Genomic DNA, 72,089 nt, shown 5'->3' with positions numbered 1-72,089 from the left:
TATATGTGTGTGCGTGTGTGTGTGTGTGTGTGTGTGTGTGTATGTGACCATCCAGACTAAGACTCTGAACTCACCAGGAACTCCATTTCTTTCTTTTATTTCCCTCCGGTTCCTCTCGTCTTTCCTCTTGACTCTGTACATATTTCAAATGCCGTCACAAACCTCTGAATGAGAATCATTTTTGCTCAAAGCGAAACACTTCAACTCTTGAGGAAATGTTTTTATCCAAGTTTGCATCAGCCGTTGTGAATATGCATCCATTCGCTTCCGCATGCATTTCTAGGGGGGTTGCTTTGAGTCTCCAAATATTGCCCAAAAAGTTTTTACACTTGGCTGAGGTGGAAAAGTCCTTGTATCGATAATAATAATAATAATAAATAATGACTCCACTCCACTGAAGAGACGGAAAATGTCAGCAGATGAAAACTTCAGATCTGTGTGGAGCGATAAGGAGACTGTAACGTTCCTCAAATTAATACATGAAATTAGCATAAATGCCATATTTTCATTGGGTTTTCTACACTGTTTCTGACTAGTGCTAATTTACATCATCTTGTTTCTCTAGTCTGACCCGCTTGACATAGCCATTCCAGTATCTGTGTGTTACCGTCTCCACTGCTACAGGAAACAACAGCAAAAGCCTCTGAGCTAGAAACCTACACGCTGATCTACGCAGGAAATGGCAAGTTAACCTAACTGTAACCTAGCCGGTAGTACGAACATAAACAAGCTAGCAGCTGTTACTTTGCAGGGGTTTGCTACATACAAATGTTCCACGAAAACAAGTTTCCTATCCACAATATTTTGCAAGAGCAGCATTGCTGCATTCTAGGCTTTGCACCACCCGTGACAATTGTGATTAGGTTAAAGAGCTACAAACAAGCACAAGCGTTTCCTTCCCCTCTAGCAGAATGATAACAGGTGCAGCCAAACCGTTCTCCAGTGCTGACGCAGCGCATGATAACAGGTGCAGTCAAACCGTTCTCCAGTGCTGACGCAGCGCAGTCTGGCTATGCAAGACTACGCAAACTCTTAAAAGTTGCATAATAATAACCTTCACATGTATGAAGGGTGGCCTCCATTGTCTGAACGCATCTGTCAGCATGCTTCAAATAAAGCTATTTTCCAATCGTCAAATGGATTCTGGAACCTCCTCCACCCACATCGCTCCAACAGTTCCTGTAAGTTTCCAAATCTAGCAAGCATGCCCACTTCACACAGCGACTCCTGTGCTGTGAGGTGACAAAGTGTGCGATTTGAACATCTTTCTCACGCTTTCTTTTTTCATTCTTCGCGCAATTACTTCCTTTGCTTTTTGTGTGAACAACCAAGTGCGACACAGTGGCTCCCGCCGAGGAGATTACTGCATTTAAGTTTGCACTTCAGTCCCTCTTTGAGCGATTATCTCATCTACCCTCTCGCTCAGTGATGGCAGGTTTTTCGCTCCACCTTTGAGTGGAGTCATTCACAACAGCTCCGCTAAAATGTATTAACGTGGTCGGAAGACGCTTTGTACAAACCGGTTAGTTTCAAGCACACCCCAGCCTCTCTGTATTCCTCAGTGCTGCTGCTGTTTCTTCTTCCCACTCTCCTCCCTCTGTGTCAGCACTCCCTCTCCTCTCACTTTTTTCTCACCTCTCCCTCTGCCTTCACCTAAACGACCCCCAAGAGTCCCACTCCCCCCCCCCCCCCCCGCCCTTCCATCTCCCCGGTTCCTTTAAGTCTCTTCTCATCTCTCTTCACTCCCCTTCCATACTTTTTTGCCCTCCTCTTGTATCTTCTTTCCTCCTTTATTCCTCTCCTCCCAAAAGTCCCATGGATAAAGACGATTCACTCTGTATTTTTGGCCAGAGACAGGGATTAGCAAGAAATAAAAAAATAAAGTGCTCGGCCCAAGTGACTCACATGCATCTGCAGAGACACACGCACGGAGGCAGCCGGATGCAGACTTACATGCATATAGACGAAAGCGTGCATTACGCATGCAGGCTGTGTACAAACAAAGCACTTACGTGCCTTTTCTTTAAACTCTGCGGGGAGTGGAGAGGCCTGCACGACAGGACACACACAATCACACACCCGACACAAGTTCACGTGTGGTCTATAATTAGAACATTGGTCAATGTAAAGCTCTGCAGAGTCAGCAGCTTAGTTAGAGAGAGACAGAGACACACACACACACACACACACACGCGGAGGTACTGCAGAGAGACAGGCACAGAGGGAGAGTGTTATGAAGTTACCATTATGTGACTTCTCTGCTTTCCATCAGTAATTCCCTCTCTGATACTAGAAAATAGAGACGAAGAGATCGTATTAGGCTGCTATCATGTGACCTCTCTGGTTTCATTCAGACTTTGTCCCTTTTTACTCCAAGAAGCAAAGAGGGAGCCACTGTACCTGCTACATTATTGTCTTTATGTGTCATTGAAATCACTGAAGACTCCCAAGGGCAAAGCTGTTTATATAGCTCATTTTTATGGTAGATAAGAGTATCCAATGCCACAATATGGCTCTTGCGTGGAGTAAATGTAATCCAGCTTGAAATACTTGAAACAGTATATGGTGTTTATGTGAATATATATAAAAAAGTGTAGCAGGGGGAAAACCTTTATTGTCTCTTTCTGTACATCATTTTTTTTTTATCTCTGTGTACTCTTTTATCCTTGGCTGTCAATATGTGATCCATCAGTTATTTCTCCTGATGTTCTGCAGGCAAGACACATGTTTTCTTTTTGGTTTTTTTTTTTTATATTGCTGATTTGTGTTCAATTAATGTTGAATACTGGAGTGTCTCCGGCTAACCACCACCTTTAACGCCACAGCTCTCTCCACTCATTGACTCTTTGTCCTTTCTCGTCTTTTTTCCGCGGCAGAAATTAACGCTGCACTGGAGGAGGCTGAAGGGTCCTGCCCTTCTATTAGACAAATAGCTTTATAACTGAGACGCTACAGCGAGAAAATGGAGATGATGGGTTTATTCAAACAATAAATACAACTCCCTCAAGGAGAAAGACATTTGGATAAGGGTGGTCGGATGTAATGAAAAAAGTACCAGACTAAGCGCTGTAATAATTCATGGAGCTTCAAGGACAAATTTTCATAGAAAAATATATTCAGTAAAAATCTTTAAATGAGCAAATATTTCTGTTCTAGTAACAGAACTGGTATTGTTTTTTGCCGTAAAATACATAATTACCTGCAATAGGCAGGTCAAAGTTGAATAAAAATGAAAACCCACCCAAAAACAAGTGATGTGTTATCGTAACAGGGACTGTCCTCGCACACCGATCTCGTTAGGATGAGAAATGACCGGACTTAACACTCTTTTTTTTTTCCAAGTGAAAGAACATAACGTAACAGAGACAAAGTGTGTGCAGGCCCAAAACACTGTTCCAACACCAGGCGACATGATTGTTCTGCCCCCGCTTCTGTGTGTGTGTGTGTGGCGCGGCCTAGCCTGCTAAATCAGCTCGGCAGATAGCTAACAGTTTCCCCAAGATAAAGAATGAAGTAGCTTGTATCGTTTCCAAACTTTACTCAGGAAGCACTGTAAAACTAAACAGATAAAAGAATACATCTCTTAGTATTTCATTCAATTACAGACATTGAAGAACAATATTGTTATATTAGCTGTTTTAAACATATAGCAACAAATGCGCTAGCTTATGGCTAACTTATATGGGAAATTTAATTACGATGCTAGCAGTTAGCATATATGAATACACATTTCGCACGAACTTGGATTCATTAACAAAGGATTTCATCACTAGTATTCTTAATTTTCGGTGTCAAGATGACTGTATGAGTCCGTACTCACAGGCAAACGTGTTTTCTGGCCAACTAAAGTCAAAAGAGAAAAAATAAGCGACCGTTTACTTCACCGTGTATCATCAAAAGTACGGCTAGACTAATAGTACACAATAAACATTACGTTAGTAGTCACCACTAAAGGTCTCCCTTTCCCCAGATAAACATCAGAACGTCACAATGACACCTGATCTCCCAAAGCACCGGCTCTGAGTCTACGGTGAAGGAGCTCAAAGACGAATCTTCAAAACTCATGAGTGAAACTCCATGAGCTTCCGAGAAAAGTAAGCATGCATCTACAAACTACGAAAGAAAAGTATCGATTAGTTTAAGTGGAAAATAAAGCTAAATTAACATTTAGTTGGCTGGCTATTTTCACACTTAACACCTGCATTTACAGAAGTATGCCACACAGGTACCACAGCACTGTAAGCGTACTGTGTAATGTCTGACGAATGAAATATATGCCTACTTTTAGAAATCAACCAAACTCAGGAAACTTCTAGCAATGTTTCCATGTGCCCTAACTTAGTTAACTTAGTAGCCTTAGCCAGACGTACAGATGGGCCAGGTCTGAACGTTAAAGTATCAACCTAAATGTTATCTGTGACCATTTCTCCTCACTTTTGACCGGGATGACGCCCAAACACTGTCTCAGCATTTCAGCCAGAAACTCTGTCTGGCAGAGGCACAGGCACTGAGTGGGTACATGATCTATAATTTATCTCTACTTATGAGCAGACGGTCTGTCAGAGTGTGTTGTGTGTTTGTGCATATGTTTCTCCTGCGTGTGTGCGCGTGCGTGCGTAGGTCGGCGGATGTGGGTGTGAACGCGCGTTGAAGATTTTTACATGTTTCCACCTATACAAGGTCTAAAAATTCCATTTGAAATCATCAGTCACACTGTGTCCTTGGAAAGACATCTTTAGCATCGTTTTTTGACATTACTTTCCCAATATGTACTCTGTTGCCAGCGGTTTCAAGGTGGTCATGGCAACGTTGTTACCATGGCTTTGGTAGATATCATAGAGACTGAGGAAGATGGACCTCAAGTGGAGAGCGTTGTTGTGTGGCGTATTCCTCCGGAGCAGCGTTGAGCAAACCTGAGAATCATGACGCATTATTGTTTAACGTTGAGAGGCTTGTCCTCGGAATTGTCTCTCTTGCAATAGGATGAAAAGCACAAGTGTGCGAAGCTCCTGTGAAAGTCGAAGACTTAAAGGTAACGACAGGCAGGTGCACACGCTCAGGCTCCTAATCCTCCCAAGAACACAGGTATTACTGTTATCCTGTGTACATTTGACACCACCTTGGTTTTAATTTCTTCAAACAAAGAAAAACAGGCATCGTGAGAAGCGGCTCTTATCTCACGGTGCATGCGTTGGTGCGTTGGTGCACATTCATATTTGTGCGTGTGTGTCTGTATCGGGGAGCGTGCATCAGATTTGGAGATGAGTGCATTCATTTGGGTTCGCACATGCGCCTGTGTCCGCACGCTGTGGAGAATGAGGGAGAGAGAGACGAAAACTGCTTTGATGTAGAAATAGTGGGACAGAAGCTGTATTGATTATCAATAGTATGCTAACATGTCCAGAGGGCCTCCAAGAACACAGAGTCTCAGTAAAAAATGCCCTCTGCACGATGAGATAAACAAGCCCACGCACTTTTCAAGCCTTCGATGCAAAAAATATAAACACGCTTGAATTATTAATTTGATCATTTATTCATCATATTGATGCATTAATAAAAAACAGTAACACAGTAAATGCAGATACAATAAGCAGCATCAAAGGTCCTGAGCTGATTTTTGCAAAGCTCTGATTCCCTTTTCTCTTCCACTTCCTTGTTATCCATGCTGTTCACTCACCCCTTTCCATGTCTCCACCCGGGCCACGGCCCTTATGATACAAAGACGCTGGCCCACACACACACACACACACACACACACACTGGTATGCATACACACACATACACACAGGCTCAAACTCATGATGCATTGCCATTCGTCCCCTACACACAAAATACACGTGTGCACAAGCAATTCTGTGCACTTACTCAACAACAACTATCAAACCCAGCCTCTCACATATATACACACGCACACACACTCCACACATAGACACAGCACTATAGGGCTATTCATCTGTCTGGAGCAGTGGCTTATGAAAGGTCAACCTTTGAGTTATGACAGAATCTCCTGGCCACAACAATCCAAGCGTGGGTGGCAGAGCAGTGACTCTGTGAGTGTGTGTGCGTTTTTTGGTGAATGTCCGTGGTGTGTATGTGTGTGTGGGGGTGGGAGGGTGTGTGTGGGTGTGTGTGTGGGGGGGGGTAAGAGAGAGAGAGAGAGAGAGAGAGAGAGAGAGAGAGAGAGAGAGTGTACAGGGGCAGACCTGTAATAAGTGTGTGGTGCTGTCACAGGGCAGGAAAGGTGGAGAAGGAAGAAAATGAACACCGAGCTGGAGCAGTGGGTCTACAGAAACAGTTTACCTCGGTGCGCATGATTGAAAAGGACAGCTTAAAGAAAAGACAAATAGAGTGGAGGGCTGGAGAATTGAATATGAGACAGAGAGAAACGGCTTATGAGGGACAAAGCTGTGGCAGAGATGGAAGAGAGGAGACGCAGAGAGGTCAGCAGAGTGAAAGAATGCCGGACGAGTGCCAGGGTGGAGGATGGACTGGCACAGGGGACGAGGGGCTGGGGCTAAATGAGAGATTGTGAATTATAAAGTGTGTCAATACATGTATGTCAATCTATGTGAGTGTTTATGCAAATCCACACATGTAAGAGTGTGTGTGTGTGTGTGTGTCTGTGTGTCTGTGTGTATGTGTGTGTCTTGGCAGCAGTGGAGGGGCAGATGCTGCCTACGCTCCAGGCCTACTGCTTTACGGCCTTCTGCGGAAATGTTGCTGTGCCAACCTTAGCTCTCATCCGCAGCCAATCACACGCCTGGGCCCATGGTGGAGCAGAGTTAATGCATCCACACACAGACACACATATATACATACACCAGCAGGAACGCGCGCACGCTCGCAGGAGCGCGTGCACGGAAATTCCATAATGAGAGACAAGGGTAATAAATGGAAAGTGTGTGTGAGTGGTGATTCTGTTCATTAAGGTGCAGGGAACGGTGTGTGCCTGTAACCAGCAGGAGGCTTTTAGAGTGCACGCACACGCACCAACTAGAAGGGCTGCCTAAGGAGACATTTAAGGATGCTCCATGACAGGCAATATAAAGCCATTCCAACCTCCGAACTTTTCTGACTTGTAAGCAGCGTTTTCGGAGGAGAACTGCATGTGAAATTGACCGGCTCCACGTCTCTCCAGCCACACTCCAAGGGTGTTCTAAAAATCCTGTCCCCTCTCATTTGCTGGAGAGGTCAAACACGAGCCCACATCACTCCTGTTCAATATGTGGCTGTCTCTTGACTGCTGCCTCTGCCTCGCTCTCTTTACAGAACTCCATTACGGACTGGACACATAACAGACTTTCTCACCGTATGTATCACAAATCCCAACTATTCATCTTCTTATCCACTGTATCCATCTTCACAATCACTATTTTTTGCATTAAATAACTATGAGTACAAGAAATATGAAATATATCTTATAGAAATTCTACTTGTTTGACGTTTCATCACATTTTGTTTCCACATATCACATACTTCTCAAGCAAAAGCCAAAGTTCGGAAAAAAATCAAGGAATTATTTTAAGAAATGACAGCTGAGAGGTGAAAACCAGCCAGAGTGAAGCCAGAGATTGAAAGCAATGCAAAAGAAAAAAAAGGGGGGGGGGGGGCGGTGGTTGGGACTCAGAGGGAGGGATGGAGAGGGCATCGGATGAGAGAGGCGGGAAGACGCCGCGGAAGAAAAGAAACCAGGGAAGCGGTGAAGAAGAAAAGATAAAGCGAAAGCAACAGAGGGGCGCAGATGAAAAACTCGGGAGAAAGGAAGAAAGGGAGTGAAACAGAAGGAGAGGTTGAAGGTTGAGAGGTAGACAGACAGATCACAACCAAGCGGAGACTAGCCGACAGCTGTGAGAGCAGAATTTGATACTGCGGCACAGACACACAAACACGGACGCGCACGCCAGCACATATGCACAAGCGCACGGGCATATGTGTGTGCGCGCACGCACAAACGCGGGCTCATGGGGGCACATACACATGCTCACACTATCCAAAAGAGCCACATTACACATGAAATATTAATGGTGCAAAGCAATCAGCAAAAATGGAGATGGGGGAGACCGAGGGAAGAAGAGCAGGGGAGACAGAGAGGGGGAAAGCAAGAAAGAGAGACGGGTGAAAGCAATATGTCTATATTACCAGTGTGACATGTGGATTATCAGCGAAATGATATGCATTTTGACTCATCGCTTTTACCAGGAGCACAACCGAGCCACAGAAACAACTTATTTTCTTCCTCTGTGGTGTTGTATTTATACCATTGAGCAACAAAGCAAGGTCATCCTAAGTGCTTAAACGCCCCAATGCAGATCTACTCTGGAAATTATATATATATATATATGTATATGTGTGTGCGTGTGTGTGTGTGTTTATCTGTATTTAATGCTGTGTTAGAAATGCAAAGCTTAATTCAGCTTCTCAAGCATGAGCGCCTTGTGTGAGTCTCAATAAATCATTAATGAATAATTTTCACAGGTGAGAGAGTGTGTGAGAGGAAATGCTGAAAACAAAATTGGGTGAGAACATACTGTCTTCCCCTGCTAACTGCTAATGTTTTCAAAGAAGACTGCATATGTTGGATGTGTGTGTACTGGTGTGTTGTTGTTGTGTGTGTGTGTGTGTGTGTTTGTGTGTGCCCATCTGAGTGCTAATTCCTGATGATAAAGCACAAACAGTCAGGTGTGTTTGTTCTCTTAAGCACCTTTCTGCCCCTTAAAAGCTTCAGGTAATAACGCCATCCATCACCGGCTCGCACGGACATGCGTGCATGTGATGTGTGCGTGTGCACACGTTCGACAGAAAGGTCAAAAACAGGAGGAGTTTGCAGAGACACGGGAGGTATCGCATCACCGCAGGAGTTTAATCAGTACGAAAAAATATGCCAGCGTGCGCACACACACACACGCACGCACGCGGACGCTGAGCAACACACACTGGAAGACACAAACGTGCAGGACATGAACATCAGCCGAGTACATGCATTAGTGCACAGCAGTAGCTCCTTACTAATGAAGAGGCAAAACATTGTAGAACGGCATGTCTAGGCAGGTGTGAGGAGAAATAAACAAATAATGAGATCAACACTGCCAAGATTACAGCACATTCATTACAGCACTTAATCTGTTCCCTTTAACCACTGACTCCTTTCTTCTTCTCTTTATCAGACAAGATCATCCCTTTCTGGCATGTGACTTTCTTCTGCGTGGGCCGTCTTTTTCTTCAGTCTCACATGGTTTCTTATTGCTTTATTGCATCGCGGCAGTTGGTGAAAGAGTCACGTGCACGTGCGCAGGTTTTCCTGACACTCAGAACGACTTTGAGATGGAAAACCGGTGCCCACGCGCACATTTAACCGAAATCCCAAAGTTTCCCCGACCTTAACCAATGTGCTTTTCTTGCTTAAACCTCAGCACAGACAGGACGCGAACCCTGGATTTTGGTGTCACAGTCTGGTGCTTCGCATGCCCGTCAGCCATCCCGGCCACCTCGCTGCAACACGGTTCATAAATGTCGTGTATTGTTCGAAGAAATGTGACACAATTTCACAAACTTCCGCGATACTGTGTTGCATTGACGTGTTGTGCGTTTATTTCCATTTTGACAAACTGGACAAGGACGCACAAATAATGTCCAAGTGTAAAAGAAAAAAAAAAAAAAAAGATTATTAAATGTGACACTGGAGCATCAGCTCTCGACGGCCGCACTGAATACCATCTGGCTGGCTGAGTGTGGAGGAACTTTTTTTCACAAAGTATTTGGCTTGACATTAAGTCAAAAGCATCTTCAACCATCTCGAGGTCAAACGTATCAGCAGCTTCATAAAAGGAAGCAGGAATTTTCATCACTATCAAACGTTTCTGCTACTCAGTCAGTTTCTTTCCTCAAAACACTGTAGAAAATTAATGTATGCTGCTCGACAGCCACACCTCACGCCATATAGTTTGGTCGGGACATCAAAGTAAAACAACAAGGTGGTTCCACGACTGGGATCATATTCGCACAGATGTCAATATGCTCTCGCAGCCAAGTGTAAACAGCTTCCTCCTGCCTCAAGAGATTGTGGCTACTATAAACTCTACTTTCAGCTGCAGGGGTGGGCAGATCAGTCCCCGAGGTATTGATACTACTGATTGGAAGTCTCGTCTCGGGTATCGTTTCAAGCATCGATCGATCCAAAAATAGAATAAAGTGAACGTTTGCTCACATGTCGGGAACACGAACACTCATCTCAATGCTGCAATATTTGCGTGCAGTGATCGCCTCGTTAGTGTAATTTACCATTGGAACCTGTCTTGTGTCTAAACATGTATGTGATCCAGTCATTAAAAGGCGGTCATTAATATATATTGAGAAGTAGCTAATTGATTGTACATTCACCTCATACATCATGACAAAACTTCCTCTGATTGTAAATTAGCTGCTTTTAAGCTCTATGGCGTCGCCGACCATCATTCTGCTGCAAAGGAGATCTGCTAAAAAAAAAACAAAACATCTCCATCCCGCTGATTCTTTAACAGCCTCTTCTTTGTTATTTCTAAGCTGGTATTACTTTAGCGGTCATTCTGCGGCCATCCTGAATGTTTTTGACACCACAACATCCGTGCGTCTTGAACAATGCAAATGAAGCGCTGGCATCCGCAGAAGGGGGAGGAAACCTGTTCTGACAAATAAAAGGTGGAGCGTGGAGAGTAAAAAATTGTTCTGGTCCTGCCTTTTATTTGCCGACGGCCTGTAACTTTCTGACAGTTAGTGCTGTAGCGGTAAATTTCCAGTGGGGTAAGCCTGTGCTGTCTGTGCCAGCATGCTTGTTATTCTGATGATGGAGGGGAAGGAGGAAAAGCTTCCTGATCTTCATTAAGAATGACTCAGCTCCTTTTTCAGTCTGTCAGCATTTCCAAAGCTGATGACGTTCCAGGGGCGCTGCTGGGAGAGCTATTCAAGACAGGAATTGAGAGTTTAAGACTAAGGCTGCCACTGCTTGAATTAAACTGTTATTGGCAAATGTGAGAGACATTGTATAGTGTGTGTGTGTGTGTGTGTGTGTGTGTGTGTGTGTGTGTGTGTGTGTGTGGGGCGGGGAGGGAGGGACAGTAAAGGCAAAGCCAGAGACTAAGAACTTGTCATAAGCGCATTATATTAATATTCTTAAACCCATTTTAAAAAATAAGTCAGAGTTGAGACATAATTCAACACTTCCTTCTTATAGAAACACCAACGTTAAATTGGCTACTCTAAGTCGTTTTTCCAAAAAAGAGACTTTTATTGATGTTTCCACATCAATAAAATCACATTTGTAAGATTAACTGAATGGAATCTGGGTGAAAATTGCAGATCAAACACAGTACTTTGATCATTTAATGTTTATTTCACATCGACTTTCCTCTTTACTGAGCAGGAGTTTTCTCTGAGCTGCAGGAGGAGCGTGTTTACTGTAAACTGTGACGACCGACGGCTTCTTGCAGCCAGTAACGCAACTTTTGGACGTGTGGGACATGACATCTGTGTGGAAGCTAAACGAGAATGTGGGTATTTCTTGAAAAAAAAAAAGCACGGCAGGAGAACCTGCGTGGGATTGAAGCTGAAGACTCGAAACCCATGAATTCAAACTATGTTCCAAGGTCTTATTCTACCGATTCATTCACACAGATTTTCTATGTTCTGACTTGGAGGTTAATTGAGTAATTAACTGTTCACTCATTTCTTTGCAGTTTCTCTGTGCACAGGTTTAAAACTACTGTGTATAAACATTTCTAATCAGATGGCATAAAGCCGCAGGAATATATAGAAAACACTGGATTATGGATGCCTTTTTCTGGCCTTCCACTGCAGCAAAGCCAGCTGAATTGCAATGCATTAACAAAGCAAATGGCCATTGTGGCGGATCAAGAGGGCTTTCTTCTATTTATTTTTTTTTTCAAAGAGACGTAATACACTGTATATGCAGGCCTGAGTATAAAGAGTGAGAGGTATGTTAAACCTATCTCAATGACTTGTCAGAGAAAAACCTGAAAAAAAAAAGAATGGGAGACATCTTTATCGACAGCATAAGAGGGGGTTAGGAGGGAAGCTTGAGAGGGATTCAGAGAGATGAAGGATCACTAGGAAATAAAGCAGGAACTGACAATGGTTGCTCTTTTGACTGCTCTGTCTGTCTGTTCTTAAAGCTTTCTTCCAGAGCTGACAGGTGGGAAGTAAAAAATTAGTAATAGAAGAGAGAATGTGTGTGTTAGTGACAGTAAAAGAGAGCTCGACAGGAAAAGGAAACAAGGATAACGCGTGCAATCCTGTATGTTGTGCAGCCACACTGCAGAACAAGTTTGTTTTGTAAGCATGTGAGAATTCCCACTTCCTGCATCACGACCGAGTGCGTGTGTGTGTCTCTGTGTGTGTGTGTGTGTGTTTGTGTGGGGGTGGATGGATGCGTGTGCGCGTCCGTGCGTGTGGAGGTGAGAATGGCTGAGTGAGAGAGAAAGTCGAGCCAGCTCTCTTTATCTCACTTCTGAGATTTATCCTCCGCAAGGTGACAGTCTCTCTCTCAGGTCCATTAAACAGCATCCAGTACACGTATGATGCAATGAATCAGACTCACAACATATACGGCAGTGAGTTAAAGAATGTGCTTGATGGGATTTCTGACATGTTTCTCAAAATATAGATGTGAAACACCCCGACTTTGAATAAAAGAGGCAATTTACCACGTTTGAAGGAGGATTTGGCACTTCTAAGTGCACTGAAGATCCACCACAGCACTGTTGTGGTCCTGTATAAAGATCTGAAAGATCATTTTTCTGAAGAATTAACCAATGAAGAAGCCCAAATTTCTGCCTCAGTGAACACAGAAGCCAGAGGAAATGATTCAGCCCTTCAGGAACAAATAAGTAATATAATAAAGTCAAGTCGAACAGACAGCGGTTTTCTCTTTCTTTCATTCTTGCTTTCAATGAAGAGCTTCCCAATGACACTTTCAAAAACTGCTAACACCAATAGGACCAGTTTTCACCGTGAAAGTGTACATTTGTTTATAGTACAACTAACTAATATTGCAGAAGTTATTGCTGTAATATAATACATATAATACAAGTTTACTGCAAGCAGCAGAGCTGGAATACACAATATATTTTATCCCTTGGAGGCACCCCATGGGCATACTCAACCACTGAACACATATAATCACACTAACCTCTGTGATGGCTGGAGCTGCTTCTCTGGTGAGGCGTCCGATGTCAGATGGCAGTGATGATGATGATGATGATGATGATGATGACGACGATGATGATGATAATGATGATGCTACTCGCAGCCAGTTTTCCAGGTTTGGGTCAGTCGATCTTGACAAGAAACGGGGTCTCAGCAAGCTGCTCTCAGTTGTAGCATGCTGCTTTGCAGTTCAATGATCAATGATTTTCCTTCTGTCCTGAAACCTCTCGCCAAAGTCCTGAAGGAATCATGTCAGCTTTTGTTCTTGCAGACTATGAAATGCAGTGTTTCGTCTGTAGACGCTGGCTGGAGCTTGAGGTTCAGCTCTGAGAGGTCCTTTTCCACCATGAAGGCCAAATCACAGACGCAGTTTCGCAGTAAACAACATGGTTCTCCTTCACAAATTCTCCTTCTGAATGAGGTCTTAGCTTCTTAGCTATTAGCTCACTGACCACAAAACTTGCCTGCATAAGTGTCTCTGTCTGAATGTGGTCTGTGAAAGCTGCTTGTTGGACATCCAAACTCTGCAGAAGAGACTTAACTTTATCCAAATTAGCTCATTCAGTTTAGCTTGTTTGTAGCTGTAATGATGCTAAAGATTCGCCTTTTTCATCACAGTAAGCTCGTCTCCACAAAACTAACTTAGATACACTGGTTTGCCTCTTACTACCACAAAAATAATCCTTTGTCCATTTCTCTAGAAACGCGCAACACTCTGCATACGTACTGTCTACAGACGCCATGATGCTCTGACGTAATACCAACCGCGACGTGAATGTGGCGTTCAGGTACCGCTCGGGAAAAGGAGAAGTCTACTATGTTATGTAATTTTGTTTGTCGCTCCAAAGTAATTCAAGTAACTCCTTTTTTGTATTTCTGCATTTCAAGTCAAATCAATCGAACAGTCTAGAGGTCAGAGGTTCCCCACTCCTGAACTAGAGTTAAACTATTATTCTACCTGTAGTATCTGGAAATAAATGATCTTTTTATGTCACTACAACATGGTTTCTGTCCAAATTATTATACAGAGAATGCCCGTTCTTTTTAATTTTTTAATGGTTTGACACAAATCCTCAGTTGATAAAGGTAAGGTGATGACCAGTTCAAAAAAATAACATTTAATACAGTGAACTGTTATATTCTCTCTTTCTCTCTGACAGACTCTACAGAGATTCCAATTTTATTTTTGCAGCTCTTTCCTGTGCTTCTATGAACAAGAAACAATCTTTTATAGATATTAAGACAGGTCAGGTTTCTTCAGCTTCTCTGCTTAACAGCACATCTAAGTGTAATTAAACTCTCACCTTCAATTAAGGTTCAAACACAAGCTGTATCATTTATAATAGGCCACAGGAATCAAATACCTTGCCAGCTTACCAGGTGAAGCTGACAGTGATGAGAAAACTGTGCAGATACCCCAGGATAAGTTCGAGGCACTACCTGTCCCACCTGACCTGGGCATTCCCCCGTGGGGATTGGTAGAGTCTTTGTCTACTAGTGCTGACAATAAATCCCAAAGGGAAGCTTCTCATAAACATTCACAGACACTGTAGATCTGTTCTGTGGCCCGGTGCAGATTGTTTCTGATTTGTCCACTGGGAGAAAAAACATACTACAAGATCACCTAAAAACTGTTCTCCACAAACATGAAAGGGTAAAGCAGAGTGCACATATGTGATGTTAGAGCCAGAAAACTACTGCACATGTCCACAGGGGTAACAACACAGTGAAAAGACCAGAATAAAAATCAAAAATAAAGCTCTGTTCTGCTCTACTAGGCTGTTTGAACAGTGCCCTAAATTTGTTTGCTATCAGCTCAGGGGTAATCTTATGCTATCCTGTGAATTTCTGCCGTATTCCAGAATAGGTGACCTCCTGCTTACAGGATAACATCTGTTGCACCTCTAACTCATTCAGCCTTACAAACCTAAGTAAAAACAAACCACAACACTAAGCTTAAGGCCAAAATTATAAAAAGATCCGAAAGTGTTCATCTTTCTCAGTCATTCCAAATTCAAGTTAACAAAAAATAATTCCCCTTACTCCCTCTTGGTCGTGACCCTAAACAGGTACCAACCTACAGGTTTATTGTAAATCCATTGAAAACAACAGCTTCAAATGCCAACTTTAAATGTCAGTAGCGCCAAGAAAGTCTTAAACATTCAAGCATCCCAAGAACTGAGCTACTTTAAATACTCAAGTGTTTATAATAATAATTCAAGTGCACTTTAAAATACCTGGTACCCACTGAAGTAAACAAAACCAAAAATCCAGCAGTTTGAATACGATAGCCCCCTGCTGCTCACACTCCCTTAACGTTACAATGACGACAATCCCAGCTCCCTCACCGATGTCCCAGAAGGTGCAGGCTAAGTGTTAGTACCACAGCTAGCACAGCTAAAGCAACCCAATATCCATAACACGTGCTAGCTTACTGTTAATGCAGCTTTTCTCTTAAAACTCCAATCTGAAAACACTGCTGTTCAAACTCAAATTAGCAGCAACTGCAACTCACAGTATCAAAACTCTTTTAAGCTTCTTATCCGGACCATTTAACTGCAACAAGGTTCCTCTCTGCACATTAGTTCCTCCATGCTTTTCTCCATGCTCGCACCGAGGGATGGCGACAAGCGAATGCCTCTCACACACCTGCATCCCTGTCCATTGTTGTTTCCTCGCCACAGCCAATCAGTTACTAAGAAGCTTGACATTGTCTCTTGATTGACCAATCAGAAGTAGAAAGTAAACACATTCCACATCCTAATTTGCAATGTAAGGCTAAAATTAGCGGGTTAGTTTTGATGTCATCATGTGTAAACCCATTTACCTTCAAACTAATTAGGCTAAGCTGCAATCAGAGTCTTCAGTAAATTATATTACACTCATTCTGAACAGTTACAACCCATGTCAAATCACAGCATTACATGTAAATAAGCATAAACATGGAAAATAAGGAAAATGTCCTTAGGGATGGTAATAAAAATTGCCCAGGGGAAAACAGAATCATGGTTAGAATCTTAATTCAGTAGACGGATATGCCTGCACATACAGCATCAAAAGAGGTATAAGCCTAACAGTGATGTTTTGGTGAACATAGAGTAACCATATACAGTGACATGTATGGGGACATTTTTTCCAGGAGGGGGGTTGAGCTTGTCAGCAGTTACGGTATGACAATAAATGCAAAGTGGATACAGCAGTGAAAAATAAAGCTCAGTTTAAATGGTTGGTAGGACATGACAGAGAACAGGATAGAAAGGAAACAGGATAGAACCACACAGGATAGGATTTAGACAGGCAGGATTGGAGATGTGAAAGCACAGAAAACAATAGGGTATGAAAGCTAAAGGTGATCCCCGGGGGTAGATTTAGATATCAAAGCAGCAAAAGACAAAACAGTTAAGATATAATCAAGGATACACAAATTATGTAGAACAATATATACAAGCTTAAGCATACTGGTAATGAAAGTACATCATTATTATGGCACCTATACACATTGTATACCAGCATGCACATAATGAGACAAAATCCTAAAGACACATTTTAACGAAGTGATAAATTACTGTAACAGCTGGCCATATTAGCTTGCACAATTAGCAGTATTTGTCAACACCCTGTACTTCAAATGTGTCACATCCCTGTCGGTTAGTTTCATCGTGTGACTGCTGTTCCTCTTTGTCACTGCAGTTTTGTCTGTGTTGGCATATGCTGTCACGATTTTGGAGACTCTTCCCCTGGACCTATTAAATATTTTAACAGTTTTTTGACTGATACTCCTGCAGTTGGAGCGCAAATGATTTGGCCTCTTTAGTGCTCTGTTACAGTAGTTGTTTCATGTTGCTTTGAAAAGACATCAAACTGCTGATTACAAGGCCTCATCTAGCTGACAAAAGCTGCTAATTGGCATTCCACCTACTACGGCCCACCTCTGCAGCAGTGTTTGCAGTTGTGATTAAGTTACTCCAGAGTCTAATTTAATGAACAGTTTACATTATTTTCACAACTTGTGTACCAAGAGTATACCTGTGTATCCACAGATTTGTAAGTATGAAAACATACAAACATGTAATCTGAAATCTGGAATTATGGGTACTTGCAAAAGAATTATAAACCAAATGTGTGTGGATAAAAGGTGGGGGTCAGTCAGGATTGATCCAATCTTTGGTCCTCATCCTACTCTCTCAGATTACCTCTAGACAATCTGGACTCAGGCCTACAACAGAGTTGGCGTTCTTGACCGCCTTATTGAGCCATCTAGCTATACCATCCTTGAAGCTGCCTCTTTAGCACATCATAAAGAAGAATGCAATGGTTATGAATGCCCAGTGTTCAGGTATTGTACACATTGAAGGACAAGAGCCTCCTGCTTAATCTGTTTGTCTGCAGGTCTGTCCTTTCATACTGTAGAGGATAATAAATTGCTGTAGTCAAGTGGTCGGTACAAATGCTGTCGATATTATGTCTGTGATTTGTTTTTAACAGGGGAGCTGGCCCAAATCCTCACCCAACTTAACATTAACCCTTACCCTAACCCTGCACTAAAAGCTATATCTGTATTATGTATATTTTGTTACACAGGTGACTTGGTCTGGAGACATATTTGCAGCTGCACAGATCCTAATGAATGATCATAAAAACATTATAGGAATGTCAGAGGAGTACTGCAGGCAGCAGTGTGTCTCTATGATACTTCCTCATTTTTTGCCACTACAAATTGCTACTTGTCACTTTGATCATGAAGGTGACACTTTTGAGAAAATGAGCTACAATAAAGTAAAGAATTGGGTATTTATAGGACATAGTTTAGAGATCATTATAGATCCAAGACAAGACTGACACGAGGGCAGTATTGAGAGAAAAAGCTGCAATTACAAATCCATTTGCTTCTTCAGCACCACGGACAGCTCCATGGATTTATCAATAGACAGCAGAGTTAGGCGACTGATATGTCAGAGCCGTGGCTGGAGCCATAGATTCTAACTTGCACAAACCTCAGTCAGATAAAGGATCAATGAGTAAGGCAGACAAGGCTAGCATAGTCAACTAAATGACCCTTTTGCCCCGGCACTCTCTCTGCTGCTTGGGGATGAAGAGGGGAGATGACAGGTTAACAAGGAGGAGGCATTTTGGTCATTTTGCTAACAAGGAGGATGGTATCCACCATTAAATTGCCTCACCCAATCCCAGACTGTCTTTATTCCAGTTCTCACATCCTGCTCCTGTAACTGCAACCCTTTTTATTTTCTCCTTTCCTCAAGAGGGTTGGCCTGGAGACTCTAACCGGAGACTTTGCCCCCACCGTCTCAGCTTCATCACTGCCTTATCCCAAACTAATTGTAAGCTCTTCATATCCTCTTTGGTGGCACAGCCATAACCAACAGACAGAAATGGTTAGGACAGACTCAGTAGTTCTGTGTAGAACTAAACAACAGTTCCTTTTGCAGGCTATATATCCTCCACACAAAGCTGACAAAGTGCATTCTCCACTTCGCCTTTTGTACAACAGAGTCTTCATTGGCTCTCTACTTAAGCTTAAACTGTGGTTGACAGGGCATATTGTGATTGCTAGGACTGCCAGAGCTGTTCATGTACCATTGGCATGCGCACATCCCACAGTATCCCAGATGAGACCACTGAGTGTTGTGTTACTTGCAAACTTACCAAAAGAGGATTCCTTGGAGATGCACACAGTCATTTGTGTAAAGGGAGAAGAGCAGAGGAAAGAGTGCCTGTCACTGGGGTTCACCAGTGGTGATTGTCAGGGTATTGGATTTGGCTTTTCCCAGCCTCTTTTGTTCTCTTCTCTCAGAAAGTTGCTGATCCCATGACAGGTGGAGGCAGGCATGGTGAGTGGGGAGAGCTCAGTGTGAAGCAGTTCATGGATCAAAGGAGTGAACACTGAGCTAAAGTCCACCACCAGGAAGGATCCCTCCATATATCCCTGGGCTTGTATCTACTGGTCTGCGTAAGAGGAGAAATGCAGGAGATCCAGTAGCGGTCTGTGATGTGATTCAGGTGAGTCAACATTAGACTGTTAAATGGGTTTATAACCACTGAGGTCACAGTGACAGGCTTGTAGTCATTAAGGCCTTTGATGCTGAGTTTTCTGTGGATAGGACTACTACAGTTGAGAGCAATTATAATTAGAGGTTCCATCATCACTGTTATTGCTCTAACAACCAAATGTGCCACAAGTACGCGACAATTAGTGTTGTGTGACTAGACAGCCCCTTAAATCTAAGAGCAGGAAATCATGCGTATGCCTGTGCTGAAAAGACAGAAAACAATAAAAACTGTTCAATGTTCAAGCAAAATTTCAAGGAAATGTAGATAAAGAGGCTCCAGCATAGACTCTAAAAACTGCAGGTGAGTGAACGTTATAAGGGAAGGTCAAGTTCAGCTGAGATGGAGGTCTGTAGTCAGATCGGTAAGAGAGCACCTGCTGCCACAGTATTTAAGCACTAGCTCTGCGTCCAGTATTCGTCCAATCGTCCGTCAATCCACTTAGTAACAGCTCAGCTCCCGGTCCTGTCTTTGTATTTTTGCTCATGTGTTTGTCTGTTTGCCTGCTATCCCGACTCCTGTTTTTTTAATATGCCTCAAGCTCATACCCTCTGTCTGCTCCAGCTGCACCCTGCCATTTTGTCTGTCGTGATATATCTGGGTTTGGACTCATTATCTGCCAGTTCGCTCTCAGCCCATTCACCTGCACCAGTGTTGGATCATCTGGACTCTTCTGTTGTACATTTTTGAACACTCATTAAATCGTTCTTTTACTCTTATTCCTGTCTCTGTGTATGGGTCTGGCATTTTTCGTTTGTCTAGAGCAAATCTTGACACGAAAGGAATACCCCCTCAACTCACCCTTTAAAAAAAGCATCATTTAAAGCATATCTATAGTTGTTCAAAAAGCACATTTTTGTCAACAAATCCCATAAAAACACCAAAACCAAAAATGAATTCAACCTGCTAACAAGAATCACCTGTGTGACAAAAGCCTGGTCTATTTTATTCCTCTGTGTTATGTCCATTGTTGCCCAAAAACACATATCCGTGATCCACACAATTGAAGAAGAAGAATAATGAGCATAATGTTTGCCAGAAACTATAGTGACCAGCCATGGTCATGCCGTAGCTAAATGACTGAAGAAAGAAGATAGAAGAGGGCTCATCTGAGCTCATTTATGGTTTGGCCATCACTACACTAACCCAACAAAGAGGCTATAAGTCCGCGCATGGGTGGATGTACACTTCCATATCAACAACTGTATTATCTAAGACCTATGCCTTTAAAGACCCTGCACAGAAGCACAAAATGTCTTCAGGATATAGGGCAAATTTGATCTTGATACTTCACTTGAACAGCAGTTGCGGTTGCCAAATGCAATGAAATATGTATGTCAAGATTGTCTTCATTTTCTCCACAGTTATCCGTGCAGACCATGTGGCGAAGCTGTGATCCTCTTTTGTAATGGCACAAACAGTAGATTAGTCCTTTAGGCTATAAGAGATGTCAACCCAGGTTATGTTTCTCCAGCCGTTAACTACAACACACACCACTGCTTGCGCACACACACACACAGACAGACACACCACTTTTCATTCAATATGCAAATTGAAACTGCAGTTCATTTGCTGATGAAAGAGGATTCATGCTCAATTATATATTAATGGGTTGGATATAACAGCATGCTCAGGCCAAGAGATTTTTATGAGATGATTTTTTTCATTAGGTCAAATCTGACTCAAATTTCCTAAATCAACTGAAGTAAAAGTGATCTGACCTGAGTCGAGCAGCAAGGCTGCACACAGACACACATGTGCACACACCTCTTCCTCTCTAAAACTTTATTCCTCCGCCCTCTTCTCCGAATTCTCATGCATGGTTGCAAGCACACTGGCACCACAGGGCGAATCCCGCGATTGATTTCGAGGGGAATGAAAGCGCGAGTGGGTCGAACGACAGAGGGCGTGGGTGCGCTTGGAGCGGACGCGTGCCGATGCCTCTGGAATGTTAAGCGTAAAGGCGCAGAAACACACACTCACAAGCAAGTTCCTCCTGGTGCAGCCGAGAGAGGAAGAGGAAGAGACAGATAGAGGAAAAAGTCAGCGAAAGAGAGAAAAAAAGAGAAAAGATGTGACCCCGTCCTGCAGTTAGTCAATCTTCGTTGACTCTGTCAGTCATAAACTGCTCACTAATAGCTGGTGCGCAGAACTCTCTCTCTCTCTCTCTCTCTCTCTCTCTCTCTCTCTCTCTCTCTCTCTCAACATTATGTTTGGGGAACTCCCTACTTTCTAGCCAGGCAGGGCAGCACATTTGGTCCTACAACGGCCTGACTGGCTTGGAAATTAGAAATGCAGGGGAGGGGGGTTAACGGAGCGGCAGCATGGATGCCCGGTAGTGTTCAATAGCAGCAGACCGCTGCTGCATTGCGCTCTTCACCGAGCAGGTCGGTCGGCCGAGAGACAGCATCCTCTCAGCGCTGTGTGCATGTGTGAGCTGGAGGATGCTGTCGACAGAGAAACACGAGAAAGCACGTCTGAGTATTTTAAATAAATGAATTTCTTAGAATAAAAACATAGTGTTATTCTAAGAGGAGAACACACATATGATATATGCTGCTTTGTTTTATTTAATTGCTCCTTAGAATAGTGGTTGCAGTATGAATATAGGTAATGAGTCTACCATTAGACATTAGACAGTGTGATATGTGCACCACTCTGTATGAATTCCTGTGAATGAATAATATTGCAATTTCCAAATACGTGAGAGAGTGTGTGACAATCCCTGTCTCTTTCAGAAAAGAATGAATGAAGCTTTCTACTCTTGCCCCGGCAAAATAGCTGCACCAGCAGAAATATGACTGGGGCTGACTTCTATTAAAGCCAGATCACTCTCTTTTCTTTCCGTCTCTCTTTGTCCTTTGTATGAATGTGTGAATAAAGATATTTTCCCACCAGGAGCTGTCAGCGGCCGGGACACCAAGCCATTTAATCTTCCTATATGACAGGAGGAGGTGAGGTCTGTCCCTGGTAACCGACACACATACACACACAGAGAGACACACACAAATACACACACGCACGGCGACCCAACACCGCCTCTGCTGCCTCTCCCGTTACAGCTCAGCGATCGAGTTACGCGGCCGGGGAAAATGTTGCAGTAGCGGGGAGAGAGAGGGAGAGAGAGACTGCAGCATCGCTTGAGACCGGCAGCAGCAGCAGTCCCAAGCAGTGCAGGTGAGAGGGGGAAAAAAGCCAGAGGAGGAGGAGGAGGAGGAGGCGCATGTGGAAAAGAGAGAGAGAGAGAGAGAGAGAGAGAGAGAGAGAGAGAGAGAGAGAGAGAGAGAGAGAGAATGCGGGACTCTTGGAAAAAGACGCATCTACACTGGTCCATCACCGAGACATCCATCCCGGACACGGGCTGCACAGGATTACGCTAAACTGACGATGGTGTCGGGACCTCCCTTTTAGCCACCACCAAGAGAGGCTCCAATCTTCTGTTTTATGAGGGAAAAAAATACATTTTGAGAAACTCGCTCCGAGAAGCACTCTTGTCTCCTCATAACTTGCGTGAAGGAATCCGACGGCTTGGCACGTTGCTCCACTGCGGGAAAAAGAGGAGGAAACCCGCATCTGGATCTGAAGGTAAGAACGGATCCAGCAGCAGCATCCTGCAGACTTTTTCCAAACTGATTTTTATTCCTCTTAAGAGGATGTGAGTTCATTTTCCTCGGCGTCCGGAGAGCCGAGCGGTGTGTTTTTTCCTCTCTCTCTCTCCTTTTGTGTGGTGCTGCATTGCAGTTTCTAACTGTGGAAAAACGCGAGAAAAGCTTGCTGTCCCACATGTGACTGGAATAAAAAAAAAGAACTTACAAACGGCATAATGAACTGATAAGCGTCCTCGTGTGACAACGGGATAGCTCTCCGGTTTACGGGAAAGAAAGGAGTGAGGAAGAGTGAAGTGGATTAACCAAAGGCTGATGAATTAGTTTTGTCTTTTTTTTCGCAGCGGGATGGATTTTTTCATATTTCTGTGGCCTGAGCAGCCCAGCAAGACAAAGAAATTATGATTACAGAAGTTGAAAAAGCACTGCTGAGTGTAGGAGGAGAATAAAAGAAAAGGAGCCAGCACCGGTGAAGTGAACTACAGTGAGAGTGCGGAAGCTTCTCTCCGGACCTCAGGCGGCAGTCCGCAGAGAGCGATCGGGAGAAGGTAAGAAAGGATAAATCAAACACCCACGCTGCGAGGTGCACCGGAGACCACAATACGCCAATAAAGAACAGGCAAGCCGCAGCTCAGAGGCAGACAGAGCGGGAAGGAGAGAGGCGAGAGGAGGAAGGAGCCATGCAGAGGCTTGGTGCAGTGCACTCCTCCGCGGCGCAGGCTCTCAGCCTCGTGGTCTTAGTGCTGCAGCTGCTGACTCAGCTACCGGGTGCCAGCTCAGCTCTCCGGTACCGGGTGGCGGAGGAGGGCCCATCTGACGTCAAGATTGGCAACGTGGCCGCCGACCTGGGCCTCACGGCAGGTACGGGGAGTGGGGATGTCACCTTCGCCCTGGAGAGCGGCTCAGAGTACTTCAAGATTGACAATGTGACAGGTGAGCTGACAACAGGCCCACGGCGCATCGACAGAGAGAAGCTCCCACAGTGCCAGATGATATTTGATGAAAATGAGTGTTTCTTGGACTTTGAGGTATCAGTGATAGGGCCGCTGCAGAGCTGGGTGGACCTGTTTGAAGGCCGCGTGGTCATAACAGACATCAATGACAACACACCTTCCTTCCCGTCACCTGTGCTCCAGCTCTCAGTTGAGGAGAATCGCCCAATAGGAACCCTTTACCTGCTGCCCACAGCAACGGATAGGGATTTTGGGCGAAATGGCATTGACCGCTATGAGCTAATTCAGGATGGTGGAGCTGGGTCAAGTTCAACAAGACGCACGGCAGGAGGAAACCCCATTGCTAGAGCGGATGGACTTGGGGACCGGAGGGGGAGAAGTGGAGATAATGGAGCAGGAGCCAGGAGCACTGTGTTTGAACTACAGGTTGCAGATATACCAGATGGTGAAAAACAACCACAGCTCATCGTGAAAGGCACACTGGATCGTGAGCAAAAAGACTCATATGAGCTCATCCTCAGGGTTCGAGATGGAGGGAACCCTCCACGTTCCTCCCAGGCCCTGCTTCGTGTTTCCATCACTGATGTGAATGATAACAACCCACACTTTGAGAGGTCCACGTATGAGGCAGAAATGGCAGAAAATGCTCCCCCAGGTACACCCGTCCTCCAGGTCAGAGCCTCTGACCTTGATATTGGAGTCAATGGGCAAGTGGAGTACGTCTTTGGAGCTGCCACTGAATCTGTCAGGCGACTCCTGCGGTTGGACGAGGCAACTGGATGGCTGAGTGTTCTTCACAGGATTGACAGGGAAGAAGTGGCTCAACTGAGGTTCACAGTAACGGCCAGAGACCGGGGTCAGCCACCCCGCACTGACCGCACCACGGTAGTTTTGGCTGTCCGGGATGAAAATGACAATGTTCCAGTCGTAGAGATCCGAAAGATTGGACGCATCCCCGTTCGGGATGGAGCAGCATTAGTACCAGAGAATGTTCTGGTTGACACACCAGTAGCTCTGGTGCAGGTGTCAGACCGAGACCAGGGCGAGAATGGGGCTGTGACGTGCACAGTTGTAGGAGACGTCCCATTCACATTGAAGCCAGCTGGTGAAACAGCACTCCCTCCTCTACCTGCAGATGACGCCTTTGACAGGTAAGCCGAACCAAAGGTAACCCCTCACAGTGACAGAAACCTTCACTGATGACAAGAGGAAGGAATTAACTGCTTATTAATAAGCAGTTCCTAATGACTATGAAGAAAGAACTGTAGATGTTATATTACACGCTGGTAGATACTGTAGTACTGAACCAGTATATAATAATCAGCTCATGTCATCAGTGTAGGATGAGGCATTACTTTTCTTGAAGGAGCATAAAACTGGTATTGGTAAGTTAATCAGGAAGTAATCATACATTTTGAATAGTAGCTCAGTATGATGCACCACTTTACCTGGGGGGGGGGGGGGGGGGGGGCACAAGCATTAACTAACATGTGCATAATAAGCTAATAATATTTGGTTATGTGCCATTAAGCAACTGATACATTTACTAGGAGAAGATTAATTTTAAAGTGGTTATTATTCATTAAGAAAATTGCCATAATTATAAGACACTGGTTCATTAACATGCCAGTTCTTAAGTATGTTATAGTGATCTACCATACAGTCTTTGATTCAGAGTTACATTAATTTGAAGACATTTCCTGACTCGTGATTAGGTAACTTCCCAGTTATGAATCTACATCTTGTGTCTTTTTATCAGGGGCTGGTACTGATTTTATCCTATATGTTTTCTGACCTTCACATCCACAAGTTCATCCTGCAGTTTGCAACAAGTCTCACCCACACTATAGCCGTGGGATATATTGCTACAATTTCTATTTTCCACAGAGAATTCAAACAACAGTGGCTCAAGTGTTGTTGCATGTTGATTTAATTTAAGCTTGGTTCAAGTAGTGCCACTCATTCACTGAGGCTACAGAGTCGTTAGAATGTTCATTCAGTACTCAGTAAAGTCAAGGGTTTTAGACTTTATCGTAATATTATTCTAGCAGTGCAGCCTGCAAATGTCAATGCACTTAAGTCAATTCTACAGATATTTCCTGAAGGTATCGAATGAAGACAGTGAGGGATCAAGAAAACCATCTTAGGATAGTACTGCTTCTACTTATGATACCTGTACAATAAGATTTGATGTTGTATTGACTGTAGGGTTGCCTGGGACTAAAGCATTTCTGTGAGTAATAATTACGAGAGGACTTCAGCCAGTCGATCAGTTGATTTAATAAAAAAATCAGTCACAGTTTCTGCAGTGTTATTGTCTCTCTGCAGATGACTGCAGTCGTGCAGGAAGATTCAAAATCTAGGATGTTTTAAATACTAATCAGATATCAAAGCTGAAATGATGAGTTGATTAATCGATCGACACAAAATTAATTGCCAGCTTTTTTCTCAATTGATTCATCGTTCCAGTAATTTTTTCAAGCAAAAGTCTGGTCCCAGCTTTTCAAATGTGAGGATTTACTGCTCTCTCTGTTTCAGATCATTGTAATCTGGGTCTCTTTGGTCTGATCTGCTGGTCGGACAACACAAGACATTTGATGATGTCACCATAGGTCTTTGAGCATATAATAGAACATTTTCCATAAAAACGACCAGCACAATGACTACTGACAAAATCAATTTCAGTCATCCAACACCCTGCCAACTGATTACAGGGAAAAGCATGAGTATTTATTTATTTATTTATATATTTATTTATGCTGACTGCTTTTGGAGACTTGAATTATTTCCATGTAGGGCAGCAATTCATGAAATTTATTTTCTTATTTTCACAGGAATAAGAAAAAATACTTCTTGCATACATCTGCCTTGCTGGACTATGAGACCACCAAAGAGTACAGTGTTACCATTGTGGCAGTAGATTCTGGCAGCCCCAGTCTGTCCAGCAACAGCTCCCTGATGGTGCGAGTGGTAGATATCAATGACCATGCCCCAGCCTTTGCCCAGAGCGTTGTGGAGGTCCACTTTGCTGAGAACAACTCACCTGGTGAGAGGGTAGTCACTGTGGTTGCCACAGATGCAGACAGTGGCAAGAATGCAGAGATTGCATACTCCCTGGACCTTGCAGCAAATGGGCCATTTTACATAGATGCAGATAATGGAGATATCCGTGCCACCGGGGTTCTGGACCGTGAGCAGCGAGAGAGGTACGAACTCCGGGTTATTGCCAAGGACAAGGGAACGCCATCTCTGCAGGGCTCTGCGACTGTTGTCGTTCAGGTGACCGACCGCAATGACAATGCGCCAAAGTTTGTTCAGGAAATCTTTACATTCTACGTGAAAGAGAACCTGCTTGCCAACAGCCCAGTTGGAATGGTCACTGTGACTGACGCTGATGAAGGCGAGAATGCAGAACTTAGTCTCTTCGTAGAGATGGATGGTGCTGATGAGAAGAAGGCAGGAGAGAAGACAGAAGGAGAAGATGGTAAGAAAGAACAAGAAGAGGTGTTTTCTATTGAGAACAACACAGGAACTATCTTCTCTTCTGCATCATTTGATCGTGAAAAGCTTTCCACCTACACCTTCCGAGTCCGTGCTGTGGATGGAGGGGAGCCCCGTAAAACTGCCACCGCCACTGTTTCGCTCTTTGTGACGGATGAAAATGACAACGCTCCCTCAATCACCTCTCCAACCAATGAGTCCTACACCCTCCTTCCACCTGCCAGCAGTGCCCGCACCATTGTCCGGACTGTAACAGCCATAGACTCAGACACTGGCCCAAATGCAGACCTCCGCTATGCTCTTGTGGGGGGAAATCCCTTCAGACTGTTTGAGATTGGCCACACCAATGGAGTGATCACCCTGGCAGAACCTCTGGAGCGGCGCCATAGAGGTCTGCATCGCCTGGTGGTCAGGGTCAATGATAGTGGGGCCCCCTCTCTCTGTGCCACTGCCCTGGTTCATGTCTTCATCAACGAGAGCTTGGCCAATGCCACCATAGTGGATGCACAGGTAATCTTTATATAGAGAGATATATAAAGATGAAGATACATATGTATATACTGTTCTATTTTGTTGTGTGCAGGCCTCTATTGTTCCACAGAGTTGGCAATGATAACCAATAATGACAGTGCTGATATACTGCTTTGATCCATTCAAGTAATGGCCACTCCGATGACACATTACAATGGGAGAGGGTGGTAATGACAACTGATTGTAGCTTTTTAAACTAAACTGGTAAGAAGACTATTTTCTTGATAGAATGAGATAAATGCACAATTTCTACAGTCTGCATGGTGTTGCAATTTCCTGCCTATTTTTTAGGAAATAATTGTGCCTATATTTGTCCCAGATGAAGAACCCAATTTATCTTTTGAGGGCTATTGGCAGTGCCAGCTTCTTTGTAGTTTGGATGTTCTTTGTCCAGCATACATTCTTATAATGACTATGTGGTTAAAATAACTGTTATTACTGAAGTGGTTGTTCTTTTATGGTACATTGAACTCAGAGCTTAGAGCATTAGGTGTGTATGCGTGTGTGTGTGTGTGTGTGTGTGTGTGTGTGTGTGTGTGTGTGTGTGTGTGTGTGTGTGCGTGCGTGTGCGTGCGTGTGTGTGTGTGTGTGTGTGTGTGTGAGGGAGAGACAGAGCATTAGGGGTGAGTGTGTTAGAGAGGCAGAGAGAGAGCGATGGGCCTGTCCCAGTTTTGGCCTTGTAATACAGAGTAGGTTGAAGTATGTTCATTTGAATAGAAGTTGTACTGTAGCAGTGTCTTTCCACTATAGGCCTGAATATTGATGAGGCTTAGAGGGTTTCATTGTGTCATGCTGCACATTCTGAGCAGAGCAGAGGGGGTCAGACTTTGAGGGAAGTAACTGAAAACCACTATAAATTCAAAATGAATAATGTTTACGGCCGGAGTGAAGGGAATGTGAGGAATGTGTGCACTAATACATCCACTATTATTGAATAAATCAGTGTGGTCTTCTGGAACCAAGGCCTTCATGGCATTACAGTTTGCTCGAAAGATCCATACTGCGGTGAAAAGGTAATTGACTAGACTCAAAGACATTACAGAGATACCCGAAATAACTACAACAGCATGAGTTCAAATTTAGATGACACTGTGCTGGTGGAAATCTTTCTCTCCTGTGCGCGTTCATTGTATTAATCAAATGAACTTCCCATTATGCTTGAAAAAAAAACTGAAACTAAGCTATAAATGCTGGCAGGTAATAATTACTAAAACTTTGTCTCTGATGTGGACAAAGAAATTTGTATTGACTAATAATTAAATCGGCTCAGTGGCCTTGTGGTTACAGTGTTTGATCTGAGACTAACAGCTTGTGGTTTTAACCCCACTTGAAGCTCGCTCTCATATTTGCTTCGAGCAAAAGGTCTTCAGCTGTCAGGTCCATGCATGTAACGTGACATAAGCAGCGTAAACCTAACCTGACTCTGACAGAGAGACAACAGTCAGGCAGATGAGAGGCACAAACCTCCAAAAATGTGTCAAAGCACCAATTTCATCGATAGCCCCAAAAACCATCCTTAGATACTATGAAACACGAACCTGTTTCAGCCACCGTTTGTAGTCTGCAAGGACACACCTTACAGCGCAGATGTTTGTAAAATGTGCTATAGCTGATTTCTCATTTTGAATTATGTTTCTTTATAAATCTTCAGGACAGTCACATAGCAACCACAATAACCTTCCTTTGTGTGGTGTGTGCCCGTTGAGTTCTTGGTATCCTTGTTCCGCGCACCACTTAAAAGCTGAATCTTTTGTTTTAGCCGGAGAAAAACACATCCTGTATAATCACAGCCTGAGTCACCTCATGCGGAGACAAGTTGGTGTCCGAGAAACAGCACTTTTTTTTTTTTTTTTTTGTGACAAACAACAGGAGTACAGATAAAAGGTGTAGTATTTGAGCATTAGCCAGTAAGTAGAACACCTCATGAATGTTACACTGTCAATTAAGAGTAGAATGAAAAGTACAAATTGAACAATCAAGGCAGTGAGGATTAGAACAGAACAGTTGGTAAGCGGTGGAACAATGGTGTTGACAGGTGGAATTAACTGCAATGTGCCTAAATGACCAGGGCCATTGAATGGAACAATAGAGTATAATATGTCCAAGCGGGTATGAAAAGCCGTCTTTGATTACAATATGCATAGTTTAGTTTGATTGTAGGGAGGAACTTGGCGGAGTAATTGAGTAGAAGTCATTGAAGAGAGAATACCTCCATCTCATAATGAAGTCAAACTGTGTGGTGGATGGATGCCAGATGTAATTAGGGAAAGAAAACGGCTGCTACTGCTGCAGCACCGCGGCAGAAAATGACTCCAGTCTTTTCTATCCAACAGTACTGGGTGGACCACATGTTGTGTAATTAGCTACAATATGATGCTGCAGAGTCTGAGCTAGAGGAAGAAGGAATTAGAAGTAGTTGTGATATTTTAGACAGTGTTGTCATTTGGGAAACTTCAAGATGCTTTGCACATCAGAAGTGCATTGTACTGTGAATCTGATGAAGGCCCTTAGTGATAGTATTTTCACATTCATAATTTGTGTTTCGTCTCAGATCGAGAGTTTTTTTTTTTGTCTTTGAAACGTGGGATATTTCCACGTCTTTCTATTAATGTAGTGAATAGCTGACAATGACCAAACTGCAGCTCTGTTCTTATGCAAAGCTGTGAATTCATTGAGCTATCAGGCACTTTCTAAGGTCGGGTCAATAGAGTGGTCAGGGGAGAACTCCTTGTCTTGGCCAGCATCGGCCACTGCAGTGTCATGCAGATAACTGAATCCTTGGAGAGTTCAACAGATAGATGGTGGTGTTAAGCCCAGCCGGAACAAAGCTCATGCAGCAGAATGGAAGATTCCACTGGGAGCTGGAGATGCGTCAGAGGGATGCACTCGAACACGGCAGTAGAGGTGGCTGCTGCGCTTATCCTGCTGAGCACTTAACAGCTCTGTGTGTGCCTGTACACATATACACTATACACACCTGCACTTGGCTGCCTATATGTAGCTCGCACTCAGTGGGATGTCTCCTCTTCTCACATGCGCACACATGCATGCAACTCGACAAGCGTCCCAAACACACACAGTCCTGGCTCTTGCACACTGTGACATAGTACGTGCACATATGGCACTGCATCACTATTTTCTTTTCTTCCCTGTGTTGCACACACAATACAGCAGTGCAGGGATGCACTAAGCCAGAGACATGCCCAGCAGAATGAAAATGGAAAGGAATACTGCAGGCAAAGAAGAACAATGGGGCTGAGGGGAGAGCGGAGCCTGGCGGAGAGGCCCTCTGCAGTGGAAGCAGAATAATGGAGTAGAACCAACACAACTCACTCAAAAACAACCAAACTTAACCCAGAGATAGATGGTGATGAAACAATGAAATATGATACGGTCCCATTCTTAGCTTGGGGGTGATGAGAAGTGAATAATGTGGCTCTCTATATGAGTAAGCCTAATGTGCCTTGGATAATGTAATAAGCAAGTAACACAGTGCAGCTCTATGAGCAGCACTCTCTGCAGCATTACCGATTCTCCAGGTTAGACTTTAGTTATTTTATTTGGTTATTGTAAACCACAGGGGCTCAAATTGAACTCCTCTCTCTCACCTTCACTGTCTGTCTCCCGCTCAATCCTGCAAGCCTTATTACCCACCATTCTTAAGGCAGCAGGGATTACATGAATATATAATTTCCAGCCTTGACAGGCCAAAGGAATTGTCATATGAGCTCCGAGACGAGGTGTCAGTGCTGCAGAATGAGTTTTCTCACTAACGGACAGCTTACAGTCTGTGTGGGCTCATGTAGGTGCATGCATACATTTCAGTGTGTGTGTGTGTGTGTGTGAGTGTGTGTGCGTGTGTGTTTAGGTATTGCATCATGTCTCTGCATGATTGTTCTCCCAAAATAGTTGCGATGTATTGATTAGAGATATTCAGATTCATGATGCTGTCCAATATTACCAGCAGGGCTCCATACGCAGTAATGGCTGTGTTTGTGCTTCAGCACAGCCCACTTTCTTGTAATGATCCTTTGATTAGTGTACAAGCTCAGAGGGTACACGTGTGTGTGTGCCCTCGGCCATGTAAATGTGTTCACAGTGGAGTCTTCACAGTTTGTCTCCTCTATCTTAAACTCAAATACAGAATAAGTGTAATGCATTTTGATCAAACTGGATTAGCGTGCATTTGCCTTGCACCACAGAAAAACTATTATGCTTCACAGAACAACACACTCAAGAATCAACGGCTCTGAAAATGACTCCATAGAGCACACATATTTACAGTAGCCTTCTATCTGTCTGTCCATCCAATTCTCAGTGCCAAAAAAAATTGTGATAGCAAATCCTTAACAATTCCACGCCTACGCTATCATTTACAATAGGCACATTGTTCATTGATGAGACAGTAGATGTGTTTGTGCTCTGGGGATGCAGTCATAGCATTTCTCTTGCCTTTATTGCACATTTATTGACTGTTTCTCTTGCTTTTCCTCTTCTAACTGTCCCTGACCTAAATGTCTAAAGTTTTCTTTTATTCTTTTAATCAGCTTTAAACAGCAAAATCCTTGGCATTGCCTGTGCCCGTGCAGATGATGCGAGATCACAAGTGGAGAATTACAGGCACAACTTGAAATGCTGCAACTGGGAAGCAAGAGCAATTATATATTTAGCGACACTCTATGTGTCTGGGAATAATGGAGGAGCTCCCCCACTAAAATGCACTGATGAGTTTAATTAAGTTGAAGATGCTGTTTGATGTTTCTCTGTGACTCACACCCACTGTCATCTTTTGCTGTTGCTGTTTTGGACTTTTTTCTCATTGATGGTTTCTTTCTTTTTGTTGCTTTTCCTCCTTCACTCTGCATCCTCTCCGCTCCACTCTTACTCTCACCCCAGGTGGCCCGAAGCCTGATGGCTCCACTGTCACTGGACATCGCAGGGGACCCAGACAGCGATCGCGCATTAGGAAAACAGCGCCTCAGTGTAGCTATTGGTGTCCTGGCGGGAGCTGCGGCGGTCATCTTGGTTATCCTCCTGGTAGTCACAGCTCGACAGTGCGGCGCTCAGGGCAAGAATGGCTACGAGGCCGGTAAGAAGGAGCCAGAGGAAGACTTCTTCAGTCCTCCAGGGGCTCAACCACAGGCTGGCCGCGGCAGGGGATCAGACCGTGGACGCAAACCTCGTCGGGACAAACGCAATGGAAGTGGCGGTAGTGCAGCTGCGGGAGGAGGGAAGTCTGACAGGTCACTCTACAGTGGCATTGTCACAGTCAACGGGCTGCGCCGCCATGCAAATGATGACGATGAGGAGGATTTGAGCAGTGCTAGTGAGCGCCTGGCAGCCCGCTACTGTGTTGTTGACGGTGACCCCGGGAGCCCGCGGATGGGCGGCGGCAGGAGACACCAGTCAAGCCCAGATCTGGCCAGGCACTACAAATCCAGCTCGCCTCTCCCCGCGGTGAATCTACAGCCCCACTCCCCTCCCGCTGAAGGGAAGAAGCACCAGGCGGTCCAGGACCTGCCTCCCTCCAACACCTTTGTGGGCAGTGGGGCTTGTGTGGGGAGTGCCGGCTCCAGCAGCAGCAGTAGTGGGGGGAGTGGCAACGCAGATGCCATGTCCCTGGGATCTGACCAGTGCTCAGAGTATGGCTGCCAGACTGGGAACAAGTACAGCAAACAGGTAGGAGCTCTGGGAAGGGGCTGGGACGACACAGTCTCTGTGGAGCCCCAGTTTTGTCCCCTCTTTATTTAAATCTTAAAAATCCCAGTCAGCCTTTTTCTGACTCTTTGTCCGCTCTCTGGCTCCAGATATCTGTCTCCTCCTCCTCCTTGTCCCCAGCTTCATCTCCTCTTATTCACACATCTGCTGACATACTGCACCGCACACCCCGTCGCTAACGTCTAAACACCTTTTTATCTCCACAAAATAGCTGTCAGTGTGTGCGCACACGCTTGTGTGTCTGTGTCAGTATCCTAAGCCTGTGAGCGTGAGCCTGTGTGACGGTACCCTGCTGTCAGAGTGCGTGTGTGCTCCATGTCAAACATCAGCCCTCTGTTTAGCAAGATCTAATGCAGGGGACATGAGTCAACCCCCCGCTGTAGCCGAACAGTATGCGAATGTACATCTGTGTATACATACATGACTGCATGTGTGCGTGCGTGTGTGTGGCCGTGTGTATAAACTCCTGAGGAGTTCAGTCGGAGTAAAGACATAGAGAGAGTGGGCGAGTAGTTGCTTCCAACAGGGTAATTGGTCATTTTGTGCTTCTGTTTCCCTTATCAAGCTGATCTTTTTTCCATTTAGCATATATGTTTATTCCGTAAACAATATCAGTTGCATAGATAATGGATGAACAGGCTTTGGTGTCTGCTCTGGAAGTTGCAGTTAAAAGCCGAAGTCCTGCTGACAAATAGTACTGCATAGAGACGGTCACTCACCCCTCTGCCCACGCACACACACTAATACAAACACACACAGACTCCATCTATCATTGTCGGCACACTGACACAGCAGGGTCTCCCTAGTCTATGGGGAGTGCTCCCAAGAGTGATGTTTGAGTGACAGCTAACCCTTCTGTAAGGGGTGGTGTCTCATTTCCTTGACAGAGAGCTCTACATTTATCCTCCCCGTGGTGAAAAAGTGCTGATGTGGTCATTAAAAGGGAAGGAGAGGAGCTTCTTAGGCTAATCAATTCATACATGGGCTCTCTGATCCTGCTCAACACGCACACACGCGCGCAGGAGCACGCACGAATCCGTGTACGCACACACACTCCAGAGGTTAATCCATTACGGAGTCAATCCTCTTAATCTGCCGTTCCCAGGGAAAGAAAATGCTTACTGGGAGAGTTTGGCGTTCATGCTTACGTGTACTCAAAACATGCCAGCACATACACGGGGACAAACCGACACACAAACTGACAGCGGAATGAATTATTGATCGCATGGGGTAATTAACTCCTCTGCGGCAGTCGAGTCTGGCCCTCCCCCACCCCAGACCACCCCCAAAATATCAGTGGTGTCATACACAGCTCTGTGTTTGTATGTGTGCAAGAGTTTGGGTGCTTGTGCGTGACTTAGTTCACGTACGTGTCAGAATTTGTTAACTTGAACAGTTTGGCGCCATGAGCAGGTTTGTGTTGGTGGGTGCCACTGTGCTTGAGGGAGTGCTTATTTCATGAAGGCATATGCATTTTATATGTGAGTGCAAGTGAGAGATAGACTCAGGGAGTAAGAGGTGGTGAGTATGTGCCAAATGTAGGAACTGGGACGCTGACAGAATTTGGAATAGCATTGGATCAGGAGTGGAGAGAATTATAGGAGGTTAGGAGGGGAGGAAGATGGAGTAAACGAGATGGGGGGGGGGGGACTGAATTTCAAAGCTACTTCACTGGGTCAGTGAAAACTCTAAAAATTGTTCATCTGAAGTCAGCACATCATCAGACCAACTAGGGTGCTCCAAATAGGAAAAAACGAATGAAAAAAAGGCAAGTAATAAAAACCAGGCGTCATGGAAGAGGAGTAAGATTGCATCAGAGAGGCAACAAAATGGTAAAACAGCTCAGTCTAATGGTGTTGGATCCTTTTCTAAAGAGAGAGGGAAAGCGGAGAATATCCATATCAATGGGCTTGAATACAGAAATGAACAGAAGAATGCTGCGGAGGAGGTAGAGGTTAGCTGAAAGGGCAGAGAGAGGTAAAGATATGTGCAGGAGAGAGGGGAAAGGCAGTGCGAGCCAATTAAAGAAAGGAGGAGGCGCAGAAAGGGAGAATGGGATGAGAGTGTGTTTTGTATTTTGATTAGGGGTGGATATCATCTGAATTCTTTCAGTATCAATGCCAATGTTATCCCTGACTTTCAGTACAGATAACAAAATAACACATTCTTAGATACCTTACTTTGTTCCTCTACCAAAAACTTTTTGTTTCATTTAACAAAAGTAGCAACTAGTCAGAAAAATAAGTTTGATTACATCTAAAATATGCAAAATTGTGATCTAAAAGCAGTAAATATTTGCAAAAAAAAAGCATGAGTAAACAAGTCTGCAAACATTACAAGGCATTCGAGACCAACTTTGATACTGTTTTGATACACAGACACATTTGGGTTGGTACCCGAAAAGTACTGAAGGAGGAAAATGCAGCCCTGATGCTGATGGAGAGAGTGTAAAGGAGGTTGGAGAATGTGTTTCCAAGTGAGGAGAGGCAGAGAGAGAGAGAGAGAGAGAGAGAGAGAGAGAGAGAGAGACAGAGTGTGTGTGTGTGTGTGTGTGTGTGTGTGTGTGTGTGTGTGTGTGTGTGAGAGAGAGAGAGAGAGAGAGAGAGAGAGGTCTGGTTTGGGTGGCAGCCAGAGAGTGAGAGTGGACTGCTGAGATGTGGGTCATCAGGATACCCGTTGGCATCAGGACACATTAATGATCACAGCAGTCACATGGCACTGCAGTCAATATGGGCAAAGTGGCCTCGTTCTACCCTCTAACCACTGCCACACACACATAACACACACTCCACCACAAAACAGTTTTTCCTGTCTGCCGTCCTCAGTCAACCACAACAAAGTGGTTATCTGAACTCAGCTGAAACGTTCAGGTTTCAGTTTTCTCTGGTTTTTACTTTGCTTTTTATTGCTTTGTGTAAGTTATCTCAATGAGCCCTTTGCACTGTCCTGTTCTTTCTTCTTACCTCTCCTTTTGACTCTGACCCCTTGTTCCTTTCTGTCGCTCTCCCGCTTTCTTCGCCATATGCGCGGCCATAAATCTAAACGCCCCGCCACCGCTACCTTTGCGTCTTCCATGCACCGCACTGACCTCTGAGAATGAATCGACTCAGCGGTTTCACTTGTGCGACTTCTTCTTTTACTGTAGTGAGCACTTTCTCTCTAGACCCAGCGTGTGTGTGTGTGTGTGTGTGTGTGTGTATGTGTGTGTGTGTGTGGCAGTGGGGGAAGGTGAGAGTGCGGTGCCACAGAGGCTGCATCGAACCAGACACACACACACCCACACACACATACATCCCAAGTCTAATCAATGCACCGTTTACAAGGCCAAGACTGCAGCAGAAACAGGTGGGTTGACGGCGCAGTTTTTTTGTGCATTGCATAGTTTCACAGTGTTTGGGGAAGGTCAGCGCTGGGCTGCCATGACACGGGGTGCCACGGTGTTTTGACACAGCAAGGACAGGCTATAGAGATGAGTTTGTGGCGAACAGGAACCATCCAGCCAGTCTTGTCCATCTAATTGGACAGTATGGACAGGCGCTGGCAGAGAGATTAGGTCTACTGGATTATAAAATTGAAAAGCAGCTTTTCATTTCAACGAAATCCTTCCAGGATTAAATATGATGAGCGTCTGTCATAGACTCACACTCGCCCCTCCATGCGCTCAGGCACGCCACATGAGCACATCCACACACACACACCCTTCCAGTGACAACATGCAGCATGCATTAAGGTCACAGGGGTGATGGCACTGTCAACCAGAAACAAACAGAAACACACACACGCTCTCCCCTCCCTCTTTCTCTCGGTTACACACATTGCAACCGGCCCATGACCCCTGTCATGATGATACCAAGGCTCTGATGTATTTATTAAAGCTGCCGTGAGTTCAGGCCACGCAGTCGGCCATATGCTCAGGGGGTGAGGAGGTGGGGGTAAGCGAGAGGTGAGAAGGACGAGGTAACCAAACCAAACGATCCAGACTGAAAACTGATCTACTGACCTGGAGACAAAGAGTGAGGGGAGGGGACGAGGAGGAGGAGGTGAGTCAGTGGGCATCAGAGAGAGAACATGAGCCAGGCCGAAAGAAGAGAGAGAGAGAGAGAGACCATGAGAGGAGATGAAGAAAGGTTCAAACATTACTGGACAGTGGGGGCAGATGTGTGTTTGTGTTAGATGCTCAGGTTGTGGAGGTGGAACACATGCTCACCCTGTAAACATTGATTTTCCGCTTGACCAGGATCATATGGATCCCTTACAAATTTGCAGTGTTTAAAGGTGCTTTCACACCTGCAGTCCAGATGCACTGGTCCAGACCAAAGACAAACATTCAACACCGGTGCTTTGTTGCTCTTGTACATTTTCAGCTTCTTAATAATTCATAAGTAAAACAATGAGCCAGGAATTTCATACGTTAAATCTCTTTGGCTGACTTTCATGTCATTTGACTGTGTAGTCGACTTGACAACCTGCAGCGCCATGACAACCCACCGCAGTAAAGCAAAACAACGTTTATTCCAGTTGCTTTTCGGCTTTATTCATCCTCCCTGGTGGCCACAAAGAGCTCTTCAAAGTAACAGCTGGTTGTGAGCATTGTTAAGTAACACTGCTACCTCATTTGTCATACTGTAAATCATGAATGATTCAGTTTTAGTAAGTTTTTAATTACAAAAGGGGTAAACCTCACATATTCATGCTACTGTGATCACCGAACAAATCTCTGATAACTATGTCGGAGATGGATAAGGTGATATTTGCAGACAAACATATCCTGTTCATTTGTTTAGTGAAGCTTTTTAAATCACCAAATTCACATTTGTGTTAAAGACAGCTTTAGTCTTCGCTTTTTACTGAATGGGCCGCACTTCCTATGTTGTTCACTTCAACAGCTGTACAGTTTTTTGGTCCACGCACGAGTTCAAATGATGACGTTCATACCGGCCGCAACAGACAAACTTCACAGTCTTCCTCAGCGGATTGACTTGACTCAATTGTCATTGAGATAGATCAGCACTGATCATGTGACCTAAGAATGGACCTTCTGTCACGTTATGGGAAAATCTGGTGAAAACTGTGCACCAAATCTGGCAGACATGAAAGCATCTCAACACGCTATCTATACTCTAAACGCATAGTAGCCGCATCTTGAAGCAACCATTTAACATCCTTTTTTTTTGCGTGTGACCTACACTGATTGTGCATTGGGCTGCGAGCGCTGTCATAAACCTTTGTGATTGCACAGCAGTGCTGCAGCTGAGTGCATCCGGCGTGACGGAAAGTGACGGAGGACTGCAGCTACTGTTGCTGTGCGAACACGCCGCTTTCGCTATGCGGCCGGAGCAGAGTCCAAGTGTCCTCAGCTGGATGAAGGCGAGACCTCAGAAGTGATGTTTCTGTTGAGATAAAGGGGAGGGGAGGCATGTTGTGGTTAGGGCTGCTCCTCATTGTAGGAGTCATTGAATGAAAGCCAGTAGAACGTCCTCACAAATTTCTTAAATCAAAGATGTGCGTGCGTGTGTGTGTGTGTGTTTCCATGTGTGCGAGCTCAGGACAGCAGGACAAAGGCAGAATGACAAAGCGAGTGGGAGAATCAGAAGGAGTGAGATTGTGGGAGGCAGAGGGAGAGAAATTGTCTGTTTCCTCACACATCAAGGTCACCCAGAGCTGAAATGTGATTGGAAGTCCCCTGTCTGTCTTGGCTGTTTACCACGCGAGATAATACAGACAGGCTGTTCAGCTGATAATGTTACTGTGTTAACAACTCCTCCCTTCAGCTTTTGTTTCAAGCTCTCTGTGAAATGGCAGGAATGTGGGAATGTCATTCCCACACATACACGCACACACGCAGACAAGCTGAGGCAGGGACACGCACAGCAGACACTGTCAGACGTGTGATTCTAACACACACAGACGTGCCCACTGAAACACGCTCTTGTGTGTACATAATAGCACATAATTACACACCCTCCCAGATCCTTATGCATATACACTTTTCACCGCAAGCAGACTGATAAGAATATGATGACACACGAGCGGAGAGGAAAGTTTTCCGGCTCTTACATCAGTTTCTTCTTCCATTCCCTCTGGATTGAATCACATGCACAAGCCCAGGCACACTCTGTCTCCTAGAATCACACACATCTGTAGAGCCTTACAAACACACTCTCTCTTAACTCCCTGACACACACACACACACACTTGAACGCACACAAAGACCTACATAGCAAGCCCCTCACAGAGATGCTTCCTTTTATTTGCCTCTTGAAGACTCTGCTCTGTATTGAGCAGCTCTGCATTCAGCTCATCTGCCTTACAGCATTACCTTAATGGCTGTCTGTGGGTTGAGCAATTTTACCCAATATTGCTAAACAAAAGCGCTCTTTCTCGCACTAGACAGGGATTCGAGACAGCTTAGTAGCCCTTTGACTGGTTTTATCCACCTACACAAAAGAATCTTCAGTGCATTAAGTGGTATTGAGTTGAGCTGAATTAAATTGACTTGAATGGATTTTGAACTGAACTGAATTGGACTGAGCCCAACTCAGCTCAATTACATACATAATTCAAATTGTATGGAATCCAGTCGGACCGAGCCAACTCAAACTGAATCAAACTGGAGTGAAGTGAACTGAGGTGATTTCAATTTGTTTACCTTGCTAGTGGATGCTGCCGGTATCAGCGCAGTGGGCAGTACGTGAGTGACTTATTATATCAAGCGGACTGACGTGATGTTGTTAGTGTCAGTCTGCGTAAGACGTGTGAAAATAATGAATTTTGGACATGTCGACTTAGTTTTATAAGCTTGTACGTTTAAGTTTGCAGCTGTAAACTCTGAAAGTTTATATATTGAGTTCTGTGCTTGCAGGCTTAATTTTTTAAGTGTGGGTATTTAAGTTTCCGTCTGTAAACTTGGAGTTTGTGCATTCGGCTCGATGGCTTCAAGCTTAATCTGACAAACTGTGCGATAATAAAATTATTCAAGTGCTCTGTCCACCTCTAATGGGTTCTGCATGCTTGAAGCGAACTGGGTCGTGCAATGTTTCGTTCGACCGTGTCTTAAAGCCAAATTATTTATATCTTGCTGCATCACACTGTCTCCTTGATCCCACTCCAAGAACTCTTTATCAATCTATGCAATGAATCATGAAAATGGTGATAAGTGTGCACACACTGCACAGTTGTACATGAAAAAGTGTGAAGAATGAGAGTGAAGAGGTTGACGAGAGAAGTTCAAACCTTGCTCCAACCATGTGGCCAATCACAGTGTACATTGATTGTCAGGTTGTCTGTTTCGACAGTTACAAAAAGCGCTTTGTTTTTAATGAATGGTCACGTCTTTTACCTGGTTGTGGGACATCATTAGATACAGCTACTGACAGCTACTGACAGCTGTCTCACTGTCCCATGATTGACCGATGTAGGCAGACCATTGCATTGGCGGTTTAGCAGCTCCAAGCAAACCGTTAAATGTCCTCCACTCCAGTGTTTGTGGACCGTCTGTCCTCTGTAAAAAAGAAGCGTACCAAACCTCACCACCTCGTGAACCTGTCAGACGTCTGTGAACACGCAGATAGACACCTGCGCATGATTCATTCATCTTGCATGTTGTAAAATTAATCTTGAAGCCATGGAACTGAATTTGAAAAAGAGCATGCAGACAGAAACCTAATGACCAGACTTAAAAATTAAGGCCACAAACACACACCTGCATGTGCAGGTATGAACTTAAAAAAGTCAAGTACTAAGAATAAAACTTTACCTCCGAACACACCATTATGAATGAGTGACTCTTCCATAGGCCAGTCGCCTGCACAGTCTGCCTCTGAACTCACAGCTCTGTAACTCATCCAATAAAAAGTGTCTGTTTCCAACCCTCCATCCCCCATGTCTGTCAACCCCCAACACACACACACACACACACACACTCACACACACACACACTCTCCTCCGTCTGTCTTCCCTCTGATTGATCTCTCTGTTCTCCCTAAGTGGTTTCGTCTCTTTTCATCACCCTCCATCTGGATCCATCTTTTCAAAATGTGTTTTTTTTAATGGTTCCAAACTTTTTTTTAATAACACTTAATAGTTTCTTTAAATTTTACAAATGGCTCTTAACAACCCTCTCCATTTTCCTCTCCCTCCTCTCCTCTGCCTCTCTTTTAGACTATAGTCAGAGTCAGCTTTAATCTTTGCTTTTCATTTTTTCTGATTGGATAAAATTAAGCATGCTACCAAGGAATGAGCCTAAGGTGTGAATATCTGCACTGTGCAATATGGTTTATGCATTTTTGCTACTGGCAAATCAGAGCACATTTCTTGCCGGATATCTGCTTATTAGATCTTGCGTGAGTGTGAAAGACTGGCCCTGGTAGCGCTGTAGTCCAAAGCCAATGTTTTTGCCCCGGGCTAAGTGTAGCCATCTGTTTTAGAATTGTTGGTGGAAGATAGATAAATCGGAAGATCAAGATGGAGATAGAGGAAGAGAAAGGGGGAGAGACAGAAAATGAGTGGAAGAGGAGAAAAGAAATTCCTGGTCAGCACCCATGGCTCAGAAAAAAGGGGATGGGAGCGGTGGGGGAGGAGTGCTTGGGGTTGTTGAGAGCTGGGCAGGGAGATGAAGAGAAATACGGCGACTGGGAGAAAAGGCGAAGCTTCAGTGAGTGGTTGGCGGAGATGTGGGGCTACAAAATGAGAATGTGTTCTTAGGTATTGCCTAGGGGTGGAAAGCTGATAGAGTGTGTAGAGAAGGAGGGGATGGGTTAAAAAAGATAGAAATGAGGTGTACGGGTCTAGGGTTAGGAGAAGACAGGAGAGGAGAGGAGGGGAGGGAGCTTCGCTCTGCAAGTAAAGGCAGCTCAGACTCTTCGGGCTATTTTGGTGTGTGTGTGTGTGTGTGTGTGTGTGTGAGAGAGAGAGAGAGAGAGAGAGAGAGAGAGAGCTTTCTACCTGCCCTATCAAAGACGTTACATAAATCTGAGTGGGCAGGCCTCTGCCTGCAGCGATGCTCCATATTATACCATTGACCCAAGCCTCTCTCAATGTATGTGTGCATGTAGTACGCGTGTGTGTGTGTGTGTGTTTTGATCCTTGTTCAGCCCGACTCGCTTGTTCATGTCAGAAATAGACCAGATAAGAGACACCCACCTAAACATGCACACACACTCACACAGAGACAGGTAGAGCTGAACTACAAGGACTAGCCGGTCAAGCCTTTAGAGAGAAATCCCCCAGGTGCCTTCAAACAGATGCATTAAAATAGTTTGACCTGACTGACACACACTCACACTCACACGGACTATATAATCACACACTCACACCGCTCTCCTGTGGACAGTACAATTATTTTTTTTTTACCCATCTAGATATAGACACACCCAAAACAAACTGAACTTTGAACAACTGCCCTGCACTTTAAATTAATGGCTTGCTTCTAATAAAGTGCAGTAATCTTAATGGGTCAGCACTGCACAGGTACAAGCCAGACATGCATTATTTAAGAGGTTCTGTTCTCCTGTTTCACAAATACAGATATTATGGAGACGGCAGCTAACAGGTCTTGAGAGAAAAGGGGGAGTGAAAGCAAGAAAAACAAAGCAACACTCTTATTGAACATCACTCGGATCTGCAGACATACACACACACACACACACACACACACAAAAATTTAATCAAAGTCATGCAAATCTATATACCAATTAGAGTCCCAAACAGGTTTCCATGGGGATGAAATGGCAACCTCTAATTGGCTGGATAAAAGAATGCTTGCATCTGAGCCAACAACCCGAGATGGCTTGGAAAATATACACACCACTGTGCGCATGCATGCATGCATACATACACACACAGGCACACACAGTGTAAGTGGGGATCACTGGCAATTTATGCACGGTCGGGGGAGTCACACACAGTATCACCGGTAAGATGAGAAGCACGGATAGAGTGTGTTGACACAGGTATTGTGTATTGTCAGGTGCAGCGCATGCACACGCTCATTGACCGGTCAGTCTATTTTAAAAGCGTGAATAAAGCTTTGGTCGCAGTGTCGTGTTAACATGAAAGCTTTCACGGCTGTTAAAAAGAGCAGGCTTTGATTAGAATTAAATGTGTGAGAGTGTTTCTTAATGCAGGGCTCTGCTGACGATGACCCTTTTAAATCCAGCGGAGCCGTTGCAGGGAGCCTTCCATCAAAAATATGTTGAATCGACGATTTCACCTCAACACGCATGGGTTTTTCTTTTTTTTCCCTCCTTTTTTTTCTGAGTTTTCTAAAAGGCAGAAGTCAAGCGTGCTGCTTGGCCACATTTTAAGTGGATCTCGACCACAAAGCAGCAGCATTAGTGTAGTTTCAGGGGTGATCAAACGCTGAATTTAAAATTATTGACTAAAGTACTAATTGAATATCAAAGAAGCTGGTGTCACTTTAATGTGTGTGACTTTTACAAAGCAGCGTTACTCTCACATGGCGTGATCATTATGAATGGTTTAATAATTCATTTCCCTACTCCCATATGGGGCATTATGTAGAATGTGAGTCAATTTACAGACAGCCCATCCTAACATTAGCCAGTGCACTTGCATTTATATGCGCTTGCGTTTACAGAGTGCTTGATTCAAAGTTTGAGCTTTTAAGCACATACAGTTAAGTCATGTAAATATTCTAAATATTAAAGGTTTTGTTGCCGTCCTGTTCAAACAATATAGCTTGATTTTTCAGGTTTCAGATGAAGTTGAGGATTAATGGGTTGAAATTTTTTTTCATTCATAGGCTTTATTATTATTTGATTATCTCAAAGATCGTTGTCTCAAAGCTTAAAACAAGCCTGTTTTATAGTTCGTTAAAAAATCAACACAGCAGAACACCAATATGCACGAGCAGCAGTTTAGAGCTGGAACGATTATTTGATGCATCGATTACTTACTCCGTGAGTTTAAGTTAAATGCACAAAATCCCCAGACTGAATGTGAAAGGGAATATTTTCTGTTTATAATGATAATAAACTGAATATGTTTTGGACTGTTGGTTGGATAAGACAAGCAGTTTGCCAATGTCGACTTCAGCTTTGGAATAATCTGACTGGCATTTTAACAATTTACGTATTTTAAAGGCCAAAGCACGAATCAGTTAATTGAGACAATGGTCTGCAGGTACATCAGTAATGAAAAGAATCAATAGTTTTTAACATGTATGGCCCTGAAGATGAAAAAGCAATAAAGACAAGACACTAAGATTATAAACATGGTTTTATTTCTTAAATCCTTATAAATGACCCACTATAGGCCTGTGCTGTCATCTTTGGAAGATACATTAATATGCTGGTAAGAGAATATACACTTTCCCATTATAGCTAATTAGTCCAGTATATCCCTGTAGCTTTAGTATGCAACCAACATTATGTTTTCAGCTGCAGCTTAACTGTTTTACTGCAGTAGCTGTGGAATAATTTGCATTTTTAAACATTTTTTTTTAATGCCAGGAGTCGCATAATAATCAGGCTGACTCCTCAGCAAAGGCTCAGCTCTTCTGAAACTCTGCTGGATATGACTTCACTGAAGTCATTTCTTAACCCTAATGCTGAACCATAATTTTCAAAGGGGATTTCAAAAATGGAGCCAGTGTACGTATATGCTTGAAGTGTGATGTGAGGTTATCGATGGGAATGGGTTGGATTCTCCTCTGCTTTCTCATTAACTCTCCTCCTTCCTTCTTCTTCCGCTCAATGGCCCGACTCTGCACTCGGTCTCTGGTGTATCGAACAGCACACACACACACACACACACACACACACACACACACACACACACACACACACACACTCACATGCAAGAAGTCTGTTTGCATACCAAAAGCATACTTCACAGCTCAAAGAAAATGAAAGCCATATTAATTATACTGTCTTGCGTTCGCACACGCACACACACACGCACACACACACACACACTGAAAAAGAGAGAGAGAGAGAGAGAGAGAGAGAGAGAGAGAGGGAGGGAGCAGTTGTTTTATGTTTTTCCTCTGCGTCAAAGGAGGCAGAGTGTGAGAATGATTGAGTCTCTCTGCGTCAGGGAGAGAGGGAATGAGAAATAGCGCAGAGGGAGAGAAAGAGTGCACTGTCTTCCCTCTTTAATGTGGGTGTGTGTCTGCGTATGTGTGTGTGTGCGTGCGTGTCGTCTACCCAGTATAACGCCCCCTCTGTGTCCCCGAGTCACTCACACACACTGAGACTATTGACAAGACATTGGGCGAGGCACCCCAAGACATTTCTGTGACACTGTGTCTGTCACGGGGGTGATAGGGCTGAGATGAGGTTCACACACGCTCAGAAATATCCAATACTTATACACAGATAACGCAGAATTACCATTTTAGGTCATATTCATATGTAGGTGGATGAGTTAATGCTGTCTTCTCCTGGAGTGCAGAGCACGCATGTGTCTGTGTGTGTGTTTGCACCTTATGGCTTATGTGTGCTCGTGCTTGTGTATGTGTGGCAAGGCCTATGCGGTGTACGTGTTTGTTTGTGTCTGACAGCACATTAGGCAAAGCTATCTTTAACCTTGTAAAATGACTGACACTGATTCTAAACTGACAGGATGGATTTCAGTTTGTCGTGGCGTTCCACCGTGTCAGCCTCTGTCAGCTCAGCCCGTCCGCCCAATTTTACAAAAGACAGGAGCGCCACAAAGGAGACAGAGTATATGCGGGATAGAGAGGGAGAGAGAGAGAGAGGACGGAGACGACAAGAAAATGAGAGAGATATAGAGCGAGCTGAGGTCAGATATGATAAATAAAAGAGTTTCAAAAGTGCAAGTGAAAGTGCTGTTGTGGAGAGAAGAAGAATGGGATACAGAGAGGAGAGAGTGTGCAGGATGCAGGGAAAGAGAAAATATCGGGGAGGAAATGGAGGTGGAGGTAGCAGTGGTGGTGGTGGTGGGGGGGGGGGGTAGAGGGATAGAGACCTTGCTCTTGTATCCGGATGTCTCTGAGGTCTTTTATTGACTCTGTCTATTGTTCACAGCAGCACTCCTAATCACTCTCAACAGGGAGGTTGTGTTTCTGTGTGTGCGTCCATCAGCCTTGTGTGGAACACTACATATCTTTAGTCTCATCCTCACTTTTACTCTTCCATACACTGGCACCCACAGTGAAGCTATTGTTCACTCTCCTCTGGTCACCCTTAATGGACAATAGCAGTGGGTGGGAAAAGCCTGTTCCTAACACGCATACTATTAGCCTGATGATCCACACACACACACACACACACACACACACACACACACACACACATACACAGAATGGGCAGTAAATGCCATCTAAATAGCAGGCATACATATGTATGGTCTCCCTTACTCACGCGTGGACACAGAAGGCCAGTTGTACGCCACCATCCTGTTTGCATCTTTCTTAACAATGACTCCTCTCACGGATATTATAAGAGATGACTGTTTTAGAGACTCGCGGTGGAAAGCGATGAACATCACGAGCATACACACACACACGCAAACACACCAACAAAGGAGCTAATCTGAATCATGGGGCATTTGTCCGGTAAGCCTCGCTTTACGTCTCACTCTATGAGCTTTTGTTTCGGTTTTGTTCTTCCCCCTATAGACAGCCACGGCCACACAAAAGGATAAACATATCAAAGGCCCAACACTGTGAATAGAGTCAGTGATTTTCGGTGTGTATCTGCAGGATGGAGAGCCCAGATGGAGACAGGGAGAAGGGAGAAAGCTCAATGCCAGAGTGGACAGCTTGATAGTAACAAAGCTGTGGTGGATGGTGATGCGGTAGAGCCGCATGCGGAGAGACACTCTCTCTCCCTCTCCCTCTCCCTCTACACACACAAATACAGCATACCTACAAACAAAATACACACACCCACACACTTATAGTAACTAGTTGGGGCATTGCTAATGAGCAGTGGCCGCAGGGTTTGGCTTTAATTGCTCCCAGTAAGAGAGAGTGATTTATGGCTGGCGAGCTTACACAAATTACACACATACATTGCACGGTGCAAAAACTGTTTATCGGGACAGGCGTGCCAGTCGGCAGCGTGGCTGGTAGTTCCACCGGTGGCCACAGGAGGGCCAGCATCAGACTGCAGCAGTGTGAAGAGGAGTGTAGAGAGAGAGAGGGACCGCATAGTGCCGATCAGATGACCTCGCTGCTGCAGTTAATGTTCTCTGGTGCTCAGACACAAGGCTAAGGCTCTCCCTCGTACCGCGGGGCTGCTGTACTACAAGCTATTGTGGTGGTAGGGGTGGTGTTGTTGGAAGTGTGTGTGAGTGTGTATGCAGGAGGGGACAGATGGGGGGGAGTGGAGGAAGGAGAAAGAGGGAGCGTGACACAGAGGAGGTATATGTCACTAAAGCAGTGTTCGATTTCTTTCTTTCTTTCTTTCTTTCTTTCTTTCTTTCTTTCTTTCTTTCCTCTCTTCTTTGTCTTCCACTCCATCTCCTCTCTTTGTCCCACTCCCTTGCCCTGCTCCTCTCATCCCCCCTCCCTGCTTTATTCTGCCCCCCTTTTTTTTTCCTACTGCCGCACTTGCCCCCCTTTCCCTCTACCTCATGCCCCCTTTCCCTCCCTCTTCTCCCTCCCTGTCTCTCTCTCGCTCCCTCTCTTCTTTCTCTCTCTGCAGTGCAGCACAGTGATTATCATTCCTCTCACAGAGTCAGGCCTGATAGTCAGATACTGCTGAGCACCCTTCTACATCACCTGCTTCTAGAGGGAGCAATGGAGAGAGAGAGAGAGACTGAGACAGAGGAAAGTGAGAGGAGAAGGGCTGGGGGAGGGGGGGGGTTGCAGAATAAGAGGAATGAAAGGGGAAAGAGGAGAGGAAAAGCAGTGAAAGGGGAAATGAGAGAAGGGCAAGTGAACGCAGGGTGAGAGGGAGCAGAGAAATATGGGAGGGAAAAGCAGAAGCATGGAGAAGCAAGGATTGCTTTTACTGCAGAGGTGGTCCCACTGCAACATATACACTGCATAGTTATAAATGTGTGAATGCCTGTTTGTGTGTGTGTGTGTGTGTGTGTGTGCGCACACCTGCAAGTGTGAGTGTGAGTAAGCAGCTGTGCCTAATGTGTGGATTTAGGGTATCTGCATGGAAGCCGTGTGAGTGTGTGCGTGTGTTGTGGTAACAAGGCGCCTTGGCTCATCAACATCTAGGAGTCAGACAGCTGAAGAAATGCTGCTCTTATTGCTTCATCCCTCCCTGAGCTGAGTTTCAACCTGCTCCAAACCATTTTCTGCATTCTGGAAATACCACAACAGCCTCTGTCTCGCCCCTAAACAGCATTCTTTGTCTCTTCATTTCTACTTCAAGGCTGTCTGTGGTCAGTTATGCATGGCTGTCCTTTTTCTGCTTTCAGCATCTCCCCCTGCCACACACGTCGATTAACAGCACCTTTGCTCCTTTCCTTGTCTTTCTTCTTTTGCTCCTTTGTCCATTTATGCAGTCATTCTATTCATTATCTGTCACCCTAGCTCTCCCACTTGGTCTTTACCTGTCTGCTTGACCTAATGGGTACACTGTGTAAACAGGACGTCTGCTCTTTACAGCATAGCCTCGGGAAACTGCATTCCAGCACTGCACACGTCACTGTGTTGCGGCACAAGGTCTTGAATACAGTTTTAGATCAGTTCTATATTTAAATAACCCGTGTAAATATATCATCGTCAAATGAATTGTTAACACATCTGTCCTGTTCACACAGCCCCTGCGAGATGCTTTCTGTCAGCATATTTCACTGTTTCTCCTCCTCACTGCCTTTGATGCATAACTTAACAGTCGACAGGAAAGGGTTTCAAGAGATTTTCTCGCAAACGTTTTTGAGATTTGTGAGCAAACGTAACCTAAGTACAGGGAAATTTGACCAGTTGACTCAATCGCTTAGTCAAAGTTTACTTTAGTTTTATTAATTGGCCCCATTGGTACTGTGATAGAACACAGAAGAAGAGCGATAGAGGGAAAAAAAAGTGTTGAAGATGAGATAAAAACACTCAAGATATTCATGTGATTTTTCACCAGTGAAGTTCACACTTAAGGTGCTTGCAAAAAAAAAACATCCTGTGGAAGTAATAAAACAAGACATCTGGGGTGGAAAGGAGAATGTAACACAATTAAAATGGTGGAAAACAGTGATAAAGGATGGTAAGGAAAAGCACACATTAAATCACATTAAATCACAGTAAATGCAAGAAATGAAATCTAACACTTTCAATATGTGAACAAGAGTGTGAATGGATCCGTTTAGTGTCTCCATAAATGGCAGGTCAGTCATGCAAGGTGGCGGCGTTCCTGCTTTTAAACTGCTCAATAACTTCAATAGAAGTAAAGCGCTCAATACAAACTCATTATTTTCCAATAATATTTGAAGTCTAATAAACTCACAGTTACTGAGTTCACTTATTCATTCCAGCGCTCACTCTGAAGTACGAGCGCATACACATTTGCTGGCTGCGTTAGCACGACATGATTTCTAAACGGAGTCAAAACAAAAGAGCAGAGCCAAAGGTCATTTTGACTGATCAGCATTCCAGATATGAAGTCTGGACTATGCCTGTGTGGTGTCAACAGAAGCATATTACTTTTCACTGTGTGTTGCGGCAGCAGAGTGCAATATCACCTTACATAATCTGCACAGTTATAGCTGGGCTTTGCAGAAGACTGACATTTTATCAACTCCATTATTTTTAGGTAGTAAATAAGCTATCACATTATGAGAAGCGGGATGAGGTGACAGAATTTGATGATAGTGATATAAGACTGTTACAGTGATCTTACATGGTTATCCAGTTTCCTGAGAGCTACGTGAAAATATTCTGCAAACACTTATTAAATTAGGTTTTTTGCAAACTAATACGAAAAATAAATAAGCCAATTACTTAAATAATCACATTTTAAAAATGGTTGGTGTGAAATGTCCAAAGGCTGAAGTCATGTGAAGGACAACTGGCAGGGATATTAACATGCAAAGCTACAGCCCTCAGTCAACGTTTGGAAAATTTCAGGTGTCTGGAGGAAGTGATTACAAATAGGATGTCAGGTGTCCGCTTGATTGACATTTGGCTCATAAAACTGTCCGACCTCTGCCAGTTTCACCATCGGGGAGAGAAAATAATACCTTCTTAGGGCACGGCAACAAACGTAAAGGTGCAGCAACACGGAGGAGAGGAGAGTGCGATGTTGGGTAAAGAAAGATGAAAACGCGTGATTCTGGCCAACGTACGATCAGACCAGCTAACAGCACCATAACTCATGAACATTTGTGAAGTGTTAGAAAATATCATCCCTCATTCTCAATCAGTAACACGTATGAGTTCCTGCTGCCACAGTCTGCTCCATTTTCAGTAAACAGAAGCAGGCAGGCGAGAAAAAGAAGACATTTTATGATATTAAAATCTCAGAGCTGTTTGGTTCAAATGTAATTATTGAACAGCATATATCATTTAACTTGGCTCCATCCACTCAGAAGCAAAAAGCTGTCATACACTGTCAGTGGATATTGATAGTGAAAACAATGTTGGTGTCAGCATTAAATAAGTCATAACTTCAATTACATTTTGGTGCAGTAAATGAATTATCATAAGTTTACATGGCCTGTGTGGAGTTCGCTGAATGTTGACTGTAATGTATGTGTTGTAGTATATCTAAAATGGGATGTAAAGTCGGTCTATGCACCGGGGTCAGCCATGGAATATGCATGACATCCCCACTCTGTTTGCACGCAATGTGACTCAGATATTGTGAATGGATGAATGAATGTGTATCCTCGGTAGGATTCTGACCTCCCATCTGGGCATGGTAAAGCCGAACTAAACAATAGAACGTCTACACAACAAACAAGTAAATAATGGAATCAGCCATTACATGGTGGCTCCCACCCCACCCCCCACCCCCCATACCTAGATGATTTCAAACATAAATGAGACTGAGCGGAGAGCCAAAGGGGAATATGGCTTCGGTCCTACGACCATATTTGTAGTTTTGGTTTATGCATAAGCCATATCCTGTCAATTCATTATGCAGACCAGTGTGTAGCGGGGCGCAGGCAAACAAAAACACATCCAAATGTGCTCACACACGTAGAGTCTGAAGTGCAGATGTTGCACATACACACAGGCAAACACACATGTGTTGAATATGCAGACGCATGTAACAAGAAGAGAGGGAGACTGTTAATTAACTAGAGCTCGTTAATTCTCTTTGAACCGACAGCAAGGAGGTTTACACACTAATTACCTTGATGACTGAGCCAACCTGTGCACGCACACACACAAGCACCTCCTCACACTTCAAACACACACACACACGCCCGTATTCTCACAGGCTGACATAACACATCTTGCAGGCTTTGAAAGTCTCACACTCATACACAGCAATAAAACACAAACATAAAGGTGTGAAGTCTCACTCATACACATAAGCATATGCACACACACACATGCATTGCAACAAGCTTTTGCCCTGAAATGAAAGCTATATTAGGAACTTTTTTTTCCGACAGTTCTTTCAGAGCTGCAGATGGTTAAGTTTATTCGGAGTTCAGGCCCATCATGCCTCTGTTTGATTCACACCGGTGTGCCAGAAATAACTTCACAATAACTCCCTTACTATGTCAACATGCTCATATACGTTTACAGTTGCATTACATGCACGCAAACACGCCCACTCGAACACACTCTCCGTGCCGTGCAGATGAGTGAAGCTCCCATGTCAGTATTGAACTGTAATGGCCCGTGTCAGATTAAGGGGAAGGTTTTTTATGTCCTCCGTCAAACTCAATTAATATTCCATCAGCCATGAATTCATAGGCCACACTGGACCATAGCCAATTCATCCGGATGCATGTGTGTTCAAAAGTGTGTGTGTGCGTGTGTGTGTGTGTGTGTGTGTGTGTGTGTGTGTGTGTGTGTGTGTGGGTGGGTGGGTGGGTGGGTGCATTAAGGTGTCTTGACATTCAGTAGATATTTGGGATATGTAGTAATCAGTCTTTATTACCTTTGCTCAGCTCATACATAGCAAACATGCACACAAACACACACAAACGTGTTTTGTGCTTTGTGAGTCAAGCTGGAAAACATCAAGGGGGTGCTTGGGAACAGAGTGTTTTTTTTTTTTTTTTTTAGAGAGAGAGAGAGAGAGAGAAAGGTGGAAGCTGGCAAAGCAAACAAGAAATAAAAAGAGACAGATTTAAGGTACAGTATGAGCAGAGACGATGGAGATGTAAAAATCTAAAAAGGCCATATTGACAGTAAAAGTTAGAATGGGAAAGAGTATGAAGCCAAATTTGGGGGAGGGGGGGTGAGATAACAATGAAAAGAAGTCAGAGGGGCAGGGGCAGAATGTGCTGAGTGTGCACTTAGCAGAAATGTTGAAAAGATGCCAAAAATGAGATTTGGCAAAAGAAAAGAAGACAGGTGTGTCAATGAGCAAAAGACTCTAAGACAGGATGAGAGAAAAAGTGGGGGAAAGGGGGTTAGGGAGTGAAGCGGAGTTATGGGTCAATAAAGCCTGCTGTGGGGAAGAGGAGAGGGACTCATAACGAGGTCAAGGACACATCATCGATCGCCACATCATAAAGCTGACTGGCAAGAGAAGAAGGGATGGGGGGGGGGGGGGGGGTCGAACAAAGTGAGAGGGAGGAAGAGAGAAAGGAGGGAGAGAGTTACAGCGGTGAAAAGCAGAGTTGATTGCAGGATCGGCCAAGAGAAGGAAGGATGGAGGAGAGAAATAGAAAATAAAATTATCAGGATGAAGAAATGAAAGGGGGCAGCTCTGGCCAGAAAGAGGGTTAGAAGGAAATTGAATTAGATGGAATCATGGCTGAACAGATGATTTCAGCAAGAGAACACACACACACACACACACACACACACACACACACACCCTCCAATAGTAGTAACTCACTCCTCGTCTGTCAATCAAGTCCCACCCTGTGGCGCAAGCTGGATTTCGACATTAATACAGTAATCCTAGCCCCAGTTTGTGCCTCTCATGTGTTACCATTGCATTTGAGTGGAGTTAAGCAGACGTTCATGGTCCCCACGGGATGAATCTTAGCCTACTTACTTTGATGATCACTTGACTTTTCGTCTAATGCCACCGTGAGGTTGATGTTTTTGGCTTGTAGTAAAATATCTTGACAACTATCGGACGGATTGTTATGACATTTGGCTCATTTCCAGCTATCGTCATTGTTTGGATTAAGAAAAAGAGTTTGAAAACTTTTGTGCAAAATATGTATTTTTATATTGAATTTTTTCTGCCAGATGGTTAGAAAAGTCTTTGACGATTCTGGAAATAGCCTCAGAGCAGCCGTGAAGGTTGCTAAATGGCCTTTTGGCCTTTCCAAAGATCAACAGTTGTTTATTTCTTTAAAAATCGGATCCATAGCTCTGTGAGTCAAATGCAATGGCGCTACATGAGAGACAAACTGGAAACGAAAATCTACAACTCCACAGAAATCTCATTTTCTTCCAGTTTTATAGTCTCTGAGCAGAAGGCTGGAAGGGAAATGTGTGTAGAGACATTATGTCCCTTGTTTTCTTGTGATCAGAAATAATTATCATTTTACAACATTATTACCATGAAATAAGGATTCTGTGCTCATGAAAAGACACTTGACAGATAGAGGAATTATTTGTGATGTTGACATCTCGAGAAAAACAAACTTATTATGGTGAGATCACACAATTAACTTTTTTCTCATCGCAAGAAAACAAAAATGATCCTCTGGCTCTTAATACGCAGCCTGTATACTTTCTCACCCACTTTTTTCCTCTCTGTGCCATTGCCCCTAGTCTGAAGGAGTGGAAAAGAGGTTGGACTGCTTCATCTGAGCTAATGCTCTAAAAATACATTGCTCTCTCTGTGGAGAGTTAAGATGAAGCCACTGAGATTCCAAGAACTGGAAGACTCTAATATCTCTTCCTCAGTCTTGCTTGGGCTCAACATCCGCGCTGTCTGAGTTCTCATCCCTCTTTCATCTGCACAGCAGTACGGGATGGCAAAAGACACAAGTGCTCCGTCAATTTGCCACTTCTGCTTAATTAATTTCGCTGTGTTCCTGTCTCCTCTTGTCTTGCATGTGCACAAGGTGAAACATTCAAATGTTCCCTTGTCTTCGGGTGAGTGGAAGAAAGGGAGGAATTGGGCTTTTACACCAGCCGTCCATCAGTTTCCCGCCAGATTATCGCGAGGCAACGTTCCGAGCTGAGGTTTTTTTCCACCCTAATCTGCATCTTCCCTCTGTTCCCTCACTTCCTCTCTATATGCTGTGTGTTTCAAAGCAGATCCAAATTGAAAGGGTTGTAATTTTGCGAGCAGATAAATGAGTATGAGAGGAGATAGGAGGGGTGTTGTATAGAAATGGGCTTCCTGGTGCAGAGTGATCCCTCCAGGCCAGACGGAGTCATTTAACTCTCTCTGATATTCTCTCAGCATGGACTTATTACACTCTTTTTTTCCCCCTCTCTCACTCTCTCCAAAGTGAAAACTGGTCCACTAACTAGACTGGTGTGATTTGTGTGTTGAAATAGCAGCAGGTGTGATGTTCAGTTTGAGTGAATGATGTGCATCGTTACTGAATCTGCACCACTTCCTCTGCAGGATTGGGAGATTTGTCACTGGTGGTAGATGGCCTGTTTGTTTGTGTTGACAGTGATGGGTGCAGCGTACAAATAGAGGGCGTACTTCTTTATTTTTTTTATGCTTCCACTCCGGTGATAGCTGCGACCGGAGGCATTGTGTTTTTGGGTCGTCCATCCATCCCATTCTCGTGAATGCGATGTCTCATTGCAGTATCACATTGAGGGAATTTCTTCAAATTTGGCATAAAAGTTCACGGTGACTCAGTGATGAATTGATTAGGTTTTTGTGGTCAGAGGGGAAAGGTCAAAGGTCACTGGTTTGACCTGTTTTGACTGTAACTCAAAAAGTCATGTGCTGATAATGACAAGATTTCACAGAAATGTCTCATAAGATAAAATGATGAGGTGGCATTTTATGTCCAACAGGTCAAAGGTCAACTTCACTTCATCATAATGTTCTATAAAAACACTTCACTACATGTATTATATGAGTCAGAAAAGACATGGATATGAACTGCAACATGACTGATGGGCAGGTTGGTCATTCTAGTTTCATTCAGATCCCAGTTAACAGTTGGTAGTTTTCCTTGCACCAATGTGGAGTAATGAAAATGAAAACAAAAAACCATTTCAAAATCACACAGTCTCAGAAAATAAGTCGGGAAAATTAATTATTTTTCAAGCTAAACAATAAAACATTTAAACCGAACACAAAGAATTGCCTAAAAATCATCACAAGGCTGATGATGTTCTATATTTTTGCTATTGTTAATAAATACAATAAAAAGACCGAAACCAACAACCATCTCTCAGCAGTTTCCAGCATCCCTACCCTGTCTGCGGCGCTCCGCCCAAAGCCCATTTGTTCCCTCTGAAGATGTAAATCTTTAAAAGCAGGTCACAAAAATATAATTGTTTTGTTTTCTTCTGTTTTCACTGTAGTTTTTGGCAAACTTTACTCACACAGGAGGAAATAGCGTTTTTTGTTAGGGACTATTTTCAGTTGCGGATCACCACACATTTGATCAGCCAGTGTATATATACACACATACACATGTATTCATGGTACAATGGTGTCGTTCATGTTGTTGGTTATAAAAGAACATGTCACCCACTGCAGCAGTGTGGCTCACTGATGTGTGTGTAAGTGCCAACCATGGAGCTGTATCAGGCTTTGAATGCACATTCTTCTCTTATTCCAGTAGAGCACTAAGTAAATGTTTCTGAGAGTGGGCTCTATATCACCCAGCTGCTACTGGTGGGCTCCATTCCACATGAAAAATAAGTGTCTGCAGGCAGGCCAGAGGTTTGTAAACATCATCCATGTCCAGCAGCATTAATCTAAACCAGGATTAAAAGACAACTGAAAACTTTGAAAGACGCCGTGATTGGTTGATGGCTATTACCCTGCATTGTAGCAGCTAAGCTCATAATCAAGACGAACACGATCAGATAATCTCAATATGTCTTTGCAGACCCCTGCCCACCAGCCTAATCCCCAGATTTAGAATCTCAGATTAGGAATCCTGGATGATTAATCCCATATTGTGTGTGCATGTTCCCTGCAGGGGACCCTTCGCCGGGTGACCTTCTCGGTAGTCAGCCAGCCCCAGGACGGCGGTTGCTATGACAGTGGCCTGGAGGACTCGGAGACGCCGAGCAGCAAGAGTTCATCGGGGCCGCGACTGGGAGCCCTGCCGCTGCCCGAGGAAGGCTACGAGCGGACCACACCGGAGGGCAGTGTGGGAGAAGAGGAGCACGTTGAGAATGGTCAGGGCAACCAAACACACACACACACACACACACACACACACACACACACACATTCAGTAAACACACAATAAAATTCAGTGAACTCATTCAGAATTGCGGTCAAGAGGGTCCCAGCTACATTTACTTCTATAGTTTGTCTTTCAAGGCTATATGCACTGTATTCTCTGAAAGGCTTGGGTATGTTTTGATTATACACACAATCCCAATCAAACACACACACACTTAAGCAGGAACCTTGAAACCTCGGCCTCTGGTCAAGGTCTCAGGAGGGAATGTTTTTAATAGAATAAGGCAATTGTCCCGTGTGTGTGTGTAACATGGAACCGTATGTTGTGCAAGAGGTTCATCAAACAAAATTCTGCTTTTTTACCTTGTTCTAGTGGATCTTTGTCAAGGCTGTAGAGAGGCGAAACATTTCTTTCCTCTTTGCTCTGCATACAGTCATGTCAGAGCTGGAACAACAGAAGCAGCACGGCAAGGTCGCTGTGACCTTGGTGGCTGACTGTACCTCTGAGGTTAACTGCTGCTTTTTCACCGACGTGTGTGGAGTTTGATGGGTTTTTGTCATGGTCAGGTGCAGAGAGGAGCTGAACAGAGAATTCGTTGCGCTGGTTATAATTATACTGTATAATTCTGTGCGTGTTTGCTTTTGCATGAATTTCCTGCTGCCGCTGCTGCTGCTGCTGCTGCTGTACGCAGGCAACAGGACTGGAATTAGTCTTAAGAATGCAACAGAAATAGTTCTTTTCATGTATATGATTCAGCTAAATCAGAAATTTAGAAAAACAAACAGTGGATGAACGCATTGTTTTCAGCTGCTCATTAGATGTGTTTGAGTGTGTTACATTATCTTTAAGTATCTGTTGCATGACACCTGCACGGTCTCTCTAATTGGCAGGAAAAATCATGTTTACCTCATCTATGATCATTATAAGTCCTGTCTGTATTTAACACCTTTGACACCCTGTAGGACGTCAGCATTCACTCTCTGGTGGCCTCACTAACCTCTTGAACCAACACTCATGGGATGTAACAGGGCTGACATGTAATTAAATCTTTTCCTTGCATGTAAAGAAATATATATTTGTCATTTAAATTTCTGATAATTATCTCCTGTTTGGCCTCCGTAGTTGTTTGTTTTGACCTCACCTTTCACCTTTCATGTAATGCTGAGCATAGCTGGGATTTTGTAAAACATTCTCTTGAGGCCAGTGATTTCCATTATGCCCTCACAGCATTTTTTGTGGCTTTCTTACTTCCTTCAAATGATTTCCCCTCCACTATAACCTTTGTCCTCTGTTTTTTGAAGCATTCTTTCTTCTCCTGTCTCCGTCAGCCAGTGTTCAGCTCATCTCTTCTGTTGCACTCTATTCATCTGCTTTCTTTTCTTATTTAGTTGTCCCCTTTTGGGATGTCCTGGTTCTTGAATTCATCAAATGAAGACAGAAATTCCAGCAGAAATGACATTTTTCTCATGCTTCTTTTTGTCTCCTTCCTGTGCCCAGATGCCAGACAGCTGCCAGACGTAGCTCTGACAGGAAAGTGTACCAGGGAGTGTGACGAGTTTGGCCACTCTGACACTTGTTGGATGCCCGTCCGCCCGTCGCCTCGCCAGCGTCAGCGCCACGGCAGCGACCCCCCACGGCTCTCTACCTTCGCCCCGGGAGACGATAACAACAATCTCCGCGGTAATGACCATGAGAGTGACAGCGAGAGCGCTGGCAGCGCGGGGAGCTCAGAGCCCGGATTGGTCGTCAGCGGAGAAGGTCAGAGATTACCCTTAGCCAACGGGGATCCTCTTGGCACCCTCGGTAGAGGAGACCGCAACAGGAACATGGGCGATCACAACCGCAACCTCCTGAACCGCAAGATGACTTCGGCATCCTATGACACATTCAGCAGCGCAGGATTTGGGAGGCGCCAGCCAGAGGAGGAAGGAGGAGAAGGCCAGAACCCACCGGAGGTCATACCACTGACGCGGACAGGAGGGGACTACAAGACCACGTCATGCCTCACGTTGTCACGCCGCGAGGTCTACCTGTGACAGCCCTGCGACGGAGCAGTCGTCACCACGCCACTCCCTTTTCTGAAAAAGAAGGGGCGTTAAAACTTTACTGGCAAGTCATCAGTTTGGAAGGCCTGTTAAACCCGTGAAGATGTGAAAATGTCAGAAAAGGTGTTTTCCAAAAGCTGTAATATCAAATTGGAACTTTTGGATTCTGACTAATATTTATAGGCACTTAAACTTAAGCAAATGATGGATCAACTCCACGGGGAGCTCTGACCAGGAGTACTTTCTAAAAAAAAAGGCTTTTTTAACTACTAGTGAAAGTTGCCCACAGGCAAAGATCCCATTATGTCCATGTGGAGGAGGACAACTTCATCTCTTCTTTTTACCTGAATCCAATGCATGCCTGACCCTCTTCCAGAGGGATCTGTGTGAAGAAGAGAGAGACTGAGACTGAGTAAATCCCGATGCTATAAATACTTTGGTGCATAAAAAAAACTTTCACTGAAGCTACAGCAAGCAAGATTTGGACTCAACTGGTGAACCATCTGCTGAAAAAAACCACTGAGGTCTTATCCAGTCGATGAAAAGAAGGCTTTTATTGAGTTATTTGGATGAAATTCACACCAATCAAACTTTCAAATGCCTAATCAACTCTATCGTAACACAAGACGGGGATATTAATCAATCAAACTGCTAATCCCGTGAGAATCCTGACACGCCGCGAACAGAGAATCGGAGCAAAAAAAAGTGCGCTCACTGTACAGTTACATGGTAGAAAAAAATGTGCTGATCTCAAAAGTCAGGTATCGTTCTTTATAAACCGAAACGACTCAGAACAAACTGCAACAATGTGAAAAGACTTTTTGTTACAGTAATCAAATGTAATCATTCAGAATACAAGGTTCTCATAGAGTGTCAGTAGTGCCACTGTATTCCAGCGTGTGTGAAAATACGTGTTTATTATTTTGCCTTCACGCCCAGTCTGTATGTATATATTGTGTGTGTGTGTGTGTATTTGATAAAAAGGCAGTGTTATGACTCTGCTGGTGTCCACCGTTTCAGAGCATAGACTGAGGTGCTGAGTTCATTTGCACCTGCCGTATCCTAACAGTGTTCATGTATCATAATTGTTCTTTCACACAAAGGCACACGCATATACACCTGCACGCATGCACGCACTTACACACACAGACCTAAGCATGTAAACACAAACAGCTCATACAGTGCATTTACAGAATGTGAACATACGTAGGGCCGCAGTTTATGACATGATTCAAGTGGCCATGTAACATAAAGTATATAATAACTTGCATTAACTGTCATACAGAACACATTAGGCACACACAGACAGACATAAAGCATATTAAAACATAAGTAGGAACACAAACCCATATATGCGCAATGCGCAATTCATATGCACTATGTGTGTATGTGCTCTAAATCATAATTTTTTAACATATTGCCTCTCATTGAACTAGCTGTAGCATTTTGCCTGCTCCCCTCCAGCCAGTATTTAAACATGAAATGTATTTAAATAATTACTCATCTCTCTGACTGCTGTGTGGGGCTACATTAAAGGGAATTTCAGACATGACATCTACTGTATGTAACGATAAGACAATGTGGGAATATGAGATATTCTGCATACTGTAAGTAGGACATATAGAAAAACCAAATTTCTGTAAGAAAAAAAGGAAAAGAAAAAAGGACTGTGCATGAAAGAACGATACTGCTAACTTTTTTTCTCTCTTTTCTAAACCACACGCCTTTTTGGATACCATGCCTATTTGGATACATCTGTGATATGTGTGTGCTCACGGGCAAATGATGGCCGCAAGGGAGTTGGCTTTAGTGGATTAAACTGTTCGTTCTTTATCATGGAGAAACTTTGGGGTCGCCTTAGGCCTTTCTCTCAGTGTCCACGGCCCGGAGTTGGCACAAAGGGTGCCGCAGGCTGTAACAAAAAATAACACAATGTAATGGGCGCGCAGAGTTCTGCTGCACCCTTTTCACCGCACAGTGCCGACCTGAACACGCCCATACTGCTGTGCTGAACCACACAGATAACAGACTCCTTCACATTCGTCCTTCCCAGCAGCTACTGCACGACTCCAGACACACTCTGCTGCACTGGGCTGAAGAGTGGGTGTGGATCGAGGCCAGCTCATCTTAATTCCCATCATCAGTGTGTGGTTCAGTGGTGTGATAGGGATAATAGGGTTAGGTCGTCCCCGTGGTCTTAATGAGTTTCCTTTCTCCTCTCTTCTCCTCCCTTGATCTGCACTGATCTCATTAATGTCTGGATAGGCGAATGTAACCCTGCTGGAAATTGCCAGTGAGTGTGTCTCTTCATTTTTCTGGTTGTTTTGGATCAGATGAGGCGAATGAGACGTACTCGTTAAGGATATGCTACAATTAAGCTCATAACTGCTTGTAGAGCATAGTGTTAGTCCAAAAGGAGAACAACAGTCAACAATGTGCATCAGTGTTTGGACACACTAACTAACTTCTTGTGGTTTTGGCCACACACAAACCCACATACTGTTGCTGCTTCACTGACCCCTCACTGAAAGGTAACTCAACATGTGGAAGCAGTATGATAGTAAGTACTATGTCCTCTACATTAATTTTCCAATGGCAATCAGGCAGAGAAATGAGTGTGCTCTAGAGTGTGTGTGTGTGATTACACTTTGTATACCTGTATATACCTTCAACTTCTCTACTCTGTGACTGACCCCCTTTAGCTTGTTTTAGACCACTGATGTACTTACTCCCTAAGCCTTCATTACCCCCCCAAATCCCCAATATGGCTATTTACTGAGCTCTGTTATTGATGGACTTTGCCGAGGATGTAATGAAACTCAAGGCCCAACGCATGGAGCTAATCTGTTTGCGGAGAGTTCACATTGAAAAGGGATTGGTGGAAACAGTCATCCTGCAGCGTACATACAATGAGAGACAGAGGGACACATGCTCTTTCTCTGGGAGAAAGAATTAAGTGTGTCTCAATCCCTTGGACGGCAGAAAGGTCTTGAAGAACTAATGTCCAGTTTGTCAGTTTTGGAAAGAGACTCTTGACACAGCCCTGCCGCTCCTGTGGCAGATATTTCTTCAAACTGCTGTTTTAAGGCAGTTCCATTACGGCACCTTTCATGGCACCCTCCCATTCGGATTTAAGGGAACTTGCTGTACATGAGTCTGTGTGGGTGTGTATCTTTTTTTATACTGCACGTTTAAACATGAATATGTTTCAGTCTTCTGCAAAACAGAGAGGGGAGACAGACAGAGAGGAGCGTAACGTCTGAGATCTGTCACCCACTAATCGAGACGTTTTTGAAAACAGACACTTCAGCGCACATCGTGTACCTGTCATCCCCCTCGTGCTGTTACCCTTATAGCCATGTACAGATAAAACTACACTGTAGAACAGACAACTGGAAACCATAACAGACAATGGCATGCTTAAGGTCTTCAAAATCTGCACTTGAGAAAAAATGAGAAAAAAAAAAAATGTTATTTTTATTTTCCTCTTCTTTGTTTTCTTTTCTTATGGGGCCGGCTCTGTTTTTTTGCTGCCCCCTTCCTGTAATTACATAATGAACTAATTGCATTTGCTATGATGAGGAAGAAGAGGAGCCGTCGATGAATGGTTTGGTACGAAGATGAATCATGTAAAAGTTTGACTTTGACATTAAAAACTTCAAACACTCTTGTTTGTCTGGTAACTTTTTGAAGATGATTTCACACAGTAACCATGAGATGAACAATAGTTCAGGCATTTAGAACAACTGCGAACAAAATATTTACCTCAAGAACATGAGTTTGAGATGACCAGTAATTGGTAGTGAGTCCTCACTGGGGAAGAATTTAAGACAAAAATTGAGGCCCATAGAAGAATTTTTGGTACTGCTTCATGATGAGGCACCATTTACAAAGGATTTATAAGCTGTAATTAATGGTTAATGAAGCATCATCTAATGTTTAATGGATCCATTACAAGCCATTAATAACAAAATCCTCCTCCAGCATGACGCTTTTTTTTTTTTTTTTTTTTTTTTTTTGAGCTCCTTATGAAGAGGACTCCATGGACTTTTCAACCACTTACCCTCTGACAAGGGGCTGCAGGCATCTGGGCCAAATTCAGTTTATTCTGAACTTATTAACATTTACAACTGCAGACTTGAAGGATTAGTATAGAAACCCTTTATTTATGATTAACATTTATAATTGCAGGTGACGGACCTTTTGCTGATGGCTGTTATTCACGTCTCTCTAACATTTATAAACCTAAAGGGGGCCTGGATGCCAAACTGCTGACAAAACGGTGTCGGCTCAGGGTCCACTTACTTGCTTGCTCAGGAGGTTTTGATTGTGAATGTTCAAACTCAAACTTGCATGACAATTGAGCAAACTTCATCTGCTGATAAAGACCATGTGATACAGTCAAAAGTTCAAGAGCAAGTGACTCAGTGGACCTTGAGCGACTGTGTTGTTTCCAAAGTCAAGAATGAACCACCACACAGTTTTCCGACCCAACGAACAGAACCGAAATCATTCCATTTAGCAGAATGACACCTTATTTTAATGGTTAATGTCAGTTTGCGCCTGGCTGACGCGCAACACTGACTAGAATACATTTCGAGAATATTACTAAAATGTGGCACAATCCATCAACTTTATCTCATAAAAGGTGAATTTTCTGAACTGGATCCTTCTGCAAGAACACTTTTGAAATGCAGAGGGCAATTTGGACTTATCGGAAAAAGCTTCAGAGGTGTTAACTGCTGCAAAGATTAGTGTGAAGGACTCCAAATGTCCAAAAAGTCCTGCAACCTGTATTTAGTTTCGTCTAGTATGCAACACTGACACCATGTGGTCATGAGTCAGTACTTCTTCTGCTTTTCTGGCACATGTTCAGAGCTGTTCTCCTTACTGTCAAATTCATACTGGTCATAGTGAAGGATGGAAAAAGAGAAGCAGACGGACAAGAAATCAGTTTCTCTAAATATACTTCAGAAACTGACACAAAATGCTGAAGAGATATAAATACGTTTCTTTGGATGTTTGGTTAAAGGCCATTTCTTTTGAGCCGAATGCTGGAAGATACAGGTGCCAGTTTAATTTATAGCAGAGAACGTGGCCTCACATGCTTATTCTCCTGTCATAGAATGGGAAGAGATTCAATGTGACATAATCTGGATAATGATCATTTAGAGTAGAAGGCTCTTTGTAATTCACAATGGATGCCATCAGAAAGAAACATGGGCAGGAGGTGAATAATACATTAACTGTTCTGGAGTGAAAATGGGAGAAAAAAAAAAGTGACAGAACAGTGGCTGCCTGAGCAGTTTGGATGTGATATGCATATATAGGGATGAAATAGTAATCATGGTAGTCATTCATGTCATTTATTATACAACCACTATTACTAAAAACACCAAGAAAACAAACATCTACACTGTTTTCTATTTGAACAGGTAAGGGAGTCGGCCTGTAGGTCCAGTCACTGGCTCATCCTTTACCTACTAATGTGATTTTTCAAGTAATTACATCATAATATTCACCTTTCAGGCTGAATGCTTATGGGAAGGATTGAACTGTCAAATTGTGTTTCTCGAGGCTGATGGTTTATAGCAACGACACATTTGATTTAGGGTTTAGTTGAAATGTCAATTCATGGATTCCAAGGCCGTATGATTAGCATCCTCATTATCTGCAATTAGTAGAATCATTTGTTTTGAAATGCCAGCATGTGTCACATCCCATAAAAGTCTTTTTTTTCATCTAAAAATTAAAAATTACCGACCATAGTTTTAATGTGTGGTCTACAGGGGGAAAAAAACAAGAGCAAGAAAAAGTGCAGATGTTATCATCCCCAAAGGACCAATTGTGCTGCAGTCATAAAAACACACATGAAAGACAAATCATTAAACCGCACAGTAAAAGGTATTAGCAACCTTCTCTGAAACACCAAAAGCATCAGGTCTCATATCAATCAACTTCTAGCCCCAAGTCATCTCATATAAGTGGTGTCCATAAAAGGCTTTGTAAATAAATCACAGTGTTTCACCAGATAAATGGACAAGGAGTTGTCTGCACTGCAAAAAAAAAAAAAAAAAAAAGATGTTGTTTTCCTTGAACTCTTAATTAAATTCCAGGGATGGACCCACTATGTGCATTTTATTGATTTTATAAAGATAGAGGAAAACGTTGTGAGGGATGAGGGCCTGGTGAAGTAAACTCCAGAATGTTAACTTCCTCACCCACTGTCCAGTGTGTCAAATGGTCTTTGCAGTTGTCAGATGCTTGCAGGGGCTTAAGCAGACTTCTATTTCTGAGTGAAAGTGAGCAGAAGTGAATTGCCTTTGAATTGCCTTTACATGTGCAGAAAGAGAGAGAGAGACAACCCTCGGCTCATGGCTTCAAAGTGAAAAGACATAATCGTGTAATATGTTGAAATTTCCCTATCTTACTCATTTATGCGTATCCTGTCGGGAGGAAATGTTTTCTGATGTCCGGTCAGTTGACATCTACGGCACGTTGCTGCAACCTTCCAACACCAAAGAAATGTTCAGCATCAGTACAGCTGAGCATAAAGCGTCACAGATGTAAGAAATTCTTGCAACGCCGTGTTCCTCTGTTCAGGAAAGCCTTGCAGCAGAGCTGTAAACATTCTTCCAGTAGGTTGTTGATGTGAGATTTGATCCTCCCCGTGTTGCTCCATAGGCTGTCATTTATGTCTCTTCATCTTTTCATGGTCACATCAGCCTGAACTCATCAAAGTGGTGCCATCAGCATTCTTGGTAGAAGAGCAGGAAATAACGGATATACAACATGATTTAACATGAAAGCGGGATGGGATACGTATGAATCAGCCTACAACTACAGAAAGGAGTAAAACTGTTCTAAATTAAGTTGAAATAATTGATTCTTAAACCTTTATGAGGTGGGAAAAGGTGTCAACCATAAAATATTCTGTTCCAGAAATGACCTTTTCCCTTGTTTTATTTACATCATTAATTCACAAGATATATAAAGTCTATTTGTTTGGCAGAGGTCAGTGACATTGCTTTTACTGTAATGTGTGAAAACTTTATAGGCTTATTTTATACTGTTTCACATGTTGATGCAGTTCTGCATGAGCCAGAGGAGTCACAGTGTCAACACAGTTGGGTTGCCTATATATTCATCCCACTTGTAGCAGAATTCTGCAAGACACAAACTAATTTGGAGAAAACGAACAATATACAATGAAAAGACCACATTTAAAGTGTTTCAGTGAATACACAGTGCAGTATTTTCTGTGTAGCAGAACAGGTGGGACAGTTCTTTATGGGGACAAAGCAGAAATGAGATTTCTTGCTATATCTTTGTGCGGTTTTAACATTACATTTTGAGTAAACACATATATTTTAGGAGTTTTTAACTAACAAAATGCTAAAGAAATGTATGAGTTTCATGGATTTTAAGTATTAAATTGTACACATATTCTGAGTGAAATCTGGATTTCCTCACTGACTGATGTGTACTAAGGTTCTCGGACATCAAAACTATGATGTTCAGGAAAAGTCACTTCATCCAAGCAAAATATCTAATTTCCAGAATCACAATAAGAATTTCTATTTTATGAAAATGAAAAACTGGAATTCCAATCTGTAGAGGGAATGACTTTTCCACGTGTCTGTTTCCTCCATTGTTCTCCAGCTCTGTATGCATTTCACAGCTTTGTGTAATTCTCTGACTTCTCTGTCCTCACAGGGAAGTCTGAGAGTGTGGTCCTCAGAAAGTAACAAGGACTCGAATGTGTGTGTATGTGCTGTGTGATTTGCTGTTTCAAGTGATTGCCGAGGTGTGTCTCATCTGCTGATTGGCCAATAGTTGACAGCTTCTGGATTCTAAAAGACCAGAGACAAATATCGCTCTGTGGCTCCAGTCTGTCGTGATTTCCTCAATAAGTGCACGCCTCCACAGCTGTTCTGTGGTTTAACTACTAATTGAGAAAGTTTTTGGCTTGCGTGTAGATAAGCGACGCCTTCAAACTGCAGCGGTGACAATAGTGATTTGCGAGTAAGGGCTGGGCTGCTTGAGGCTGTTGATTTAATTCAGGGGGTAAGAGCTCTGCAATCCTGCCTCAGGATCAGGATTGACCTTTAAACAAAGCTCAACATGGACACCAGCTGGACAAAACAGAGTGTTACAACCTGATTATCATGCAACATGGATTAATGGTCGGCCTGTTGATTTAATTTGTTAGTTTCATTACGATATTAATTTGGTGCATAGCCTGCTGTGAAAAAATACTTTAAAATGTATCCGGTAATCATAAGGTCAATTAAACACAGTCTTCATGACAGATGATATTTCTACAGTAGCCCAGAATGCTCAAACCAAACACTGGATCTAGAGAGGATCTGTTGAGGGTTATTTATTTATTTATTTATTTATTTATTTATTTTGCATTTTTAGCTGCCCACAGTAGGCTTTTCTGCAGGCTTGTAAGGGGAGGGTAAGTGGAGGGGTATTTAGTTGATTGTAATCTACAATCTTACCACTATATTCCACTAAATCTCACATACTGGCCCTTTAAGGCAGCCGTCTAAAAGCTACTTGTAATCAATGTCAATTTTGCCTTGTGTTTGAGACAGACTGTTCGACATTAAACATTGCTTTTGTTAGGAAGCCTCTGCCTCCCATCCCTTGCCTTGTGTCTCTGTGTTTTTCCCATTTGCTTTGTGTCCTCTCCTTGTGGTTGTCCCTGTGTGTGTGTGTGTTTGTGTGTGTGTGTTTGGCTGGACTGGGTGATTCCTCCTCTATCACGACTCACCTGCATCTGATCGTGTGCCAATCAGCCATCACAGCTGCGGCCAATCCACTAATCACCTGCCACAGGATAAATTCCCAGTACACCTCACCAGTTGTTGCCAGATTGTTGCACTCACCAGCCTGGTAACGTGTCTCGGCCATTTGCAGCTCCAAGCATTTTGTTCCTTGCACGTCCTTTGAATTGTTCTTCCTCGTGACTAACACTGTGCTCTCCTCGTGTCTCAGGATCATCTCCCTCATGTGTCTGCCTGCCAAGTCTGCCCGGCTCCCGTCCACCACCTGTCCTGCTGACTCAACTCACCTGCCTGGCCGCTCCTTTCTGGATCTGCTCCGATCGTCTCCCCAGTGAACAATTTACCTTTTGTTGCGATGAATTTTTAAAGTATTTCCATCTGAATCTGTGTCCTGCATTTGGAGTCCAGCTTTTCACTCAGCCCTTGACATCTTTTTCCCTACAATGAGCAATAAATCTGTGAAAGATGAATCCTCTATAATTCCTTGAAATTACTTACTTATGTACTTAATATCTATTTTGTCAATAGACATTAGAAATTACTACTTTATTTGTTTTTGATTGGATGTTATTCACAATGTAGCTGCATTCATCATGGAAATATAGCATTTTTGTTTATTGCATAGTAGCTGGATGCAGCTCAAATATGCACAGTGGGGACCCAAGGGACCATTAGTGGTAGAAGAATGGCACAGCTGGCTCAGTAATTTGCCTGGATGCAGTTGGGCCCTCTGTTATTGCCAAACAGCAGCCTGCTCCCTTCAAGGGACATGAAGTCTCTGCATTGTTATGGCACCTGTTCAGACTTCTGTATACCCTAAACACGCACAGCCACTGTTTTCCATTCTTTTCTGTTTCTGTGATTTCAAGACCTGCTGCAGAAAATACAAAACTTGCATAATTTCAGTCTCACAACCTCAATATTACATGCCTTTGGTTTGCTCCCAGAGCAGATGGCAGTGGGAGCAGGCAGGTCTCTGTAGGTCTGTGTGAAGGTGATGTCTGGAATCAGTTCATCTGTACCAGAAAGTGTGTCTGATATAAATAAAAAAAAGAGTCTGAAGATTGCAGATTCAAAGAGGTTTCACTGGGAAGATCACAAAACTGCAGGAATGTGAAACTGAGTACTATTACTACTTTGCAATACATGAGGACATGTTTACAACACACCCCTATCTGCTGCACATGACATAATTTAAAATTCTTTTGTATTTCAGATACAGTGCACTGAAAATCTTTGTGATCTTTAAATTTTATGGGAAAGTTGCTCCATTGCTTGTAAGGCATGACCCCGCACTGCATCTCAGGATAATGCTTGAAAATGGAAACCATGTATAATGTATCAGGCATTAAAGGTGAGCTAGAAATTCCACATTTAATCATGCACACTGTCAGTGTCGTCATTATTACATGATTTTCCTGGCCGCTCTTGAACATTGCACATACGGGATAATGTGGAGAATAGCAGAAAGCTAAAGCAAATAAACCTTCAAATGTGTCGCAGTTTATGGAGGAGTACATTTTGATGTGCTATTTATCATAATAGTTATGCAGCGGCCAAATAAAAAAAAAGACACCGATCTTGAACAAACTCATCTTCTAAAGAGTTTTCCTCTGAGAAAACACTTTAGAACAAGTGATGCCAATCGCTGCCAGATGAATCGTGAAAATTAAGTGAAGTAAATTAGCTGTTTTTGTCAAGGACTCCAATAAAAGGAAACATTCCTCTGGGACAACAGATGGGCGTAGATATACTACAGATGTGGTATAATTAATTATATAAAGTGCTGCGACACATTGAAAGTGAAAGCATGTTTAAACTGATAACTAGCTGCCAACTACAGTTCCGTGTAGAACAAGACTGAAAGTTTCATGCCATTAATGCCCCCTAGAGACTGCACTTCTCACAGTCACTGCTTACAGTTCTGCTTTAAACGTCTCATAATACCTGGCACCGAGTGTTACATAATAACAGTAAACACTGACGTGTGTACTGCACCTGAACTAAACAACAGCCATAATATCACATTATACAAGAAACACATTTCCTCTTCTGTGTGAGTAAAACACTTCCCTCATTTACCACTTCAATGAAACCTTATATCACCCCAGTAAGTGCATTTAGAGGTTGGCTTTGCACGCTCAGGACGCCCTCTGCTGACCTTTCCCATACTCTCAGAGATACACTGAACAGATTCCAGATTTCTCTTTTTAATCATGTGTGCGCTTCCTTCTTTAGCAGGTGAACTTCATCGTCTGTTTCCACTTCCATTTCAGCTTCATGCTATTCGTTGTCTCTCCCTGTTGGTGGTCCACACTCCCTGTTTACCATTCATTTATTTTAAGTGTGTTTGCCTCGTCTCTGACACTAAAGAAAATCTAATGCCACAAAATTAATACAAGAGTTATTTTATTGGAATGGAATTAATTGGAAGTGAAACTCTGTTTTATGCAACCATCACATGATTGCATCTCACCTGGATGGGTGCATCAAAGTTCCCTTTGACATGGTTTTGTTTGTTTGTTTGTTTGTTTGTTTGTTTGTTTGTTTGTTTGTTTGAACTCATATTGTCTTCACTAAAGCCATTGCAATCCAACCTGTACAGTTTTTGTGGCAGAATTCAGAAAATTCTGCAAACATGAGCATGAGAAAGGACCTGAAGTGTCTGGATCACAATTATAGTCGCAGTCATGTTACATTGGTGTTAAACTCTCAGGAATGTTTGTTTGACCATCATTTTTGACAACAGTCAAGTCTTTATTGATCATTAGTGGTTCCATTGGAGACACCAGACGACAGCAACAAAACAGAGCAGCATAGAAACACTAAATGTACCAAGAAAAACATCCAGAATCAATCAAATGAAATAAAAACAGCTTCAAAAGATTCTCAGTGACATTTTAAAGAGCGGTGGGGGGAGCTGAAGCCCTTTTACAGCAGTGAGTTGAGCATGTCATCACAACAAAGATCTATCTCTGGCATTAGTGATTGGCAGAAAACTATCACACACATTTCAAAGTACTTACTGTGGAACTCTATTATGGAGTTACAACAACCTAGAAACTTTGCAGTTCACGGCTGTTTTGTATTTGTTTCATCTACTTTCACACTTTATATGAGAGTATTGACACATTTGCATATAATATCTGACGGTGGAGAGGAAGTTGCATCGCTTGCACTGAAGTTCACAGTCATGTTAAAATGAATGAATGTGTTTTGAACCCAGTAACAGCTGGCTCTATCCACAGTGAATGTCATTATGTGTTCAAAGCAAACATTTACCAGTATAAGAATATGTTTGTACAGTTGAATACAAATGTGCCTTGTGTACAATTTTAAGTGTTCCTCCATTGTAACAATAAACCACAAGAAGTGCAACATCTAAAGACGTGTCCATGCAATATGTAGAACTGATCCACTTGAGCCACACTGAAACAAATATTGCCAGGATGTTGACAAACAGATGCAGGAGAAATCTGTTATTTCTTCAGCCGTCCACCAGATGGGTGGAAAGGAGCACCATGTCTGAGCAGACCCACACAGTAAGACGTGGGATGTGAGGAAGAATAAGGAGGAAGTCATGCTCACGGGAAAGGAGATAACAACATTATGACATAACACTGGGGTCACATTTGGGTGCTTTGGAGGGGGTCCAACACTGGATCTGTGTGTGTGTGTGAGTGCCCTGATTGTGAGTCTGTGAGTGTCTCATATTTTTGAATGACTTGGTTGATTGTAATTCACACTCTTTGATTGGAAGTGTTAATGTGCTTCTTCTCTGCGACTCAAGGCAAACTGATGAAAATCATAACGGTCAAAAAAAGAGCGTGTCACCATTGTACCAAAAAATACAAAGGTATTCATTCGTACCACTGTGCTCACACTCTCAGTCATACGTACACACTCACACACACTCAAGAGGTGAAAGCCCACAGCAACCACGCTCAGTGCACAGCGTTCAACCAAGGCTGGTGATGTTGGAGCGACCACCGGGGGGTGCTACAATGCGGTGGCCAGACCGACGAGGGACGTTGTCATCAATCTGTGCCCCTGGGAAATGAATGAAAATTAAAATATTCACTTTATTTAATCAAATATTAGAAATCTGTTTAATTCAGAACCTCTTCAGCATACATAAAATGCAGTGCAATGAATTTATTTTAAAACTTAGATAAAATATGTCATTTCTGTTACCTGACAGGCTGAAGTTGGACTGGTGGAGATTGCGTATTGGTGGCGGTTGGTGAGAGGTGGGTGAAGTTTTGGCTGACGGAGCAGGAGTAATATATTTGGGGGTCACGACCACATCGT

At 43.5% G+C, this 72,089-nt stretch overlaps 2 protein-coding genes across 3 annotated transcripts in view; one reads left to right on the top strand and one right to left on the bottom strand.

The window, feature by feature from the left end:
- Positions 1-22,554: 22,554 nt before the first annotated feature.
- On the top strand, positions 22,555-60,617 carry pcdh7a (protocadherin 7a). The gene is made up of 5 exons (XM_076728088.1): positions 22,555-24,972; positions 26,656-27,832; positions 32,750-33,532; positions 56,726-56,927; positions 58,436-60,617. The coding sequence occupies exons 1-5, from the start codon at positions 23,549-23,551 to the stop codon at positions 58,972-58,974; spliced, it is 4,125 nt and encodes a 1,374-aa protein (XP_076584203.1). The 5' UTR covers positions 22,555-23,548; the 3' UTR covers positions 58,975-60,617.
- A 9,894-nt stretch (positions 60,618-70,511) lies between these two features.
- The window catches only part of crmp1 (collapsin response mediator protein 1), an 11,435-nt gene continuing 9,857 nt past the window's right edge, over positions 70,512-72,089 (bottom strand). For both annotated transcript variants that reach the window (XM_076728181.1, XM_076728182.1), the window contains exons 13-14: positions 71,973-72,089; positions 70,512-71,828 (exon numbers count right to left, since the gene is read on the bottom strand). The exon at positions 71,973-72,089 is cut by the window's right edge and continues 49 nt beyond it. In XM_076728181.1, coding sequence (XP_076584296.1) covers positions 71,737-71,828; positions 71,973-72,089 — 209 coding nt within the window. In that variant the 3' untranslated portion in view covers positions 70,512-71,736. The remainder of the gene's footprint in view (positions 71,829-71,972) is intronic.

The sequence above is a fragment of the Chaetodon auriga genome, chromosome 4 (genome assembly GCF_051107435.1).
Source record: "Chaetodon auriga isolate fChaAug3 chromosome 4, fChaAug3.hap1, whole genome shotgun sequence".
Lineage (NCBI taxonomy): Eukaryota > Metazoa > Chordata > Actinopteri > Chaetodontiformes > Chaetodontidae > Chaetodon > Chaetodon auriga.
The sequence above is the reverse complement of the archived record's forward strand: the minus strand, read 5'-3'. Positions and strand labels throughout refer to the sequence as shown.

Excerpts from the sequence above, each read along its gene's own strand:
- pcdh7a (XM_076728088.1), top strand. The coding sequence starts at position 23,549 with ATGCAGAGGCTTGGTGCAGTGCACTCCTCCGCGGCGCAGGCTCTCAGC. Across the intron at positions 24,973-26,655 it reads GCAGATGACGCCTTTGACAG|GAATAAGAAAAAATACTTCT; the intron begins GTAAGCCGAACC and ends TTATTTTCACAG. Across the intron at positions 56,928-58,435 it reads AGAGGAGCACGTTGAGAATG|ATGCCAGACAGCTGCCAGAC; the intron begins GTCAGGGCAACC and ends TCCTGTGCCCAG.